Consider the following 72,089-nt stretch of genomic DNA (forward strand, 5'->3'; position numbering starts at 1 on the left):
CTCTTCTTTCTTTTCTAACTATGTTGAGTATCCCTTTTCTATTTTCTGTATTTAACTTCTTTTTTGAAAATTTTCAGAGTTGGGATTGATTTGCCATCAATAGAAGTGAGATATGAGCATCTAAACATTGATGCAGATGCATCTGTAGGAAGCAGAGCTTTGCCTACGTTTATCAACTTCATGACCAATTTTGTTGAGGTACAAATATGAAAGAAAAAAACAAACATTTTAATATTTCTATTTCTTTTAATTGAAACTAAGGAGGTGAGTCTTGGAGCAACAATAAAGTTGTTTCCATGTGACCTATAGGTCACGGGTTCGAGTCGTGGAAGTAGTCACTAATCCTTACATTAGGGTAATGCAAGATTATGGTCATCACACCCCTTGGGGTGTGACCCTCCCTCGGACCTGCTAATGCGATTTGTGCACCTAGCTGCCTTTTTTTTCTAATTGAAACTAACTTCTTTTTCTTTCCAATATTTTGCTCCAAAGACATTCTTGAATTCTATTCACATACTTCCAAGTAGAAAGAGGCAAATCACAATTCTCAAAGATGTAAGTGGTATGATTAAGCCTTCCAGAATGACTCTGCTTTTGGGACCTCCAAGTTCTGGAAAGACGACTCTGTTATTAGCTTTGGCCGGAAAACTTGATCCTACTCTAAAGGTGAGATTTTTCAATTCCAAGTCAGGATGTCCTACTATAGAAGATTGCTTATCTGATTTTAGTTTCCTAATTTCATTAATTAAGGATGATTACCGTCTATAAAATGTATTTGGACAATTGGACTCTTCAAAAGTGATGTCGGGTGCATGTTGAATACTCAAAAAGAGTGTATTTGTAGAGGATCCAACACGGGTATGACTCCATAATGGAGAGACGGAGCAATGTTGCCTTTAATTACCTCAAAGTGACTTGATACCTATGTTGCTCGGACTCTCCAAAAATGGTGTCGAACCCATGTTGGATCCACTTACCTAGTATCCGCACGCACCTGTTGACATTTTTTAAGAATTCGAGCAACATAGCTTGATATTAAAAAAAAAATCACTGTCAATTCATAGAAGTAGAACCCTTTCATAAATATGATTTTTTAAAAAAGTTTCCCCTTTTTTTGGAAATCAGGTTACTGGAAATGTAACCTATAATGGACATGAACTACATGAATTTGTTCCACAAAAAACAGCTGTTTATATCAGCCAATATGACTTGCATATTGGAGAAATGACTGTAAGGGAAACTTTGGAATTTTCTGCAAGATGCCAAGGAGTTGGCCCTAGATATGGTTAGTGTTTTCTTCTTCTTCTTTTTTCTTATAAATAAGAATTGTTTGGTAGAGTGTATACGAATAGTAGTGAACAAAGTGTTTTAGTAACGCTGAAATTAGTTATATTAGGATTATTTATATTCCACTGTTTGGTTTGGTGTTTTAAGAACAGTTCTGTCTTTAACCATGCTTATTTATGTATTAATAACCCTTATATTGCTAATACCATGGTTTGCTATGAAGAAGTTACACATCCTATAATACTGAATAGGGTGTGTAGTAATTATACATAGGTTGAAAATCCTACCAAACAAAGGATTAAACAATTTCATGACTAATACATATGTTATTTTCTCCAATACATCGTACCAAACTACCTCTAAATGTATTTTTTATAAGTGAATTTTATTTTTTATTTTGCAGTGAAAACATTATATATTCATTTGTTAATTATTATTTTTCCTGAAAACTTATATAGAGATGTTGGCTGAACTATCAAGAAGAGAGAAAGCAGCTAATATCAAACCAGATCATGATGTTGATATCTACATGAAGGTAAGAATACAACAGAGAGACATGAGAGGGAATAATACTAAATCTGTTAGTAAATTTACATTTGTAGTTTTTATTGTTTTTGGGAAATGTAGGCTTCAGTAACAAAAGGACAGGAAGCTAATGTTGTTACAGATTATGTTCTTAAGGTAACATTTACAATCCAATATTTTGCATAATAAGGATTTAATGTATATAGTGCTATTAACTTGTAGTAGCAGATAACCTGTCTTATGGATGTTGTGTATCGTTATCTTCCAGTATGGTAATTTGACTTCCATTTGCAGATTTTGGGTCTGGATGTCTGTGCTGATACTATGGTGGGAGATGAAATGTTAAGGGGTATTTCAGGGGGGCAAAAGAAACGTGTAACGACAGGTGAAATGCTTGTTGGACCATCAAAGGCGCTTTTCATGGATGAAATCTCAACTGGATTGGACAGTTCAACTACTTTCTCCATTGTCAATTCGCTAAGACAATTGGTGCAGCTCTTGAAGGGAACTGCTGTGAAATCTCTGTTGCAGCCAGCCCCCGAGACTTACAATTTATTTGATGACATCATTCTGTTGTCGGATGGACACATTGTCTATCAGGGCCCTCGGGAAGCTGTTCTTGACTTCTTTGAATCCATGGGATTCAAATGCCCCGAAAGGAAAGGTGTGGCAGATTTCTTGCAAGAGGTATGTCTTACAATAAAGTATAACCAACATAGATAATGGCGTGAAGTAGGTAATCATCTCTCATCTAAGAGTTTAAACTGTTAGAGAGGGTGCACTACTATGTTTAGTTAATTATTTCATGTGTCCCCTCACATACTGTTCTGATTCTTTTTCATGGGTGGTCATGAGACTTAAACCGACCCTTCGTCTATTATGATACTATGTTGAAGTATGTGACCACCATAAATGCTTAATCTGTTAGGTAGACCAAACTTTTATTTAGTTAACTATGTCTTAGACATACAAGAATGAAGTTTTAAATTATGTATTGCAGGTAACATCAAAGAAGGATCAACAACAATATTGGGCTAAGAGGGATGAGCCTTAAAGGTTTATCACATCAAAAGAATTTTCTGAGGCATATCAGTCTTTCCACGTTGGAAAGAAACTCGCGGATGAGCTTGCAACTCCATATGACAAGACCAAAAGCCACCCTGCTGCTTTGTCTACTCAGAAGTATGGTATAGGGACGAAACAAATGTTGAAGGTCTGCGCTGAACGAGAATTCCTACTAATGAAGAGGAACTCATTTGTTTACATATTCAAGCTCTTTCAGGTACTGACTACTTGGTGTATTAGATAAACAAGTGTTTGCCATTTCAATACCATGTGCCTATTGTTAATTCTCTTTGTTTCGGTTCTGTTTTCTCAGCTCGTGGTAATGGCACTTATAATGATGACCGTCTTTTTCCGTACTGAGATGCCCCGAGATAATATGGATGATGGAGGGATGTATGCTGGTGCTCTCTTTTTCGTAGTCGTTGTGATTATGTTTAATGGAATGGCTGAGATCAACCTGACGATTTTAAAGCTTCCAGTCTACTTCAAGCAAAGGGACCTTCTTTTTTATCCTTCATGGGCTTATGCCCTACCCACATGGATTCTCAAAATCCCAATAACATTTATTGAAGTTGGTCTTTGGACGTTTCTTACATATTATGTCATGGGATTTGATCCTAATGTTTCAAGGTAAGGGAAGGAAAAAGATAGTGCAGAGTAATAATTTGATGGTCTTTCATAATTTCATGTTTATCAAGGGATTATGGCTTTGCAGATTGTTCAAACAATTCTTGCTTCTCGTACTAGTACACCAGATGGCATCGGGATTGTTTAGATTCATTGGTGCAGCGGGGAGAACAATGGGAGTCGCTACCACATTTGGAGCATTTGCACTGGTTTTGCAATTTGCATTGTCTGGATTTGTCCTCTCGAGAAGTATGTTTTATTGTGTTCGCAAGAAATCTATTCTTGTTCAGTCATACATTTATTTATTTTCTATTTTGCATGATGCTACAGATGATGTGAAGAAATGGTGGATCTGGGGTTACTGGATCTCACCATTAATGTATTCTGTGAATTCAATTCTTGTGAATGAATTTGATGGGAAGAAATGGGAACATGTAAGTGTTTTTATTCCAAACCACATGCAAATAGCTAATTTTCTCAGATATGGATGCCCATTCCTCTTAATTAAAACAGATTGCGCCAAATGGAGCTGAGCCACTTGGAAATGCAGTAGTAAGATCTCGAGGGTTCTTTCCAGATGCATATTGGTACTGGATAGGTGTTGTGGCACTTATCGGATTCATAATAATCTTCAACCTCTGCTACAGTATTGGACTCGCTTACCTGAACCGTGAGTATCTCTGGTGCCTTTACATTCCCCTTGAAAAGAACATAAAATGAACGATGCCTTATACTGTGACCGGAGAAACGGGGCTAATACCATAGTTCTTATACATCTTCAGCTTTTGGTAAGCCACAAGTTATGATATCAGAAGACGATGAGAATATTCGACTCATTGAGGAAAGTGAAACTGAGGGTGAAAAGAAGAAGGGAATGGTTCTTCCATTTGAACCGCATTCCATCACCTTTGATAACGTTGTATACTCCGTTGACATGCCTCAGGTAACTTTCCAGAACCTTTCACGAATAATATTTGTGACTCGTAAGGTTTTTATTTTCTATGAACAACTAACTTAACATTCTAATGAATTGCAGGAAATAAAATACCAAGGTTCCACTGAAGATAGATTGGTACTTCTAAAAGGAGTGAGTGGAGCTTTCAGGCCAGGTGTTCTCACAGCCTTGATGGGCGTTAGTGGAGCCGGTAAAACAACATTGATGGATGTCTTGGCCGGAAGAAAAACAGGAGGATATGTTGATGGTGACATCAAGATTTCTGGATATCCGAAGAAGCAAGAAACGTTTGCACGTATTTCTGGATATTGTGAACAGAATGACATCCATTCGCCTTATATTACAGTTTATGAGTCATTAGTTTACTCAGCTTGGCTGCGTTTACCTCAAGATGTTGACAAAAATAACAGAAAGGTTGGTTCCCCTAAGTCCTTTCTCCATAAAATTGGTTGAACATATTAAAGAAACATGTATGGCAGGGCAATAACATAATTGATATATCACTGCTCTGCAGATGTTTGTTGAAGAAGTTATGGAACTTGTAGAGCTAACTCCTTTAAGATCAGCCTTAGTCGGATTGCCTGGAGTCAATGGTCTATCAACCGAGCAACGCAAAAGACTGACCATTGCAGTTGAACTGGTAGCAAACCCCTCTATCATTTTCATGGATGAACCAACTTCAGGGTTGGATGCAAGAGCTGCTGCCAGTGTAATGAGAGCTGTTAGGAACACTGTCGATACAGGAAGAACTGTCGTCTGTACCATTCATCAGCCTAGCATCGACATTTTTGAAGCCTTTGATGAGGTGAGATTATTAACCTTCCAAGCATATTTGCTTCCACTTTCTCTTTTCCACCTGTATTAAATGTGAAACACGGCTTTGCAGCTATTTCTAATGAAACGAGGAGGACAGGAGATATATGTTGGTCCTCTGGGTCGCTATTCTTGTCATTTGATCAAATACTTTGAGGTACATTAACAAATAAATATATGTGTTTGTTTTTCTTAGTTTATATAATCAAATACTAATCTTAGTTTCCTCTTTAGTTCAGTCATTGCCTGGAGTTAGTAAGATCAAAGAGGCTTACAATCCAGCAACTTGGATGTTAGAAGTCACAGCCGCATCTCAAGAAATGACGTTAGGAGTTGGCTTTGCTGATTTGTACAAGAAATCAGACCTCTACAAGAGGAACAAAGCCTTGATTACTGAATTAAGTACACCTCGTCCTGGTACAAAGAATCTGCATTTTGAAACTCAATTTTCACAGCCTTTCTGGACTCAATGTATGGCATGTCTCTGGAAGCAACATTTATCATACTGGCGTAATCCATCTTACACGGCAGTTAGATTCATCTTCACAGTCATCCTAGCACTTGTCTTTGGCACATTGTTCTGGGATCTTGGTAGAAGAGTGTAAGTAAAATTACATTGACAAGTAAATATAAACTTGTAAAAAAGGTAACTTTTCCCTAAATTTTTCGAGCTCTATTGATCACAGGAGTCGGAGCCAGGATCTTTTAAATGCTATGGGATCCATGTATGCTGCAACGCTCTTCCTTGGTGTACAAAATTGCTCATCAGTCCAGCCTGTTGTAGCTGTTGAGCGTACTGTATTTTACAGAGAAAGAGCTGCTGGAATGTATTCTGCTTTACCTTATGCCTTTGGACAGGTTATTGTTGAAATACCTTAAGTATTTGTACAAGCAGCTTTCTATGGTATAATTGTGTATGCAATGATCGGATTCGAATGGACTGTTGCCAAGTTCTTTTGGTACCTCTTCATCATGTACTTCACTCTCTTGTACTTCACCTTCTATGGCATGATGACTGTGGCTATTTCCCCGAATCAAAACGTTGCTTCTATAGTAGCGGCCTTCTTCTATGCAGTATGGAATCTCTTCTCAGGATTCATCGTTCCCCGACCTGTAAGTTTTTGCGAATCCTTCATTTCCATCTTTCTTTTTATCCTCCTAAACTAAACTGAATATCGGAAAATGACATGTTATCTTTGTGTCTGTTTTGCTAAAAACAGCGAATTCCAATATGGTGGAGATGGTACTATTGGCTTTGCCCTGTCGCGTGGACCTTGTATGGTCTTGTTGCATCACAATTCGGAGACCTCCAAACTATGCTTAGCGATGATGAAAATGTTGAACAATTCTTGGGGCGTTATTTTGGATTTGAGCATGATTTTCTTGGAGTCGTTGCAGCAATTATCGTTGCATGGCCTGTTGTTTTTGCCTTCCTGTTTGCATTTGCCATTAAGGCATTCAACTTCCAGAAAAGATAAAGAGTGTTCACTTTCTAACAACTTGAGAGAAAGAAGAGACTACTATGTGTAGTTCACCTTTTGGAAAATTGTTTATATTTTTTTGGTTTCTTCCTTGGTCCCAAATTTGTTGTACAAATAAATAATTGTTCATTAATAAACGAAAATATACAAGAAATTTACTCCTTATTTTGATTTATTTTCTTCTTACCTTTCCCTTCACCGAGTCGAAGTGTAACTGGTAAAGTTGCATTAGCGGTGTCACTTGTCAGTCTATTATTACAATTCGACTTATATAAGAATTTGGAAATTGATGTTCATTTTGCATTATTTTCTACAATATGACTGACAAATTGTTTGAACCGTTAAAAACAAGAGTTGAAGGCACATAACAGGATGTCCAACCCCTGTAGCCTCCTGAAATTTCAACGTTTATTTAAATAATCTCATTTCAAAACCAAAGCATCGCGTTTACGTAGATCTATTACATACTCCCTTTATTTCAGAGTACAAACGTCAAACTAACTAATGGCAGAATGATAATCAGTGTGAAACCATCATAGTTGTAATAATATGGAAAGCCTATGATGCCCGATCCAAAAGTCATTAAAAATACTTGTGTAGTAACTAGCTTGTTTAATAGAATCAAACTTGCTATTATAGTAATATTATGAACAATTGATAACAGTAAGATGATAGATTACTATCATAGCACTAAAGAAGAAAAAACTTTAAATGTGTTAGTTACATTGTTTTCTCCTAATAAATGAACCAAAAAAATCAGCCTACCTTATTGTTCCTTCAGAAATGGAAGCAACCTTGCAAATACCAACTGATGTGGTGAATGGCACATCTTTGTAGCAGGCAACTAACTCCTTATTGGTATGTAAATCCACCTGAACAGTCTCCCAAACTTTCTTCTTAGGGTTCAAGATATTGTCAGGTTTGCCATCAAATCCGGGGAATGTAACTCGTTCCCCAATCACAGCATCTTTTGGTGGCTCGACCAATTCAACCTGACGTTGTATATCAACGTTAGTATAAATTATCGAAGTCTATCAATTAAAAGTATGAAATCGGCAAGGAGATAAGTCCTAATAGACAGCAGTCATGTAATGCCCGTTCTACAATATTGCTGTAGAGAGAAAGTAGATGTTCTTAGCCACTTTTCCTGTTCTCCCTTACCCCCATTCTGTCAGATACCTTTCCAAGTTTTGTAGATATGTTAGATAGTAGATATGCTCCATTTTTTAGACTACATGCCACCATAAATTAATTAACTTTCCATATTTCCATTTCAGAATTAAGCAAGTAATATGTAGTTCCACAAAAACACATACACAAGGCACATGAAATATTTGGTCTAGCCACCTAATGTGAAGGTTAAGAATCCTCCAAAGACATCTCACTACAAAAGCTACAACGTGCTAACACACATATATGTATATATTTTTGTCCCAGAAAAGCTATACTGGCCTTGCAAAAATCTTATGACTATTCTTGTATAATGGGAAAATGTGAGATGTAGAGAACCTCTTGTTTTAGTGAACTCTTAATTTGCCTTAAAGACAAGATCATTTAGCATCAATGCTCTGTCTGGAAGACAATCAGAAGACTGTGGCCATCCTTTATCCCCAATCTATCCTTTAGGATTGGGAATGGGGTGAAAACCAGTTTTTGGAATGAACTTTGGTTAGGGGAAGAGAATTTGAAGATCATGTTCCCAGATTTTTATATATTGAGCCTACAACAGATGGACACTGTGGCACAAGTGTGGAGCCCTCAAGGTTGGGATTTGATCTTTAGGAGGGCTTTAAATGACTGGGAGGTTGATAGAGTAGCAGGATTATTACACACACTAAATGCATTTCCAGGTGTCACTGAAAGTCCTGATACTCCAATCTGGAAAATGCACAAGAAAGGGATTTTTTCTGTGAAGTCTTGTTACTGGAGCTTAAACTCTAATCAGGCTATGGAAATGGAATGGCATTGGAAACTAATCTGGAAAATCAAGGTTCCTCACAAGATCTCGGGTTTTATTTGGTTGGCAATTAGGGAAGCATGTCTAACTCATGAAGTGTTACAAAGAAGAGGTATACAGATTTGCTCAAGGTGTTTCATGTGTGGGGAAGAGGCACAAGTTAATAGTCACTTATTCTTACACTGCAGAACAGCTGCAAATCTGTGGAACATGTTCTTATGCATACTTGGAGTTAACTGGGTAATGCCCAAGACTACTTTAGAGTTGTTGAGACAGTGGGAAGGAGTGGGCAGAAGAAGAATATCCAAAGAGGACTGGTGGAAATGCATCCCAGCCTGCATCTGGTGGACATTGTGGAAGGAAAGAAATGAAAGATCACATGATGGGAAACTTAACAGCACTCAGAAAATCAAGATGAATAGCTTGAGCCTGCTGTATTTTTGGTGTAAAGAGGATTTGGTGGGGGAGGTAGATAGCTTAGTGGATTTTAAAGCTCAATTGTAAAGTTTTGGCCAGTTTTTCGCTTTTGAAATTACCCCCTGGGGGCTGTAAATCCCACCTCATCAGGCTTTGCTGATGAGTTTTGATGTGAATATAAAGTTACCTTATCAAAACAAAAAAGATCATTTAGCATCAGAACAAACAGACCTAAACAGAGCAAAATGGATACTAACTCCAACAAGTTTGGGATCAAAGCACTTAATTGGTTGATTGATTGACTTTACTGTATAATTGTAAATTCTAAGCAAGGTTCCAAAGTCATTTCTGCAGATACTTGAGACATGCTTTGATATTTTGAACATTTTTCCACAGGTTTGAGTGCACTTCAGCAAAATTGAGGTCCTATTTGGAAAGGAATGACATTTTTTTATAACAATGGTGTCCGGGGCCAGCTTGCAAGCACCTCAACTAATTCCACGAGATACCTGCCACTTGAATAAGAAGATTTTTACACTAAGATACTTGTTTTCCAACATATAGAGTTTTTTTGGCCCACTTTATACTAAAATCAGTCGTTAATAGAGTGAAGCTCCAAATTAAGGGGCAATTTTAGGCTCTTGCTCCGCCGAGTTGTGCCAATAGTTAGATCCACATTTACCTCTTTGCCAAGACATTTTGCAATGGTTCCAGCTAAAGCTCTAAGCTTCATAGCAAAAATAATCCTAGCAATGCTGCTTTTTAAAAAAAATCTGTTCATCTTATACAATTTTTCCCTTCTTTTCTGGACTTCAATTTTTTCTCCTTTTTGGTATTGGGTTTCTAAGTGTGGAGGTTAGTAGTCATAGCATTCAGAGTTGAATATGTAGAAATTAATCATGGCAAGACACATAGCAATTTTCCAGAGATATGGACAGAAGAGATGAGCACCCTTGCTGTTTACCTTAGTGTGATCACTATTAGAAGTGGCAAGAACCATTGCCTGGGACTTTATCCCCCTCATGCTAACTGGTTTTAGGTTGCATAGAACACAGACCTTCCGATTCTGAAAGGGAAATGTCACTGCAAATAAATTTCACCAGTTCATTTTATATTTGGAAATTGCATTAGTGAGGAAGCCAAACCTGCATCTCCTCAAGTGGAATATATTTTACAAGGCCACTAACAACAGTTCTGGGCAGAGCTTCACCAACATCAATCTCTTCCACGTACAATGAATCAGCATCAGGATGTTTCTGCGCTTTGGTTACGAGGCCAACACGAATGTCGAGTCTACTAATGGAAATGTCTCCTTCAACAGAGGCTGGGGCCTTAGATTTGGTTTCAGAAGATTTTGTTGCACGTTCCTTCTTCTTATTACCATCTGGTACACAATACAAAAACCAAAGTAAGCCAAAACCCATATGATTCTCATGCAAGAATAGAGAGCTAAACTGCAGCCACCAACCATGGCCAACTAGACCTAGAATTTAGATAAGAGTCCGACAGGATCCGATAAGGGTAGATGATTTACTCGTCTCTTATGAAAGCATAAGGAGCTGTATGTATTCTTGAAAGCTTAAATTTTTGGCACCAAGCGAGAAATCTTCACAGGCGATTAGGATTTACTATTTAGAGGTGTGGTGTTAAGAAAATAAGAGGACCAAAAGAGAGCTGGTAATCAATATCTTGAAAGGAACAGTGAGAAGTGCCTCAAAGACAGCTATTGCTAAATCGTCTCAGGGAAGAAAGGTGTGTTGGGGGGGACAAAAGGTTAAATTCATTTTTATAAACCCAGCATGATCCTCAAAAGAAAAACAGCACAAGAGGAACAATTAGACACTTCTCTCTATCTTTTTACAAGTTCTTTTTGTTTGATGAAGTAATATAATTATTGATAAGTCCACGCAGAAGAGGTACTGAATGTGATGCAGCACCAAAAAGAGAGCAGGGAGAAGAGAGAACAGAAAGGGAGAGATAGAGGAACAGAAGAAGGAGAAAAGAGAAATAGATCTGAGGAGAGGATTTTAATATCAATTTTTTTCATATTTTCAAGACAAATGTCTATCTAAAGAATAAGGAGCCCTAAACAACTCATAAATAGGAGAATGGAGAAGAATAGAGAGAGAAGAGGGAGAAGCGGAAAGAGAGAGAAAGAGGAAGAATAAGGGAGAGGGAAAGACAAACAGGAGGCGGGATTTCAATACTCCCTCCGTCCACTTTTACTTGTCCACTTTCGCATATCAAGGGGAAGACAATATTTCACTAAATCTGAATGTTAGGAGATTGTAGGTCTTCCAAAACAACTTCATTTCCATCAATCTTATTAGCAATATTATAGCGTTCGTATATTGGCCATTTGTTTCCACATTCCAAGATAGCTACAGATCTGTGGAACATGTTTGTTTGTATACTTGGGGTAAACTGGACAATGCCCAGAACCATTTTTGAGGTCCTAACACACTGGCAAGGAATTGGAAAGAGAGGATCAAAGGAAAGATTGGTGGGAAAATATCCCTGCTTGCATCTGGTGGACACTATGGAAAGAAAGGAATAAGAGATGTTATGAAGGAAAGGTTAGCAGCTCACAGGAGATCAAGATGAGATGTCTTAGTCTTTTGTATTTTTTGTGTAAGCAAAATTTAGTGGGGGGAAGTAGATAGCTTTGTGGAGTTTATAAGCCAATTGTAAATTTTTGAAAGTTTGTCCTTTTGGATTCTGAGTATGATGGCACTCCCTGGGGGGTTTGTAAATCCCACCTCATCAGTTATTGATGAGTTCTTTAGTGTGAATACAAAGTTACCTATTTCAAAAAATAAATCCAAACTAGTTTTCTGTCACTTTTGTAGTGTCCCTAAGTCCACACTGTATTACTCTATCCCAAAGCTCCATCATATGGCACTCTGGTTCATAAGTTTAATGTTACAAAAGTTCGCACAACTTTAAATATCTCCTTGTTATTCTTTCTTCACTCGTCTGACATCCCACCACTTCTTAGTATAGCATCAAATGGCTTGGTAAGCCATACTACTCCAACCTCCAAGACACTTCCAAACCTCCATGGAATACACAATAGGCTTTTACTTTTTTCTTTAACTAGTAAATAAGATTATATTGTACTGCACTATGAATGCATCCCATTACCACAGCAAGTACTGCACTTCATCAATGCTCCAAAAACAATCAAAGCAATTGCTCAGAAACTTGTGCCTAAAGAAACTAGAAGGATCCTTCCTTAAAACCTTAACATGCCTGCCCTAGAAATAAATAAATTCATGACAGAAAGTCAAATAAATAGAAATTCTAACCTGATATTTTTGCTTTCTTCAATTGTTTAGCCATCTCTTTGGCCTCAGTTTCTGCCTTCAGAGCCGTATCTGCCCTATCTGCCTGACTTCCAGCAAACTTATTTCTGTAGAATTCAACTTCTTCATCTTTCTGTATATTATCATCAGCATCAATTATAAACCAGCAAACAAAATGAAAGAACGAATACACATGCAGTAAAAAGAGACTAAAATGCATTACCAGCTCTTTGAACAATGGTGCTGGTGTTCCAATTTTGTGACCTGCAGGTAGAATATCCCATGGTCTTTTGCCATTTTCAATGTCACCTCCTTCATCAGACAGTGAAACTTGTGTTTCAGGAGGCATGTTGAGCTGCTTAAGCACCTGTGAATCAAGAGGGGAAAAGCATCAAATCCCTGAACATAGACAGATGACATAACACAGTTCAATTTTGCCATGATGGCAACAGAAATATTACCTCTCGTGAAAAAGATGGCATAAATGGCTCTAAAAGACATGCTAGAAGATATAGTAGACCACAAGCAGTTCTCATCACTATCGAACAGGAAGGCCTGTCTTCCTTGTAAAGCTTCCAAAATTGGCTCGCCTGCAGAAAGAAATTTGAAGCAATGAAGAGTAACCATAAGAATACCCACAATCGTTACCAATGTCACATGGAAAAATCAAAATTTCAGTAAGTTAAAATAAAGTGAGATAATTACACTCGCATTGCAGTTATTGATCAAAAACTATAGAGCTGGAAAGCACTTGACAATTACCTGCAGATAACCGTTTCCTTCACTAGAAATAGACATAGCGACCTTCAAGCCCTGCTTCAATTTAACCTAGACCAAAAAGCATCAAAGAAAGAAGAGCACCAGTCAAGATAGAATCAGATGCAAGAAAATGTGTCACCCGTGGCAGATGAGTAACCTTATTATCATAGCTTCCTTTTTCTCTTTCTTTTTTTTACTTTTTCTTTACTGATAAAATAAGATCAAACTACTTATAACACTACAACTGGGAAACCCAGGAAAAGTTGTTTAACCACCTTCTCCATGGCTTCTACATATTGCTGAACACAACTTCTAACTTTTTCACCCAATGCCTTTGTCAAGGAATGCGATTCTGCTCCTTCAGCGTTGGGAATAATAGAACCATAACCTGAGTCTGTATGAGGGCATTGTCAATCCATTAGATATGTAGGAAAAAGAGGATAAGAATTAAGACGTTTTCCCTGGTAGACATGATGGATTCTACACAATTAGCAAAATATACTACTTCCACCCAACCATAAGCCTACATCTTTCTCAAGAGAAAAATTTTCTACCTCTCTTTCTATTTTCTACTATATTTTCTTTCTTGATAAGTTTTTCCTGCTTTCTGAAATACCAGTTTCATAATTCAAGGAGGCCTAGTGAGTGACTCTGTTTATTTTTTCATTTCCAAGAAATAGAAACAGATTTGCAGAAATCAACCAGATATGTACAGAATATTAACAACAGCAAACATGAACAATGTAGCAAACTATGTCATTTACGGCTCATTTGGTAGGAGTGGTAAGGGATAACTAATCCCTGGATTAATTTTAGGATGAGTTTATCCCATGTTTTGTTGGGATAAAATCATGGGATAACTTATTCCGGGATTGTAGTGTTATTTTTATCCCACATTGAGGATGGAATAACAATCCCGGGATAATTAAACCTGGGATAATTTGTTTCTAACCAAACGAGCCCTTAATACATAAACCATAGGAATTATAGGAAAGATAAATAGACAGCAAACTAAGCTGCCAAACTTTTTCAAAGCCTAAGCCCTAAAGACGCAAAATATCAACAGAGAAGCAACCTTGACAACTACAATAGCGCATTAACAGGGGAAAACTATGTAAATGTCCAAAAGCCAGCTAGCTGAGGTACCTGGATCTTTTGCGATGAAACTCAGGACTCTATTAACAAAATTGCCTAAGTTGCTTAGCAACTCACTGTTTAACTTCACTTGTAGGTCTGCCCACAAAAACAAAGAGTCTGAGACCTACAGTAACTGAAATATTTAGTGATACAATTGCATTACACAATTTGGAACTTTTTTTTTTGGAAACATGTAAGGATTCTATAGATGACAAAAAAGCAAGCACTGAGACAACAAATAACATCGTCAAGCAATATGGCCCCACCTCTGGCCTGTTTGTTAGCAGGTAATATCTCCATACTTCTACAGGAATATTTGTATCTTTTACATCATTACCAAAAACTCCTACACCCTTGCTCTTTGAGAATTTTCCTGATTAGGCCAACCAAAAAAGTGAGTGGATATAAATCAAGTTAGTAACATGGAACAATGTATTATTGGCTAGAATCGCCAAACTGAAGTCTCAAGCAGCAATCACACATTGCAACCCTCAACTAATTTCTAACTAACCTGCTTCATAGTTCAAGTACTCCGTTGCACTGATAGTTTTCAGAAGTGTCCAGCTTTCACCAGTTCCAAGAAGCGCAGATGGGAATAATACCTGGAAAATACAACATTCATCATTGGTACATGAATTAGCCACTCATTCCCTCACATATAACCACCTTGGTACTCATAAACTACTCATACTCCCGAGATAGAAAACTAATAATACGCGTAAGAACAACACATCAAAAGACAACACTAATGACAATGCAGTACACATGAGCACCCTGCTTCAGGGCCATCAGTTGTCACTATTATCCTTCGTTCAAAATAATTTAAAAAGGCCTAATATCACAAAATTAGAAACCTACCAGCTAACACATGGTGATTTTAAAGTTTCTCGAACTTACAGTGTGAAAAGACACATTGTCCTTGCCCATAAACTGATACAGCTCCACATTATCTGGATTCTTCCACCACTTCTCCCACTCAGTTGTGTAGCATGAGGTGATTGATACATATCCAATAGGAGCATCATACCATACATAGAAAACCTAATTACCAATCAATGAATAATGTCATGAATCCAGGATCATAGGTAACATTTGTTGTTAACTTCAAATTAAATTGACACAACAAAATTGATAGCTGGATGTGGATCAATAATCCCAGAGTTACAAGTTACAATCAATTGTTTTCACTCAACCAACCTTATCCTTGTATTTTTCATGTGGTACTGGAACTCCCCATTTCAAATCTCTAGTTATACACCTTGGATTAAGTCCATCTTTAAACCACGCATCTGTTATACGGATAGCATTCTGACTCCATCCCCCGGACGTGTCGTTGATATATGCTTCTAACTATATATGCTTCTAACTGATCCTTCAACAAAGGGAGCTCAAGAAACAAATGATCTGTATCTCGGATACAAGGAGTGTTGCAACAAACCTGTTGAGTGAGCAAGCTAAGATTTAAGCAGTTTGTAAAACTTTCTACCACATCCAATGTACACTTAGTCCACAACATGAATTAGTATAACTTTTAACACACATATACCCCCAATCCAATATATGAACAAGATTATGCGTAATATTTGTGCTTTCAATCCTTCATACATTCAATTATATCACAAGACATTGAATCCTTTACAACTTTTGTGATTGGGCTCAAACAAAAAATCAAGTATCTCACCGAAGGAATCTGCATTTATTTTCAAGAAACTAACATTTGATTAACTAACATGAAACTTTTTAAAATAAAACTCAGTAAGGAATACACATCTAACTGAAAATGAGAGGATAAGCGAACCTTGCATCTTGGCTCTATTAGTTCTGTGGGATTTAATAGTTTCCCACACTCATCGCATTGATCTCCTCGTGCAGAATCATAGTTGCAACCTGGACAGTTTCCCTCTACAAGTCTATCTGCTAAGAACCTTTTGCAGGTGTTGCAGTAAAGCTGCATAAGAGAAGGAACTTCAGTTGGGAAAATGTTGACTAAGCTCCAGCTGTGGTTCTTGCAACTACAGTTGAAGAAGCATTTGAAAGCCAAATCAAAATGTCTAGCTACATAGGCAGCACACAACAGTAGCAATGAGCTGATTGCCAGGGAAACAATTTCTTCTTCTTTTTTAGGAGAAAGATGATTGACAGGAAGATGCACCCCTAAGTGTGGCCTAGTGGTCAATGAAGTGGTTAAGAACCATGAGGTGTCAGGTTCAAATCCTAGCAAAGGCAAAAACACTAAGTGATTTCTTCCCATCTCTCCTAGCCTTAGTGGATAGAGTTACTTGTTACATGTTGCTGGTGGGAGGTGGCAGATATCACGTGGAATTAGTCGAGAAGCGCGCAGCTGGCCTAGACACCACAATTATTAAAAAAAAAAAGGATTGCCAGGTAGATAGATCGAAATAGAATCTGATACCTGCTGCATTGTATTCTCAGAAAGGGAATCATTTTCCCAGAGCTTCTTGAAAATTGCTTGACAAATTTCTGTCTGTTGTGGTGTTGATGTGCGTCCAAATTCATCAAAGCTTATATCAAACCATTTATAAACTTCTTTGTGAATTGCATGATATCTGCAAGCCAATAAGAGGAGAAAGAAATTGTGAAATAGGGTTGGCTTCATGCTATCAACTGTATAAAGTAAAAGGATAAATTAAAGAAGCCATATAGAAAGTTACAATTAAAGAGGAAAAATACATTCTTTTTTTTAAAACGGACCAAAACGAAAAGTAACACAAACAAATTGAAAGAACTAAGTACTAATTACACTAGTTTTAATACATGAATAATTCACTTCCTAACCACAACCAACCCTCCCTTTCAATTTGTTTGCCTCGTTTTGACTTGGCACGAAGATTAATAAAAAAAAAACCTTGAATTTTGTGATCTTAAACTAAAGATACATAGAATGTACTGAATGTCTGGTCTTAAACATGTCACGTGGAAAGTTAGAATTAAAGTATTGTCAAAAAAGGAATGAGATTATCTTTTCGAAACTAACCAAAAAGGAAAGTATAACAAACAAATTGAAACAAAGGAAGTACTAGTTATGCTAGTTTTAATACACGAATAATTCACTTCCTAAACACCAACCAAACAACCCTCCAATACTCAAAAGTATCATAAAGATAGTAGTAGTAATATATTCAGAGGCGTACGCACGAGGGGGTCACCGGGTTCACATGAACCCATGCTTCCCTCCTAAAATCATATATAGTAGTGTTATATTTTTTCAATTTTTGTTAAATATAGATGTGAGAACCCACAATCGAAGTATCATATACTGCGATGATGGTTGAGTGCACCTTTCAGTAAGATTAGAAATTTGACATTTTATATCTATCTTGTATTATTTTTCTTTCTAAAATTGGGTAACACCTCTCTAAGTGTTATTGGTAGCACTTTTGGCGTTTTAATTAATTAAGAATTTTAATTTTGGACCTATAATTTTAAAATTTTATCGTTTCAATTATATGAACCTAAATATCAAACATTTTTCTAGACATCAATGGTCAATCCAAAACCATATCATATGCACCCATCATACCGAAATTCTGGATACACCTCTGAATACATTTATACATTCTCCTCCATACCAAACACACCCAAATTCCATACCAACACAAAGATCAAAATAAGTTAGCTTACTTGTCGCAAATATCCTTTGGATGACAATTTTCCTCCAAAGCTTTAGTCTCAGTTGCCGTCCCATACTCATCTGTACCACACATATATATTGCATTGTATCCTCTAATCCTACAGTACCTCGCAAACACATCCGCACTCAACACACCTACAAAACACAACAACAACAACAACAACAAAAAACTTCACAAAATCATCCAAATCCAAAAATTCCAAAAAAAAAAAATTAAAAATCGTACATACATCCGATGATGTTGCCAAGATGAGGAACGTTGTTGACGTAAGGCAAAGCACTAGTAATTAGGATGTTTCTTTTGCCTTCGATTGGAACTTTCGGAGTCGCCTTACGATCATCGCCCATATTTGATAGATTTGCTAGGATTTAAAAGAGGTTTTTTCCGGCCGATTGCAGCTGATGAAGACGACGAAGTGTAAAGAGAGAAAGAGAATGTTAAAAGTGTGTAGTGTAATAATATTATAGGGAGTACATGTATATATATACTAGTTTTTTGATGATTAGCAATTCCAAAAATAATGTTATAGTAAATAGTATTTGCTTATTTAAGTGAAGATTTGAATAATAAGCTTAGAAAAAAATAATATTGCAGATTTTTTTGTGAATGATCAGCGTTGATTGTCATATATATCTCTTATTCACGCAAACATATGATGATCAATAAAAAAAATTATTAGTTAAATGCAATAATGTATATATTTATTTCAATTTGATGAGGTTCAATTATGTAATTAGTCTTATCTAATTAATATTACCTAATAGACAATATTCACTTTGTATTTTTCTTGTCATCTAACCATATGTGTTTTGCATGTGTATTCCATGTTAAATTGTTTAGATGTCATATGAACATGTGAAGAGAACAATTATATTTTATATATTCAAATATTTTCACATTTGTTGTGAGTTTTTTTTTAAAAAAAAACTTGGAACATTTTAAAATAATATATTTTAAGTTAGAAGATCTTGTTAACTTGATAATACATTTGTGACATATATAATAATACTTTAATTTAAATACAAATATCTACCCAAATATAAATATATATTTATATTAATGAAAATATTTTTCTCATAAAATTAATTAATAAATAAATAATAAAAATTAAACTAATGCAAACTTCAACTGAAGTTATTACAAGTCATATAAACTTTTCTTCATCTAAAATACTGAAATATTAAGAAATAGTAAATCAGTAAAACAAAAGGGAAATATTTATATAGTAATAACTATTTTGAAGCAAACTTCATGAGAGTTTTAAGTCACATAAGTAGCACTGATAAATAAAGTCATTTTTTTGTCTTGAGCATCAAAAACAAATCGTGACAATTCTCTAAATTTTGGAAAAGATATTCAGAAGCATATATCTACATCTCAAGAGAAATTGTTGACAAAAACAAATGAATTTAGACTACATCATGTTAACTTCATATATTGGAACATTACATACTAATGTATATATTAAACAAAAAAATAATCATTATATCATCAAAATTATTTTCCTCAAGTACTCGAGGTTATGGAATATAACCTCTTAGGATAGAACGACATACTTCATTAGAATAGTGGTGCCTCATATTCCGCTAAACTTCAAGCTCACTCAACAACAATAAATCACACAAAAAATTATAAAATGCAAGAAGAGTAGAATATTAAAAAGTTATTGGTTGAAAAATGAGAGAAAGTCCCTCTATTTATAGTTAATAAAGGGTAATATGAACAAATGTTTTTTGTGTCTTATCTGAAAAGTCATGACCTTTTCGAGAAGTCAGAACCCTTTGGAAAAGTCACAACTTATTGAAAAAGTCACAACTCTTTGGAAAAGTCACAACTCATCGAAAAATCACAACCCTTCGAAAAAAATCACAATTTATCAAAAAAGTCACAACTCATCCAAAAATCACAACCCTTCGGAAAAAGTCACAACTTATCGAAAAAGTCACAACTCATCGAAAAAGTCTCAACCTAAGTTAGGAATATTATAGTAATTTAACATTGAAATTAGGAGTTCATGTTTTGCGTTGCACGTGATTACCTNGAAAAGATTGAATAATAAACTTAGCAAAAAATAATATTGCAGATTCTTTTGTGAATAATCAACGTGGATTGTCATATATATCTCCTATTCACGCAAACCTATGATGGTCAATAAAAAAAAATTATTAGTAAAATGCAATAATGTATATATTTATTTTAATTTGATGAGGTTCAATTATGTAATTAGTCTTACCTAACTAATATTACCTTATAGATAATATTCACTTTGTATCTTTCTTGTCATCTAACCATATGTGTTTTGCATGTGTATTACATGTTAAATTGTTTAGATGTCATATGAACATGTGAAGAGAACAACTATATTTTATATATTCACATATTTTCACATTTGTTGTGAGTTTTTTTTTAAAAAAAACTTGGAACATTTTAAAATAATATATTTTAAAGTTAGAAGATCTTGTTAACTTGATAATACATTTGTAACATGTATAATAATACTTTAATTTAAATACAAATACCTACCCAAATATAAATATATATTTATATCAATGAAAATATTTATCTCATAAAATTAATTAATAAATAAATAATAAAAATTAAACTAATGCAAACTTCAACTGAAGTTATTACAAGTCATATAAACTTTTCTTCGTCTAAAATACTGAAATATTAAGAAATAGTAAATCAGTAAAACAAAAGGGAAATATTTATATAGTAATAACTATTTTGAAGCAAATTTCATGAAAGTTTAAGTCACATAAGTAGCACTGATAAATAAAGTTATTCTTTTGTCTTGAGCATCAAAAACAAATCGTGACAATTCTCTAAATTTTGGAAAAGATATTCAGAAGCATATATCTACATCTCAAGAGAAATTGTTGACAAAAACAAATGAATTTAGACTACATCATGTTAACTTCATATATTGCATCATTACATACTAATGTATATATTAAGCAAAAAAATAATCATTATATCATCAAAATTATTTTCCTCAAGTACTAAAGGTTATGGAATATAACCTCTTAGGATAGAACGACATACTTCATTAGAATAGTGGTGCCTCATATTCCGCTAAACTTCAAGCTCACTCAACAACAATAAATCACACAAAAAATTATGAAATGCAAGAAGAAGAGTAGAATATTAAAAAGTTATTGGTTGAAAAATGAGAGAAAACCCCTCTATTTATAGTCAACAAAGGGTAATATGAACAAATATTTTTTGTGTCTTATCTGAAAAGTCATGACCTTTTCGAGAAGTCAGAACCCTTTGGAAAAGTCACAACTTATTGAAAAAGTCACAACTCTTTGGAAAAGTCACAACTCATCGAAAAATCACAACCCTTCGAAAAAAATCACAATTTATCAAAAAAGTCACAACTCATCCAAAAATCACAACCCTTCGGAAAAAGTCACAACTTATCGAAAAAGTCACAACTCATCGAAAAAGTCTCAACCTAAGTTAGGGATATTATAGTAATTTAACATTGAAATTAGGAGTTCATGTTTTGCGTTGCACGTGATTACCTATTCCAAAAATATATGAAATAGTAAATAGTATTGCTTATTTAAGCAAAGACTTGAATAATAAGCTTAGCAAAAAATAATATTGCAGATTCTTTTGTGAATGTTTAACGTGGATCTTTATATATATTTCTTATTCACGCAAATCTATGAAGATGGTCAATGAAAAATTTTACTAGTTAAATGCAACAATGTATACATTTATTTCAATTTGATGAGGTAAATCATGTAATTAGTCTTATCTCACCAACATTATCTTATAGACAATATTTGTTTTGTAGTTTTCTTGTCATGTAACCAGATATGCTTTGCATGTGTATTCCACGTTAAATTCTTTAGATGTCATATGAACATGTAAAGAGAACAACTACATTTTATATATTCACATATTTCACATTGGTTTTGATTTTTTTATTAAAAAAATGCAGAACATTTTAAAATAATATATTTTGAAATTAGAAGATCTTGTTAACTTGATAATACATTTGTGACATATATAATACTTTAATTTAAATACAAATATCTACCCAAATATAAATATAAATTTGCATTAATGAAAATATTTATCTCATAAAATTAACTATTAAATAAATAATAAAAATTAAACTAATACAAACTTCAACTTGCGTTATTACAAGTCATATGGACTTTTCTTCGTCTAAAATACCAAAATATTAAGAAATAATAAATAAGTAAAACAAAAGGGCAATGTTTATATAATAATTACTATTTTGAAGCAAACTCCATGAGAGTCTAAATCACACAAGTAACATTGATAAATAAAGTCGTTTTTTTGTCTTGAGCATCAAAAACAAATCATGACAATTTTTTAAATTTTGGAAAAAGATATTTAGAAACATATATCTACATCACAAGAGAAATTGTTGACAAAAAAAAATTAGACTACATCCTGTTAACTTCATATATTGGAACATTACATACTAATGTATATATTAAGCAAAAAAATAATTATGATATCATCAAAATTATTTTCCTCAAGTACTCGAGGTTATGGTATATACCCGCTTAGGATAGAACGACTTACTTCATCAAAACATTGGTACCTCATATCCGTTAAACATCGAACTCACTTAACGACAATAAATCACATAAGAAATTTCAAAATGAAAGAAGAAGAAGAGTAGAAGATTAAAAAAATTGTGGTTGAAAAATGAGAAGAAGCCCCTCTACTTATAGTCAACAAAGGGTAGTATGAACAAATGATTTTTTGTGTCTTATCTGAAAAGTCATGACCTTTTCGAGAAGTTACAACTCTTTGGAAAAGTCACAACTTATTTATAAAGTCACAACTCTTTGGAAATGTCACAACTTATTGAAAAAGTCACAACTCATCGAAAAATCACAACCCTTTGAAAAAAGTCACAACTTATCGAAAAAGTCACAACTCATAAAAAAAGTAACTACCTAAGTTAGGGATATTATAGTAATTTAACATTCAAGTTAGAAGTTCATGCTTTTAAGGTAATATATATATATATATATATATAAAAGGGAATCCTAAGCCCGTTATATTTCTTCATATTTTTAGATTTTTTACTCCTATTTTTTTTTTTACCTTTAATATGAAAAGGTTTCTTCTTTTAATATGATTTATGGTACTATATTATAAATAAATATAGAATATGTACTAAATTGGGTATTCTAAGAAGAATAACAGAGAATATGGGAAATTCGATGTTTAAAATGTGAGGGAATCCTTTATGAACATGTGTTTATTGTGCCACAACCCTTCCAAAATGTCACAATTCATCAAAAAAGTCACAACTCTTTAGAAAGGTCACAACCATTCTGAAAAGTCACATTTTTTTGGAAAAGTCACAACCCTTCTGAAAAGTCACAACCTTTTAAAAATATTACAACTCATCGTGGAATAGTCACAATATACTTAGCTAAAGAATATATAATAAATAGGTCATCAAATTGAGTATCTTATACTTAGCTTGCATATGTAGAAACATAATATATAGAGGAAGTGATAATTGACTAATTTACGAAAAATCATTCATTATTGAAAATCTAATTATATCAAAGAACAAATATTATAATTAAAAAATATGTAGAACATGAAAGTCATTAAAGAGTAAGAAATTTACAATTTTTCAAATTCTTAATATATGTGACACTACCAAATTTCTAATATTAGGATATTAGAAAATGATCATTCATAATCTTAATGAGGTCATGGATTACCACGGGTAAGTTATCTAGTTAGGTGTTATTTAGCAAGATGGACAGTAATTTCGAGATAAAATGTATCATTATTTTATATGATATTTAGTTACAAATATCAATTAGTTTCAAAATTATTTATTTCATCATTTGTAGTTTGTACTATAATGATGGATCAATTATCTTGTATATATGATGGGACAACTAACTGTTAGGGTTTTGCCCTGATTTTCTTACCACAATTTAAGATTTATTTTTCCTTAAAGAAAATAAAACATTACCATAAATGGTTTAACTTTTCTTGAAAGGAAAATATAATATTATTTTATATTTGGTTTATTCTCTCCTTTAGGACTCCTTTTCTAGTAAGAAAAGGTTTTAGGACTCTATAAATATAGGTTTGTTTTCTTCTAACACAAAACAATAACATCCATAATGTAATCGTTTAAGACTTTTGTTTATGGGGAGATTTATTCTCTCTAAAGTTTCAATGTTTTTCTTTATATTAGTTTTGATATAATAATATTTTGATTTTAGTATAAGTTTTTGTTATCTGATTTATCAACCATATGATTTGCAAATTGTAATCTTCCGCATGACGCTCAATCAACCTTCATAATCCAACAAGTGGTATCAGAGCACATGGTCCATCGATCTCATGGTCCGAGGTCCTATGGTTCAATGAGGTTGAAGAAAGGCTCAAGATGGTTTCAAATCAATTTGTAATCAACGTGATGATAATGAAGTTTTTTGTGCTACTACATGTGGAGAAAAAATTCAAATATATTTTCAACAATATCCTGCTGCTCCATCGTTTAAAACAAAATCAATTTTCAACTCATGCTTATTTTAGAGCATGGGCTCCAACTTTCAACCCCTGCAAACTTTAATACTCGGGCTCCACTTTTAACTCATGTATCTTTACTTTTAACGCATGAGCTCCACTTTTAACTCATGCATCTTACTTTTAACGCATGAACTCCACTTTCAACCCTGTTCATCACTTTTAACACAGGGCTCCAATTTTAACCCATATCAATTTTTAAATCATGGTAAACATCAGTGATACATGAAGATTGTGTGAAGAAAGAGGATCAAGATTATGATGCAAGAAAATTCAAGCCAAAAGGGGAGATTTGTTAGGGTTTTGCCCTGATTTTCTTACCACAATTTAAGATTTATTTTTCCTTAAAGAAAATAAAACATTACCATAAATGGTTTAACTTTTCTTGAAAGGAAAATATAATATTATTTTATATTTGGTTTATTCTCTCCTTTAGGACTCCTTTTCTAGTAAGAAAAGGTTTTAGGACTCTATAAATATAGGTTTGTTTTCTTCTAACACAAAACAATAACATCCATAATGTAATCGTTTAAGACTTTTGTTTATGGGGAGATTTATTCTCTCTAAAGTTTCAATGTTTTTCTTTATATTAGTTTTGATATAATAATATNTCTTACTCGTGGTCTTTCGAGATTTGCTTTGCTAGCCTCCGCATTACACCTGCTTATTTCGATCCTAACATTTATTTAATCATTTGTAGTTTGTACTATAATGATGGATCAATTATCTCGTATATATGATGGGACAACTAACTACATGCGATCTCCGTACCAAACAACTCCTAAGGGAATGAGGTTCTTTACAGGAAAGTATAAGGGGTCGTTTGGTTTGATGACAAGTTTGGCTAGGATTAGGTTATGTTGGATTAGTTGTATTGGAATCAGTTATTCTAATTAACTCTTTCATCTTCATTTATGTTACTATTTGATTTGACATAAAATTTAAGAAAGACTTATGTTAGCTTAGATTAGTTATATTGGAATTGGATATCCTAGTTAACCCTTATGTCTCATTTTACATGGCATTATTTGACTTGACATAAAATTTAAGAAATATTCATGTTAGATTAGTTAAAGACTTTTGAAATTCATGGATTTTTTTTTTGGCACAAATATGAAAAAAAAGCGTGTTACATAAGTATTTTTTTTGTTCCATATTAGATGTAGCTTTCCATATTACTAAAAATAGTTATTCCAAATTACTTGACAATTTACCAAACAAAAAAAGAATTAATGATTTTTTTTTTCAATTTAACCCTTATAATTAATTATTTTTTGAAAGTGTAAACTAGTTTGTAAAATTAAAAAAAAATCTTAAAAGATAAATTAGTAAAACTAACGGTCTCGTTTATGATTTCTTACAGCGCTTATAAAAGAAAAAGTAGATAACTAATATGAAACTGAGGGAGTAATGATTTAACATGTTAGATGATTCATTAATACAATGATTAAGCGATAAAAACTTTTGAATAAACATATGTCATGCATCTATTAATTTATCGTAAATAAATTTATATGGAGAGAAGAAGAGGCTAAGAGTAAAATATGGAGTGATGTTTGTTGAAAACTGATAAGTAACTTTGAAACCACTGAAAATCAAAAACATATAATTTTAGGAATATCAACAATGCACTGTTCATTTGTAAAAAAAAATTTAAAAATCTAATTAATGTCTAGGAAACAGTGCATATTTTTATGTTTGTGATAAATCATTGCATGAAAAAACCATGAAGATGTAAATACAAACTTCTTCTTGAAATAATTTTCGAAAAATAAAAATAAAATTGAAGAATATTTGCAATGGCGACTTCTTCGAATCCAAGAAAAACAGATCCGAACCGTCCACCACAGGCGGTGAAATTCTCACGACGCACGTCCAGTGGACGTGTGGTGAGTTTATCCCGGGACGATGATTTGGATGTCCCGGGAGATAATCAAAATGATTACATAAATTATACAGTTATGATGCCACCGACCCCTGATAATCAACCAGGGGCCGATGCTAGTGGTGACAAGCCAGATGGTCCTGGACCATATGGCTCGTCGAGATTCAGGACAGAGTCCCAAAGGCGAATGGGTAGTCGTGGAGGTGAAGATGATGATGGTGGTGCAAGAGGGGAAAATGCCTCGGGTTTGGATCGTAGGGTGTCTGTATTGAAATCGAATAATAATAAATCAATGTTACTAAGGAGCCAAACTCAAGATTTTGATCATAATCGTTGGCTTTTCGAAACTAAAGGAAAATATGGTATTGGAAATGCATTTTGGCAACAAGATGAAGATTCATATGATCATGATACTGGAATGAGTATGTCTGATTTTATGGATAAACCATGGAAACCACTTACAAGAAAAAGTAAAGTCCCTCCTGAGATCATTAGCCCCTACAGGTTCGAAATACCTTACATATTTCTTCGTACATCACATTCGTGCATTTTAATGAGTTTATGAGACGGTATTGATACTCTTCAAAGTAGGGGCAGAGCCAGGTAGGATCGAGAGGTTCATCAGAATTCAAAACCTCCTTTGTATATATAATAGATGTTGAACATTTTTTGACTTTGACTTCTTCGTGTGTTTACTTCTTCATATTTTAAACACTTTAGTGAAAATCCTGGCTCCACTCACTGGTTGAAAGCATATAATATCTTTGTGTTTTTATAAATCACACATTTTTGTTCAATTTTCAGATTGCTTATTCTTATCCGGTTAGTGGTGTTAATTTTCTTCTTGACGTGGCGTATAACTAATCCAAATCCAGATGCAATGTGGCTATGGGGAGTATCGATAGTATGTGAATTATGGTTTGCATTTTCATGGCTTCTTGATATCCTTCCGAAATTCAACCCTATAAACAGATCAGCTGATTTAGCTGCACTTAAAGAAAAATTCGAAACACCGTCTCCTTCTAATCCTCATGGTAGATCTGATCTACCAGGAGTTGATGTGTTCATTTCTACAGCTGATCCTGATAAAGAGCCTCCTCTTGTCACGGCTAATACTATACTTTCGATTCTTGCTGTCGAATATCCTGTTGAGAAAGTATCTGTTTACATCTCTGATGATGGTGGTGCTATCTATAACTTTGAAGCCATGGCTGAGGCTGTGATCTTTGGTCAGGTTAGTTTGTCTTCATCTTGTCTATCACAATTTCGACTGGATTTAAGTTATATACACCGAGGGTGTGAAGATCTTTTAGACTATTGGTGTAGTTAGACAGTTAGTTACTGTCTTATCATGTTATCAATTTTAGACTAACGGTGTATTAGTACTAATGCTAGCATTTTGTATTGTTCACTAAAGCTTTGGGTGCCATTTTGTCGAAAACATAACATTGAGCCAAGAAATCCAGATAGTTACTTCAGTCAGAAGACAGATCCAACGAAAAACAAGAAACGCCCTGATTTTGTGAAGGATCGACGTTGGATCAAGAGGGAGTATGATGAATTCAAGGTTAGGATCAATGGTCTACCAGATGTCATACGCAAAAGATGCGAGATGCATAACTCGAAAGAAGAAAAAAAGGAAAAGGCACTTGCTAAGGAGAACAATGGAGGGAGTGTTCCTGAAGATTTCAAGTTTCAAAAGGCAACTTGGATGGCTGATGGCACACATTGGCCTGGCACATGGTATGAGCCTATTGCTGATCATAAAAAAGGAGACCATGCTGGGATATTGCAAGTACAGTAATTTTTATCATGAACTTGTTTATTGAAATATTTGTTTGGCGTAATACATAAACAACACTCAAACTTGGTTTCAACTGACAACTAAACAGTCCAACTCGTCCCTAATGAGTCTCATGTACTTTCAATACTAACGTGGCACATAAAGTTGGAGTTGTCAACTGACGTAGTGGAGACGAGTTGAGGTGTTTAGATGTGTATGCTCAAAGTTGGAGTGCTTATTTGCTAGTTGAGGCCTAGTTTGAGTGTCTGTTTATGTATTACGCCTATTTGTTTTCCAAGTTACTTTTTTGACATATAGTACTTATGTTATCCTTGTAGATAATGAGCAAGGTGCCGGTAAATGATCCAATAATGGGAGGTCCCAATGAGAAGCAATTAGACTTCACCGGTATTGACATCCGACTTCCCATGTTTGCATATGTCTCTCGTGAAAAGCGTCCAGGTTATGATCATAACAAGAAGGCAGGAGCTATGAATGCTTTGGTAAGAGCTTCTGCAATTCTTTCAAATGGACCGTTCATACTCAACTTGGATTGTGATCATTACGTCTACAACTCCATGGCCATTCAAGAGGGTATGTGTTACATGATGGACCGTGGTGGTGATCGTATCTGCTACCTACAATTCCCTCAAAGATTTGAAGGAATTGATCCATCTGATAGATATGCTAATCATAACACTGTGTTTTTTGATGGTAAGAAATGTAACTTTCCAAGCATCACAATGTGTTTTAGCATTAAAATCCTAACTTGAAATATATATGTTATGATAACAGGAAATATGAGAGCTTTGGATGGTCTACAAGGTCCTGTATACGTCGGGACTGGATGTATGTTCAGGCGCTATGCACTCTACGGTTTCCATCCACCACGAGCTAATGAGTACACCGGCTTCCTTGGACAAAACAAGAAACAAGCTAAAAATGTTGCTTTGCCATCAGAACTAGACGACGATTCACAACCTTTAACAGGACATCCTGACTTGGACTTGCCAAAGCAATTTGGAAATTCTACAATGTTTGTTGAGTCAATTGCAGTGGCTGAGTTTCAAGGCCGGCCTCTAGCCGATCACATCACTGTTAAAAATGGAAGGCCACCTGGTGCCTTGCTCATCCCGCGTCCTCCTCTAGATGCACCAACTGTAGCTGAGGCAATTGCAGTCATCTCTTGCTGGTACTTCAAAAAACTCTTTATACAATTCTGCTCCCTCCGTTTCAACTTGTTTGTCTTACTAAATTTAGGATTTTTATCAACTTATTAGATATTTGTTATACACATTTCCACTTACTAATGTGTTTATGATTGAAAGGTTTGAGGACAAAACAGAATGGGGAGATAGAATAGGATGGATTTATGGATCAGTGACAGAGGATGTGGTGACAGGATACAGAATGCACAATCGTGGATGGCGATCTGTCTACTGCATTACAAAACGAGATGCATTCCGTGGGACTGCACCTATCAACCTGACTGATCGTTTACACCAGGTTCTCCGTTGGGCAACTGGTTCAGTCGAGATCTTCTACTCTCGTAACAATCCCATCCTTGCCAGCCCTCGCCTCAAGTTCTTACAACGCATTGCCTACTTCAACGTTGGTGTCTATCCTTTCACCTCAATATTCCTTGTTGTCTACTGTTTCATCCCAGCCTTCTGTCTCTTCACTGGCCAATTCATTGTACAAAACCTCAATGTCTACTTTCTTTCGTACCTCTTACTTATCACTGTCACTCTTGTCCTCATTTCCCTCCTTGAAGTCAAATGGTCTGGTATAGGCCTTGAGGAACTATGGCGTAATGAACAATTTTGGCTCATCGGTGGTACGAGTGCTCACTTTGCTGCTGTTATACAAGGATTCTTGAAAGTTATAGCTGGTGTTGAGATTTCATTCACATTGACATCTAAATCTACTGGTGAAGATGAAGATGACATATATGCTGATTTATATGTAGTGAAATGGACAAGTCTTTTTATACTTCCATTGACAATTATGGTTGTTAACATAATGGCACTTGTTATTGGCATATCAAGAACAGTATATAGTATTATACCACAATGGAACAGGCTATTTGGAGGTGTCTTTTTTAGCTTTTGGGTATTGTCACATTTATATCCATTTGCTAAAGGATTGATGGGAAGAAAAGGAAGAGTCTCAACAATTATATATATATGGTCAGGCCTTATTGCTATTACTGTTTCTTTGCTTTGGATTACTCTTCAAAATAATGTTGAAGGAGGTGGCAACTTTAATATCTAGAATCAACGGTACGAAGAATGAACAACAACAGAACAAAGACGAATTTTATTGTATCATGTCTTTCGGGGGTAACTTTTTTCTTTTCTTTTTTTTGGTTTTCTTTTGATTGTGTGATGGGGGAAAAGGTCATGAATTTTCATGATTGTAATTTTTTTTTATACTATTACAAGAAAGTTATTAAGTATATCAATTAGATGTAGTGTTGTAGGGTTCCCATATTTTGTTAATGTAAAGGAGGAAAGTTGATAGCTAAAATGGTATTTATTTATCAATAAAGAAAAAAATAAGGAGAATTACACATACTTCTCCCCTATCCTTTTTTTTTGTTATCCATTTCAAGATCGATTAAATCTGAATTCGTGCATTGCAAGTCCATTTTTGGAGATGATGCTCCCAATATGATATTTTTTTCATTTTCAGGGGCTCGAACCTCCTTAATTAAGGGTGGAGAGATCTCAACAATTGCACTACAAACATGTTGGTACTTCCTCAATTCTTTAGATATGATGTCAAGTGTATCATAGTTTATTTGTTCATATTTTGTGTAACAAAACTATAATGTAATCTATAGACTGGCAAGTTTGTCCCATATGTATTAATTATATGGACTTAACGTTCCTCAAATTGGAGCGTACATGTCATATGCTCTAAGTTTGTTGTAAATATATTCGAAATTAAAGCTCATTTATATGAGGGATTTACTATTTAGTAAGAATATCTTTTATTTGGTCATTTTTAGCTGGTGGCAACATATCTAGACTCAATAATAACAATCAATCTCTATATGTTTAGTCCGTTAATTAAAAATTAGATTTGAAACAATGTGATAGAGAAGCCTTAGTCAATTTGTTTGAATTCAACATATTTTAGTTTTGGAGAAGCAAAGAGTCATAACTCAATATTTTGTTTTTGTGTGACATTTGTCTTTCATATAACAATCATTTTTGTCTTTGCCTAAGCATAGTCACAATAAGCACAAATCTATGGAAAAACTATATAATTAGACATAATTCACTAATATATATATATATATATATATATATATATATATATTATTATTACTACTTATATTTTTAAAATATTATGTATCTTACCACTAATTAAGAGATTTCTATCATATATTGAGAAAAATACACTTAGATACATGTATTTTTACTATCAGATACACTAAAATAAGGAGAGAGTTGAGCGAGATTTTGTTATATATCCCAAATACGCAGTAGTTAAGCCGTCTTTTTACGAAATCATTGCTTCTTCATCCTTGATGTCATCAGAGTATATATATACTCTATCAAGGAGTAACTCAGTAGTATTTTCACTAAAGCAATGCCTCTTCCTCTTTAATAATATCCGAGTATATGCATATTTTGATGTATCAAGCAATAAACGTGAATTAGTAGTTAAAAACAGCTAAAGCAATGGTTCTTCCTCTTTGTTACTATCAGAGTATATACATACTCTGATGGTATCAAGGATGAAGAAACAATAGTTATTTGAATAGAATAATTAGGGTAAATAGCTTAGATTGGGTCTAATTTGGATAAATACTTTTTCTAATGGATCTAATTGGTATAGTTTTCCCAATTTATTTTGCTTTTACAAGTTAGATGCTATTTATTAATTCAGATATCAGATATAGCAATTTAATCCTGTTGATTTATCAATATTGGTTCAGACTCATTCATAACATTCGCCCGACCCACTTAAGTTTGAGTTGATCGTGGACTCGCTCCTTTATTTGCTCAACGTATTAAAAATGGATTGATATACAACTTAAATTGACCCATGATAAATTAAATCTTGTCAAAATATTCCCATTTTTAAAAATAATAATTGATATGCTATAAATTTCTATAATAAAGAAAAACATAATTTTTTTAGATACTAAGAAATTATAAAATAACAAACAAAGAAATTAAAATTTAACAAGAATTAAGCGACTTAGGTAATGATCTGCATTTTAATTAATCCATTTTAGTCCAAATCTGTTTATTTTATAGACTCATCCCATTTTATCCAAAATTAACCATAACACTTCCATTTCATACATGGAGAATGTAACCTCAATTAAACACAATCTCCAAAGAATTAAATTGTTTAATCATAAACAACTATCCTAAACAAAACAAAAAGAGTATTGCAACACACTTAAATCATGATGAAGTTTTCAAAACTCCATATTTAATTTATGTAGGTTATATGAATTCGAACTTTTTTTTTCGTATTATTTACCTCATTCACTAATTACTTGATTTAGAAAAGGAAAAAAAATTAAAATACACATATACAACATGCATTTATTCATTTTTGCATCAAAAACCAAAATACATTTGCAATTAATTAGGAAAATAGATTAAAAGATATTAATGAGGTTAGTAGTAAAAGGGAATGGAAGAGTTATTTTAGGAAATTAAATAATTTATAAAAATGATGAATGAATTAGTAGGATATAATAGTTTTATTGCCCAATTTGTTTTATATCTTTGATTCTATGGATGTATAGATTAGGAAATAACTTGATTAATTAATCATTAGTTTGCATCATTTACCAAAAATAAAGTAATTGCAATGGCTATATATTTTGGACAATTTCATACATATTTTTCAGTATCTTATCAGTTTTGAATATTAAATCATATCTTTCATGGCCACTACAAAATTCTCCTTTTTATCAATTTTGCTACTTTGCTTAATTTTCTTTTCTTTGTTGGGCTCTCCGTCAATGTATGTTCACATACATTTTTATACTTTTAAATTATTATGAATTGTTAGTATATAGAAGTTAACCGATTTTTTTTTTTTTTATGAAATGCAGGTGATGAACGTGTAGGCGTCGAGGTAAAAGATTTCTATCCATGCTTCAGGGCTTTTGAACCATCAGATCTATGGTGTTGCAAATTGGTTAAACCAAATAAATGTTATTCTTCTCAACAAGCATGTCATGATAATTGTCACTAATGATAAATTTTCAATAATAATAATAATGTTTTATTAGGGGAAACATTATGTGTTTTCTCAATAAGCACTTAATTATAAGTTTTATGTTGTGAGCTTTGTTGATGTGAAATAAATAAAGAAGTTGATTCATTAATAAAGTTCAATTTCAGTTATCAATATGTATTTTAAATTCATATATCTTGATCATATTTATCTTATATATTTTATTTATTTGAATTCAAGGATCCTATATATTTAATGTGAATTTTATATATATATCCGTGTTGTGCATGAGCCCAATAACATTAATTTTTTATTGCAATTGGTTAACATAATTTATCCTCAATTACTTATTTCAAATCATTTTCAAGACTTATGATTATATATCAATTAATATTATTATTGTTGTAGAATACTCATATTAATCATAATTTAAAAGGCATACAAAATTTAAAATGGACCAATAAAAACGCATGAAATAAATTGCAAATATAAGCGGAGCCCACAATTTCAAGTAAAATTCAAGTGGGCCACTTCTCACTTTTTTAGCATATCGAGATTTTTTTTTCTTCATATTTTATCCTCAACATTTTACTTATTTCAAATCATTTTCAAGATTTATCATAATTTAAGATTATTGTTATAGAATATTCATATTAATCACAATTTAGAGGCATATAAAATTTAGAGTACCGATCAAGAAATGCAAAGATAAGGGGAATAGTTAGTGATGAGGGCATAGGACAGAGAAAGTTCCTTCTCACTCTTTTGAATCCCAGGGATTGCCTCAGGGAAGAGGCCAGTCCCTGAAAAAGCCATCTCGATTGGCATCATTCAAATGCGAATATAGGCCTGATTGAAGCATAAAAGTGAAATAATAATAATGACAAATGAAAACGAACAAAATAAATTACAAATCTACAGTGAGCTCCCAATTACAAGTAAAATAACAATATTCACGTGTGCCCCATATTATACTTGATTTTTTTAGTTAGGAGAAAAAGGTTATATATATATATACAGTGGCGGATCCAGGATTTAGAGTTCGTGGGTGCCAAATAGGATTCGAACCCGCAACATCAACCTTCTAAAGTTGTCCTCCTACCGTGGCACCACAAGCCAATTTTGTTCTGTGGGTGGCACGCTTTATATTTATATATATATATATATATATATGCATGTTAATTTACTGTTTTTTTAAAATATAAATCTTTTTTTAATTAAAGGACAATTCTTTTTTTTGTTATATTATTTATTTGAGAATTTGCGTCGTTTTGATTATTCGATCCCAACATCATTCAAATTAAAGCTGAAATACATGCTTAATCAAATGAAATAGAAATAAAAAAGGAATCTATTGAAATACAAAAAAACTATTCTCCTCAAATTTATGGCCCTTTATTAAGTAACAACAAAAATAATTTATTGTGAAACTAATTTAGAAAAAGGGAAATCTATTTTCACAATGGACTTTCCAACTTTGTCTCAAACTCCAACTGATTTCAAGGACTCAATTTTTCTTGGCCTGCCATAAATAAATAAATAAACAAATTTTATCATTTTAAAGGATTGGAAAGGAATGACGGACTAAAATATATACAACAATATATTTAAGATAATTTCATCAATAAAATCTGACGAAAACAAAATATATACAGATTTTATCTTTACCTTAGCTATATATATCAGGTTGTTTGGACCAAAATAGATAATGTAGTAAAAATGTACCTAGCTAGTACTAAACTTGTTAAATTTCTTATGGAAAAATTCATTAATAATAAGAATAATGAGCACCTACATAGCATTTATGTATTGTTAAACATGTCATCGTACGTAGTCGAGTGTCTTTTAGAATAAGTTTTTCTACCTGAGAAAGTGGCCGGAAAGATCTGTGTACATTCTATTCTTTTTCCAGACCTCACTTTTGGGACTATATTGGGTTGTTATTTTTGTACGTAGCCCAATATACAATATTATATCTGGGGGGATCATTATATATATATATATATATAGTTTTATGTGTATCTTTCATTTAGATTCATGTATTTTTGTTACTAGATACACAAAAAATAGGGAGACAAGCGAGATTCGTATGTATCCCAGATGCATACGAAGCACACTCGATACACACTAGATTCATGTATCTATATGCATCTGGAGTGATACGTATGTATCTAGAATACCAGATACATGAGATGTGGCAAGCGAGATGAGAGAGAGGTGAGGGAGGCGAACGAGATTTGCTATGTATCAAAGATACATGCGAATCTACTTGGATGCAATGTATCTAGAACAAATTACACCTAAATTTGACCTCATGTATCTGAACAAATTTGGAGACTGGAGACACCAAAATTTGGCAAAGTATGTAATATTGCAAACTAGAGTGTATCTAATAAGTAATTAACTCCTAAACTAGTAAGATAAAGATTTATGTAAGTTCCTATATATATATAATGTATCAACCTCATATAAAGTGTATAAAACATGTTTATACACAAATACGAGTTAATTTCTGTGTCTAAACATAAAGTATCGACTACATACATAGCGTAAATATTTTCAAAAATAGACATAAAACGTAATTTTTCGCGAAAAGGAAGGAGTAGTTAACTATACCTTGTGTAAGGATCAATGTCATATTGAGAATTAATAGGCTCTTGAATTCTTCCAAATTTCCTCAAGACAGATTTGTCAATATACTTAGTACCAGAACTAGCCATTGCATCAGGGAAATCAACTTCAGCAAGATTTTCTCTCTTTTTTTTGGTGACAAAAACTCCAGGACCATGAAATAATTGTTGTTTCATTGTGAAAATGCATAGTCCTATTGCCACTGCTAATGTTCCACCCAATACATACACTGGTGCCATATCCCCATTAGTCATTGACAACCTTTCAAATGATCAAATATCGAGTTTAAGTTGTATGTACTGACAATATTATAGTTTCATAATCAGGTCAGTTATATAGTGTAGACAACTTAGATCATTATTTATATGTATAACACATAAATAACGTATCTTTTAATTTGGTCTCAGCTAATATCTACGTCCTCCAACTTAATTTGGGGGTGCATAAGTAGGCATTTTAACTTATATAAAATTGGATAAATACACATATGCATCCTACGTGGCATGCTACCTGGAAATTTATGTCCTACGTAGAGTCTTACATGTATTATGTCACGTAGGATGCATGTGTTTTATATCTACTCAATTTTATACAACTTTAAGTGTCTACTTGTTGCACATTCAAAATTGAAGGACATAGATGCCAGCTGAAAATAAGGTAAATGACATAGTTATGTATTATGCCTTATTTATAACTAGAAGAAGTGCCATTTACACAATAAGGTTCACCTAAAAGATACCTACAGATTATTATCTTAAAATGTGAGATTTGTAATCTTGAAAATAAGACATGTTATCTGTTACAAATGTAAAGATGATTTGATGATGTAAAGTGAATTGATATTATATTACTGTGTCAAGATTAAGAGTAAATGTTACACATTAAAATGACATGGATCAAAAACCTGTTTGACAAATCGTATGAATTTTTTTAAAAGTTATTTACTCAAATGATAACTTTTTATAGGTAGTTCTCTTCGGAATATGAAATTTATAATCTTAAAAATAAGTTAAAAGAGACGAACTTCTTAGGATTGACATGAGTAGAACCACCAGCAGAGGAAAATCTTGGAGCAGTAGAAGAAGCAAACGATCGATTCGCCGCGAAGGCATTCGTCATGGATTTCAAATACCTCTGTCGTAACAATGAATGACAATAATAAATACAGAAGTTAACGTCAATATTTAAAAATAATAAATAAAAAAAATTATATGTTGGTAACCAAAACATAATTGGGATTAGAGAATATTATGGCAATATTATAAGATCTCAATTGAACAAATAACTCGATCTGATCTTTTAATAGATATCGAGATTATAGATTGAAAATAAAAAACCTAGCAATTCAAACTATATGATCAATATAAAAAAAAACGATTTTTCTGTTGATTATGAAATAACAACTAGATCAAAGAAATGCGATTACATTAGGTCTCAATTCATTAAAAATGACTCGATTTGATCTTTCAAATAGATATCAGAAATTTAATAGAACCTTTAAAAATGTAGTAATTCCAACTATAAGACATACTCGTAATTATAGCTCGATTTTAATTATCTCAAAAAAACAAAAGAAAAAGAATAGTAATGATTTTTTTTTTTCCCTTACCATTCTGAAGGCCATTTTCACAAGGATGGAATGTGGAAGAAATTGTTTCATACACAGAAAAAGAAAATCACTTTTAGTGATTAATTATATTGTACATATAAAGGGAGAAAAGGAGGATGAGATTTATTTTATATTTAAATAAATTTTTAATTTAAATTTTATTTATTTATTTATTTATTTGGGTGGTTATTAAGTTCCTAAAAGAATGGAACATGAGACAGGTAGGTTTAAGTACTCGAAATGTATGGAAAATTTATGGGATTTAAGGAAGGAAGTTATCCTTCTTTCTTCTTTAAAATCGTTTATTTATGTCTTAATCTAAATACACATCTAAATATTAAGTAGTTAAGACTGATTATTTTAACATTTGAATGCATAAAACTTGTTTTTATTTAAAAATTAATTAAACACTAAATTAATCTAATACATATCAAAAGAATATTTTTTAAAAATTATACGATGGTTGATAGTGATGATGGCTAGCGATAATGGTTGTAGGTGGTGATGTTGCAGGTTATAGCGGTGTTATGTGTGGCAGTAATGGTTGATGGTAGAAGTTGATTAGTTGTGGTGGATGATAGTGATAGAGCCAATGGTGATGCTTTGCAATATGTGGTGATGATAGATGATGGTGATTGTTGATACTCGTTAGTAATTAATAATCATTGTGGTAATGGTAATTAATGGGTGATAATTTTAAATGGTGGCCAATTGTGATGAGAGCTGATTGTAGTGATTGACAATCATAACACTCGTGGGTGAGGATGATGGTTATGGTGGAAGGATAGTGATAGTTGATAATAACCGGTGGCAACGGCAAAAGTTGATAATGGTGGACGTGTTAGAGTTTTTTTTTGCCCTGATTGTCTTACCATATTTTAAGTTTTATTTTTTTCTTAAAGGAGGAAAGGCAAAGTATTACAATAAATGTTTTAATTTTTCCTGAAAGGGAAAATATAATTCTCTTCCATATTTGATTATTCTTTCCTTAGAGAAAACATTTAGAACTCTATAAATTGAAGACTTCTCTTCTCATACCAACAACACAATAGCATCCACAATGTAGTCGTTTAGACAGTTATGTTTAGGGCGAGATTTTCTCTCAACATGTTTATGTTTTAGGTCGCTTGGCCAAACAATAATAATAATAATATTATGTTTTTACTATAAGTTATTGTAGGAAAAATATACCCACTAGGATTTTATCGACCTCCGTTTTAAGGTTGAGTTTTGATAGATTGAAATTTTTGGATTAGGTTTGATAGTTTTTAAAATAGTGCAAGAGTCATCAAATTCTTTCACTATAGGTACATCACAAGTAATAGTGATGGAAATAAAAAGTGATGCGGCTTTGTCGCGATTATAAGTATCATATTTAGTTTAAGAAGTCTTAGATGTAGAAGCACTACATCTTTGATGCAGTCATCAGTTCTCTTGAGGGATCACAATCGCCACTAACAAATATATTAATGATGAGAAAGGTTTTATCTAAACAGTGTAGGTCCTTAAGCAAATCACATATTAGCCTCAAAATGTTGGTCTCTAACTAAAAAAAGTTATTGCTTGAGCTTGAGAAACTTCTGATATAAGAAATTTTATTAAACTAGACAAAGTAACAAATAAGGAAACCAAAAATGAAATAAGTCCAACAACAAACAATCCAAAAATAGGTAAAGCCACTAACTTATAAGATAAGTCTATTCACACTATACAAGCGCGCATCGAGCCCATACATAGAAGTTCATTAAGATATATGCCAAAATTCACCTAATATACAAATGAAATCTAACAATACATATCCTCCGTTTATATTTTCTAAATACACTCCACACTACACAATCAATCAATCATCTTCAAAGGATGATGCTTTTAGTAAATAACCAAATATAGCATACTCGAGCTAAATGTCAAGTTGATAAGTTTTCTTACATTTTTCTCTCACAGATCCTGATATCATATACGCGTGCCTATAGAATAACAAAAGTGAATAGGGCTAGGGAAAATAGTTGCCCTAGTTCCTTTTAATCAAAGAGACAATAACATTTGTGAATGTGGTCTTCTCTATAGTCATGAACTTGACATAGATCTCCCTACACTTGTGGAACACTTGATCCATCAATATTTCATTATCACCAAAATGGCTAACAAGCAAAGGCTCAGTGAAAGCTCTCACACATTGTGCCATATTTTCATCAAAATCATCTATATGGAGTTCACAAGTTTTCAAGATATCAATGGTGAAAGATCCCTCCTTATCAACTATATACATCACTTCTCTAGCAGATGGATAGTATGCAGGAATGTTGAATGTATACACTTTCTCTTCTTCTATTGATCCATGCATCCAGTCAAACACTGTCACATAATAAAATAAAACGAATGATATGTCATATTGTATCTTACAAGTTTAAGTTTCTACCTCTACAACCAACTCTCTAAGAGCCCTCACCATAGGCTCTAATAGGTAGCAAGCTCCTTTACTAAAGCGGTCTTCATTTTTTTTGCCCAATATGGTTAATATCTTACATCCACCATCTACCAATTCTTTCGAGCGATACTTTAGAAAATTTACAAAATCTCTTTCATATTTGGTCATAATACGCTTTAACCACACTTGGCGGACTTGTACTTGCCACATAAATATTTCCTTTGTTACTCTCTATTCCATCAGGTACCTATCAAAGACGAATTCAAATCTAAAATCATCTATTCAAAATAAGACGTAAATGATATTATTAGATAATATATAGTTCGAACTAAAAGCAAAATGTTAAATTGAATATATGTATATATATAACCTATCATAAATTCGTATGTTAGGGAGTGTGTTGATTGAAGACATATAATTTGGCTAGCATTTGTATCTTTAATTTGGATTAGATTTTGAAGTTTTATTTTCAAATATCTGTTTGACCATGAAATTTTATTAATTTTTGAAAATTATCTTCAAAAATTCAATTTTTCAAGTTTTGACTTCATAATCTTTAGTCAAACAGGAGATTATAAGTAAATAAAAATATGTTATCTCTAACAAATCATACTTGAGAAAGCCAGTGGAGACTATAAGAGGAGTGAACAAAATGTAAAGTCTTGAAAGGAAAAAGTCTAGTATAAAATGAACCAGCAACTCCTGTCACAAATAATCCATCTCCTCCCATATTTTGTTTCCTCAAATCTTCATAGAACGTTGGCAACGATCGAAAAATGGTGTTAAAATCATTGCTAGGAAGATCATTGAGGAAAACATGAATTTCCGGGGATTGTTGTTGGCCATTGCTTTTGCATTCTTCATGAATAGTTTGAATGAGTTGAGAGATTGTCAAGAGAGTGTTCGGTCCAGAGGAACAACCTAAATCCGCAATACGTATAGTTTCTCCTGGGGAAAGGTTGTTGTAGAGAGTAGATATAACTTTATTTGTTATTGACTTTGTCATGAGAATCACCTTTTGCTGTATTTTTCCACGAAAAACAGACATGAGATAAGAAATTCAGTGTTTCACTAAAATTTCAAATAACGATAAGCAAATAGGTGTGTAATGATATATACCTGAAGTAAAGAGTTTTTTGCATAGCTAGAGTTTCCGATTCCTCCATTCATGTGAAGAACTTTAGTAACTTCCATTTCTATGTATCAATCAATTACTTCTGACTTAAAATAATCTCATAAAATATCTTATATCGTTATTTATTCCATCTCACAAATAAAGCATACCCAATATATTTAGTACTAGTAAGGATATTATGTCCAATAAAATGTAATCCATGTTAGGGGTAAATTTGTGGTAGTAAATTAGGCCGTACTAGACTTTATTTTCGTGTGGGCTAAGGTTAAAGTTATCCATTAATCCTAATTATACTTTATCCGTTCATTTTTATTTATTCATAATTTTCTCGACACAATACTTCTTAAGAAATAATATAAAATGGTAAAAACACACTCCCTCTTTCTCAGCTTATATGACATACTTTTTTTTAATTCAAAAAGAATATTACATTTCTATAATTAAAAAGAATTTAAACTTTATTTCTTTTATCTTTAATAAAATGATTTGTCGCTACATAAATAGCTAAGTTTTATTTTAGACCACATATTTAATTTCAAAATTCTTCTTTTTTTTGTTGAACTTTGTGTCAAGTCAAACAGTATCATATAATAAAACAGAGAGAACGTATAAAAAAAAATCAAAGATTGCACCATGAAAAATACCCATATGTTTGTTTATGACTCGAGTGGAAGCCAATTAATATAATTCTTCCCAATATATACTTCTTATTAACAAAATATAGAAATGTATCATTCAGTTAGATTATCTCCTCTTAATTAAACAACTTATCTTTTAGCCAGATTTTAGAAATTTTGCAATGGACAAAAATTTATATCAAGAAAGACAAGAGATTAAGGGGAAATGAACTTTTATTACACACAATATGCATTACAAAGTTCAATTGAAAACAAAACAAATGCATGATACACCAAATATAAGAAATTTAAGATTATTACATAGATAATCAATTTAATTAATAACCCCCTTAATATATATACTAAGTAGACACACTATGGAGCACAACAGTCTCAACTGTAAGCCCAGGCCCAAATCCAAAAAGTACACCCCAATCAAGGCCTTCACCAGTGGTACTATGCCCTTCTTTGGATGAGGCCTTTCTCATTTCATCTAAAATAAATAGAACACAAGCACTAGACATATTTCCATAGTCACTTAAAACTTGCCTAGTAGCCCGAAGTTTTTCGGGCTTTAGGCCCAATTTTAGTTCAACTTGGTCAAGAATTGCCGGCCCACCAGGGTGAGCGATCCAAAAGATAGAGTTCCAATCAGAAATGCCTAATGGTTGGAATGCTTCTATCAAACTCTTTTCAATATTTTTTGAGATCAATCCAGGAACATCTTTGAGTAAGTGAAATGTTAGCCCAACTTCGCGAAGGTGACCATCAATAGCACCTTCGCTATCAGGGAGGAGAGTTTGGGCTGCAGAGACGAGCTCAAACAAAGGCCTTTCAACTTCTGGTAATGGATCTGAACCTATAATCATCGCAGCTGCCCCATCACCAAAAAGGGCTTGTCCAACCATACTATCCAAGTGAGTATCACTTGGACCACGAAAAGTAACTGCAGTGATCTCTGAGCAAACAACAAGGACTCGAGCACCCTTGTTGTTTTCAGCTAAGTCCTTTGCCAGTCGGATAACAGTCCCACCAGCAAAGCAACCTTGTTGGTACATCATGAGTCGCTTGACCGAAGGTCGAAGACCAAGAAGCTTAGTGAGTTGGTAGTCAGCCCCAGGCATGTCCACCCCACTAGTGGTGCAAAAGACCACATGGGTAATCTTGGACTTGGGCTGGCCCCATTCTTTAATGGCCTTTTGGGCTGCTTCTTTGCCAAGTTTTGGCACTTCAACCACCACTATATCTTGCCTAGCATCAAGTGAAGGAGCCATGTATTCACAAATATTTGGGTTCTCTTTCAGAATTTCTTCTGTTAAGTGCATATATCTCTTATTAATCATTGATTTATCACCTGCATTAAATGGAAAACTTAATCAAAAAAATAATAATAGTAAAATTTTACTAGTTGATCGAGAAAACCCCAAAAAATTCATCTTTGTTGTATGTTGATATTTAATTAGTTAGTATCAAAGAAAGTATATCACGTGTGATACAATTAATTAGGAACACCATTCAATTATCAATAGCCAGAACATAGTTTTGGTATTACGTAATTATATCTTATTTAATTATAATCTAGACTAGAATTAACACATGTAATTAATCATCTAAACTCCAGTTATAATACTATATGATAACAATAATTAAAAAAAAATAACTATATATCTTACACATGCGCTTAAATTTCTCTTTAAGCTCAGTCATATGCTCGCTATTAGTGATTCGAAAATAATAATCAGGATAAGTGCTTTGATCAACACAGTTCGAAGGAGTCGCCGTGCCTATGGCCATGATAGTAGCCGGCCCCTTTGCACGTTGCGCCCTTCGAACCTCCTCTACGGTGACCATTTTCGTGTTTTTTTTTTACTAAACTTTATGTATATGAAAATACCAAAAATATTATACAAATATTAGCAAGTGAAGAAGAAAAAAAGGCTTGTGTTGATGTGTACTTGCATGGAGGTTTTGATATTTATAGAAAAAATTTCCATAACAAACTGGTAGCTAGTATTCACGTGTTTGAGCAACTTTTTTCGGTCCAACTGGCACATGATATTTCCCCAACTCTCCTTTTCCGTAACTGAGCGGGATTGTTCAGATGATAAATATTCTTCATCTTCGATTTAAGATTGTCGATCAGTTAAATTATTTAACACATCCAAATCCAATAACGAGAAAAATAAAATTTAAGTTTTATACATTATTAGTATTACATAAATAAGTCGAATGACATATTATATAACAAATAAAAATGATCTGATCGATGATAAAAAAAATCCTTACGTTAACGATGTGTATAACTTAATAATATATTTGTTGCACTTATATCGGAAAGCTCTATCTGCCACTAATGCTACCTACTTCTCAAAATAAAACCGTCACACTATTTTTGGTCAATATGTTCATAAAAATCCAATGGATTATTTTAATTTTTTAAATCATTTTTAGACATGATAACAAAAAATCAACGTCACAACAAGAGTACAACACGTATAATATAAGTGTTTTAATTAATGTGGTAAGTAAAAAAGTACCTTTAAATTTATATGCTAAACTTGGACATATTAGATATATATACAAGCATGTTCTAATATAGTTATATACATTTAAATTAACATTGCAGTATCCAATTAAGACGTACCCACCGGAATCACATAAAAAAAACTATCTTTATTAGATATATATTCATATCATATATACTAATTCTATCTATATTTTTAAATAATTATGTATCTTATTATTAATTAAGAGTTTCATTACAAAAAACATGTTCCAATATAGTTACATATAATAATTTAAAATTAACATTGCAATATCCAATTAAGACATAACCACCAGAATCACATAAAAAACTATCTTATTAGACATATATTCAGACAATATATACTAATTTTATCTATATTTCAAATAATTATGTATTTTTATCATTAATTAAGAGTTTTATGTCATATATTGAGGAAGATACACCTAGATATATACATTGCAATATCTAATTAAGGCGTGACCAACAAAATCACATAAAACAACTATCTTTATTAGATATATACTCATACCATATATATTAATTATATCTATACTTTCAAATAATTACGTATCTTCTCATGAATTAAGAGTTTCATTTGTCATATATTCCGGAAGATACACCTAGATACATGTATTTTTGCTACCAGATACACTGAAATAGGGAGAGAGGCGAGCGAGATGGAGAGGGAGATAGTCATGTATCTCAAATACTTGCGAATTATATTAGATACATGTGTATGTATCTAGTGTGTGATTCACATGTATCTGGGATACCAAAAAAAATAGGAGAGTGGCCAGCAAGATGAGAGGGAGCAAATGAGATTTGTCTATGTATCCTAGATACATGCGAATTCACTTAAATACAATGTATCTAGAATAAATTACACCTAATTTTGACATCATATATCCCGAGATAAATGTAACTGAACATACCAAAATTTGATATGACTCATAATATTAAAAACTAGAGCGTATCTAAGTAATTACCTTCTAAACTAATGAGATTTCATTATTCTCATCGAGTGTTTACATTGTCAACTAATTAAGTACTTCAATCTTCTAATTGTAAGGTATATTTCTTAATTTTTAAAAATCATATTTGGATTTTTATTTACTTGGAGAAACTTTACCATAATGGTTATATGGACCCGATTTTTAATGGTCCATTTGTGGGGCGGTCGCTCTCAATAAATTTTTCCTCACTCGAATTAATTAAGAGTAAAGGAATGTTAATGATTTTAACACAAAACATAGGTTAGTTAAAATTAATTTGACAAAGTGATAAAGATGTTTCGTACCCAAAAAAAAAAAGAACGAAGTTAGGTTTATTAATTGTTGTGTTTGATTGTTAAGTAGGTACATTGTGTGGTGTTGGAAGATTTGGTATGATGTGTGGACTATAAATTAAGTTAAAACGTCATCTCTTTTTTTTTTCTTTTTAGTTTTTATTTTATGTATCTACCTCTTCCTTTCTAAAATATAAAAAAAATAAAAAAATCTCATTTATGAGAGGAACAATTAAATTTCATAATTTTTAAAAAGATTACTTTCAATGTTAAATATTTATTGTAAAAAGTATATAACAAAATACAATTTCAATTTTTAAAATTTATAAAGTGGTTTTCTTTTTTAATGACTAAACGCACATTTAGTGAAGTTTGAGTTAAATACACAAGAGTGGATTGAGATTTTTAGTTAATTCCTTGTGGAAGAAGGATTTTAGTTTCACATAAAGATATCTCTATCTTATTTATTTTGGCATAGTAATTTCTATATATATAGTTTATTAATTGATATTGGACCCCTAATTCCATCTAAAAAAAATAACTACTACAAAATATTCTAAAAAAGAAGAGTGAGTTGATATATACGCTTTAGGGACATTTACAAAGAGTGTTAGTTGTTGTTAATTAAGCTATTGCTATTAATTAATTGTTGTTGAAGATCATTTTTGAACATAACATACTCCCAAATAATGAGGTCAACCCACTTTTTAATGCATTTTAACCCATCACAATTCAGGTCAATTCGTTCATCTGACATCCCTCGTCCGATTATATCCACCCTTAGGTAAAATTAAGTGATTTTTAAAAATAAAAAACAAAAATTTGAAAAGGTGTTAGGTATGATGCAGGGTCAAGTTTTTGCCACCAAGTGAGTTTTGGCAATATCATTTCTCTTTAGTTTATAAGTTTTGGTAAATTCAATTAATCAGCCAATAAACAACGATCCATTAACCAAAAAAGCTTAATATAAAGTCACTTTTCATGGGGTTTTTTGTGTGTTTGGAATTGATTTTGTTGTGATTAATATTATAACTGGTAATTAATATTAGAAATATCTAGTAATTAATTAGTGTATGCAATAGTTGGTAGAGTGTATTCAATAAGATAGCATGCATTCACAAAGACCCAATTCTATGTTCAAACATTATATGTCAGATGTGATCACTATCATAGATATTTAGATAGTAATACAATCGTCGTTATATTATACTTGGGGATAATAATAAATATAGATATTTATAATTATTAATACTTTATATAAATTTTGTTAAAGTCTTTGACAACCCTAGATACAACAACATTATATTCACTCAATTGACTCTAAATATTTTTACGATAATATTTGAAAATCTATTGCCATAATTAAAGGCATACAAATTGGCAAGTGATGGCTGAAAAAGAATTAAAAACTATAAAAGTATAGCAAACCAGCATCAATGACATTGATGTATGGGTAATTATCAAATAATTTGGCCAAATTTAATAAATTAGATCACTGACTAGTATATTGAGCCTAATTTAATTAATAATTAGGCTAAATCTAGTAGACTAGATCACCAAATGACATAACAAAAAAAAATTGCGGTAATAAATAGGTGCATTAAAAGAGTGCTAAAGTTTATGTTGATGCTATTCTGTTAGTTGTTATAGGATTCAATGTCGTTATATATTTTAGGGACATTAACAAAAAGTGCTAAAATGTAATTATCACTAATAATTTCTTCTTTCTGTCGCATATTCGTTGATCATTTTTTTTTTACACGCATATTAAGAAATCATAAATAATAAGATAATTTTATTAATTCACCACTTAAAAACTACTTGGGAAATTACAAACGAATGTGAGCACTTTAAAAAAGAATTAATTGCAAGGGTAATATAGAAAAAAATTAATTAATGCTTTTATTGATTTAGTAAGGTGGACAACTAATATGAAATAACTATTTTTGATAAGATGATCAACTAATATGGGACGATGAGAGTATGCTTAGTGACAATTAAACTACTACTATTAATTAATTATCGCTAAAATCACTTTAACGAAATGTGAATACTTTGCCTAATTATTCTTAAAGAGAAACAAGAAGAGTGCCTAAAGAAAAGGAAAATGTGTCAATATTTGGAAATTTTACATAAATCTCATAGTGTTAAGAGTTAATACATCCTATTCCTACACTTTTCTAATTACAAAAACTCCTTAAATTTGGTGGAATTCGGATACATCACAAAATACCCTGATACATCGCGTCTCAATTTCGGATACATCTCTCATGTACATCTTGTCTCGATTTTGAATACATCACTCAACGTCTTGATACATCGCATACGTCCTGATACATCACATAAAGTGATGTATCCAACCGATACATCCCGTAAAGTGATGTATCCGAAAATAGGAGAGTATAGAAATTTTTGTTACTTTTTCAAATGATAGAAAATTTTAGAGAATATAATAAAATAAGTTGTGTATTTAGGTAACTTTTTCATATTTATACTCATATTAAAACAAGAGTAATTTACAACGTTTGAGTCAAATAATAATATTATATTTTCAGATAATATAAGTGAAATAAATTTATTTAGAGAACTAATTTTTGGGGTACTTGAGTAAATAACGATTTAGAAAATATTTTGACGTATTGCGAGACGTTATTCACTTTCTATGAGAATTTTAAAGTCAATAATAAACTTGTATATATGATTTAATTTTTCAATAAAAAAGATATGCCGTCCTAGCTCCGTCCTTGCAAACCTATAATTTATAGGAAATCGACTATTATTCAATGTATATTGATTAAAAACTTGTGTGGATCGTCTATGACAATAAAATGTAATTTATGTAGATAAATAAGGGTGTTTTATCAGTAGTGTGTAGAAACCACTCAAATACAAGGTAAAAATGTATTTGACAGATTTAATGAAGATCGATTTTTTCCCAAATCTCACCTATAATGAAATTTTAGTGTGCCAAACTACTTTTTTAACGAGGATATTTGAAGTTTGGAAGTTTTTATAGGGCAAACAACAACATAAGTACATAACTATGGAGAAGTCTTCATGAAGACTCAAAATCATGTAAATTTTCTCAAAATGAATCACATCTTACTATCATCGTAAAATAGTATACATTTGGATTTTATATATGCTACGTTTTAGCTTATACACAAGCAATATATTATCTAATTAATTAAATATATAGCTATGGTAGACAGAACTACGGGAAACAATAAGTATTAGTGGTAGGCTCACTTAAATAAATAAATTAGGAGTACCAAACTTTAATTTTTGCGTTGTGCTTATTGAACAATTATTTTTTGGTCGTATTACTTTTTATTAATTCTGTATTGGTTACAGATACACGCTAGTTTAAGAGTTAATTATATAGATACATAATAGTTCGTAATATTACGAATTTAGTCAAATTTTATTGCGTTCAGATATGTCTATATACATGTATTTAGGGATATTTGTGGTCAAAATTAGGTGTAATTTGTTCTAGATACACTGTATCCAAGTGGATTCGTATGTATATGAAAATACATAGACAAATCTCTCTCGCCTCACTCGCCACTCTCATATATCTCTTGCGTATTTGGTATCCCAAATACATGTGAATCACACTAAATACATATATCTAGTGTAATTCACATGTATCTGAAAATATATAGACAAATCTCGTTCGTCTTCCTCTCCATTCATCTATCTAGCTTGTCACTCTCCTATCTCTCTTACGTATCTGGTATCCCAAATACATGCGGATCACACCAAATACAAATATCTAGTTTGATTCACATGTATCTGATATACATAGACAAATCTCGCTTGCCTCCCTCATGTTCTCGCTCGCCTCTTTCCCTATTTTAGTGCATCTGATAGCAAAAAACATGTATTTAAGTGCATCTGACTTGAAATCTGATATGCAATTGTTAATTAGTGAGATAAAATATAATTATTTCAAACTATAGAAAATATTAAATAAATATAATAGAAATATTTATATAATTAGATAATTTCTCCTAAAATGATTGAATGTTTTGGGCTAAATAGATGGGCCGGCCCAAATAAATATATGGAATAAGCAGGCCATAATTAGTGAATCAGGCTAACCAACTTCATGTTTCATAAGGGCACCCCTCTATTATTTTGAAAGTCCAACTTACTAAAAAGGCTCACATTTTTATCGGCATCCCGTTGGAGTGTTTAGATGCCAGTTGAGATCAAATTAAAATGTTTATATGTGTATTCTAAAAATTAAAGTGTTTTCTATCCGTTGAAGAGTGTATGTATATGTATTGTATCTTTAAATAACTATTTTTTCTTTTATAAATTGGGATTCGAACAGTCTCAACGTCCTTGTTGAGTGTTGCTCTATGAGTCGTCTAGTAATCTCTAACTTAGTCTTCGAACTCTATGTTCCAGCCCCAAGCTCCATAAAAGCCCAACCGGGTTCTTATTATAAAATGAACTCTACCTTGAGGATGGATGTAATTCAGTTCGAATGAAATGATAGGGCTGAAAAGGAAGCTTACAAAAGATCATCTCTCTCACTATGGATAATTGTTTATTTGCGAGAAACATCTGTTCCGCTTTATTCTTTCGAAAAGTTTATTGAATAAAAACAAATTTCGAGCTCAACACATGAAAGTTTAATTGTTCAACCAACTAGCTATAGTTATTACTCCAAACTATAGTGACTCCACCCAAACACAAAGAGACAATACTTGTCACTTTCTTATAAAAAAAAAACATTATTGTACAATTAAAAATCATCTTATTATAGTAATATAAACAAGATTCCAATAACAATGAACATGCCACTAATTTAATAAAATAACATAAAATTTAGTATATAGTATTATATAGACATACAGTATTCTTGTATTGACAATCTCCATTTTTGTCTTTCTTCATCTTCCTCAACCCCTCCCCCCCACCCCTCCCCTTCCCACCACCTCTAAAACCCCACCATAACCCCTTTTCTCCATAGCCATTATGCAAGCTAATTTACTTTCCCCACCTCTACACCCCACCACCCTCAAAATCCCATCTTTCAATACCCAATGTAGACCCTACTACAGTAGCCTCCCACCCACCCTCACCATCCGAGCCGCCGGAGCACCACCGGAGACTACCAACTCAACAACCCCATCTCAAAAACTCAATAAATTCAGCAGCCGGATTACTGAACCCAAGTCCCAAGGTGGTTCACAAGCGATTCTGTACGGTGTTGGATTATCTGATGATGATATGAAAAAACCCCAAATTGGGATTTCATCTGTTTGGTATGAAGGGAACACTTGTAATATGCATTTGTTGAAACTTGCTGAAGCTGTTAAAGAAGGGGTTCAAGAAGCTGATATGGTGGGATTCAGGTTTAATACTATTGGTGTTAGTGATGCTATTTCTATGGGGACTAGAGGAATGTGTTTTAGTTTGCAGTCAAGAGATTTGATTGCTGATAGTATTGAAACTGTTATGTCTGCTCAGTGGTATGATGGGAATATTGCTATACCTGGATGTGATAAAAATGTGAGCCTCCTTTTAGCTTTTTTATAGAATTTGAAAAAAAAGGACTAATTTTGTTGCGTATTGCTCTCCATTTCACATTATTTCGTTATAGTTATTGCTTGCTTATGCTTTATTTTAAGTTGAGGGTTTATTGAAAATATCCTCTCGTAGAGGTAGGCGTAATGTCAAGAGATTTGATTGATTGCTGGTAGTAATGAAACTGTCATGTCTGCTCATAGTGGGAGTATTACTATACCTGGATTTAATAAAAATGTGAGCTTCTTTTAGTTTTCTAATAGAATTTGAAAAAAAAAAAAAGGACTTATTTCTTTACGGACTGCTCTCTGTTTCACATTATTTCGTTATTGTTACTGCTTGCTTATGATTTATTTTAAGTTGAGGGTCTATTGAAAGTATCCTCTCGTAGAGGTAGGCGTAATGTCAAGAGAATTGATTGATTGCTGATAGTAATGAAACTGTCATGTCTGCTCAGTGGTATGATAGGAATATTGCTATACCTGTATGTGATGAAAATGTGAGCTTCTTTTTAGTTTTTAATAGAATTTGAAAAAAAAGGGGATCATTTTTAGCTATCAGTTAATGCTTAAAACTCTTTTCTAAAGTATATTCTTCTAGGAAGTGTATTTTGTCCATACCATGTGAGTGAATCTGTGACACTCTTTTCTGTACTTTTTTGTTTGTTTTTGGATGTTCTTGATATTGGTGAATTGTGAGTTCTTTTATCCAATTGTGGAGTGTGAAAGTCGACACAAATAAGTTTTATTGGGGTATTAGTTTTTATTTATTGAATAAAAGATGCATGCTATTATTATGGAGAAAAAGATGTGAGCTTTGCAATTTTATTGGTATATTCAACACATTTGCTGTTTTACTTTCATAATATTGCTGTCTATCCTTGTACATACTTGCAATCTCGTGTAGTAAGATTTCTTGAACTAGTATATTTTAAGATTTGTATAAAAGTTTGATGATTCTTTTTTGCAATTTGAGCAAGCAAAAACATGAATTCCAGCATGCTCTATCTCCTTCAAGTGATAATTGTTGTAATTTGGCAGATGCCAGGCACAATTATGGCGATGGGAAGATTAAACAGGCCAAGTATCATGATATATGGTGGAACCATTAAGGTCAGATAGTAACATTCATCTCTGATTCTTTCTTGTTCGTCCAAAGCCTCTTTTCCTGTAGATTATATATATTATCTTCTGAATTTCTGCTGCTTTGGACCATGCTATCGCTTTCAAAATTTCTTTGAGAAAAGTAAAATTGAATAACCATGGGCAATAAACAAAAAGGGAGACTGAACTTTCAGGGAGGAATATCAAAAAGGAAAGGTGAAGGAGAACCAGTGTAGGATCTGAAATCTAATGCTTTGATGTACTGAGCAAGTGAGATAGTAGAGAAATCACTCAATATGAAAAACAGACACATCAATTACATAATTGTCTAATTGTAAGGGTAACCAACTTTCTAGAAATAATACTAAATAAAAAGCGACATAAACAACTCTAGATGAAATTTTGACATTTGCTGCATTACATGTTGATCTCTTATTCTGTTTGCTTTTAAATTGTTATTGATCCTTTACCTTTTCTCTAATATACAGCCTGGTCATTTTCAAGGGCACACATTCGACATAGTATCGGCCTTCCAGGTATTTCTTCTTATTGCCCCCTATAGCAATTCTTCTGTCCATTTTGCCTTCGAAGTGTGATAAAAATCCTCTGTTTAGGTAGGGCTTTGAATGGACTTTGTGACACATGGAGAATAATAAGCGCGCTTGGGGTGAAAACATATCAGTGGATGGTCTTTAGAAAATAAAACCATTAAAACTAGGATAAAGCATGTTTTGATTGAAGTTCTCTTAGCCTATGCGAGTACTTGAGGAACCATGGGGGAACACCAAAATATTCAAGAGGGAGCTTATGTAAAGTGAGTTCAAGTTGTCTAAAGGATGGGATTTTTTTGTATGATTTTTTCTTTGATAAGTAAAGCATTTACACACAAATTCACTAAGGAGGTGAGTAAAAAAGCTTTACTAGATTACAATTCTTCTGTTAGCCGCTTTATTTCTATTCTTACCCAATAAGGTCATAATTTTTTTTTTAAGCATTTCCTAGCCTATGAAATCCCCTCGTAGAATTTTAAGCTTTCAGACGTGTCATTTGGTAGTTGTAGTTATGGGTTTATATGATAGAAGCATGCTCTGTGACTTGAAATCTTTTATTTTGAGAAGGCTAAACTTGAAAGGCAGCCTTTTGTCTTAGATTTTTGAATCACAGATCTTCAATTCTGCAAGAACATTGGTGATTACCTCTTCATGCTTTGATTTTAATTATAGGTGTATGGAGAGTATGTTAGTGGTGGTGTCAGTGATGAGCAAAGGATGAATGTAGTTCGTAATTCATGTCCGGGTGCGGGTGCTTGTGGTGGAATGTATACTGCAAACACCATGGCATCTGCTATTGAGACATTGGGCATGTCGCTGCCTTATAGGTAGAAAAATGTGACGCAGTTAAACTTTGTTTAAAAGAATGAAGATTCATCTCTAATATGTCCATCTTTTCATCTCCTTTCCAATACACAAGCTCTTCCACACCTGCTGAAGATCCACTGAAGTTGGATGAGTGCCGCCTAGCGGGGAAATATCTTTTGGAATTGTTGAAGATGGACTTGAAGCCTCAAGATATCATCACAAAAAGGTCACTCCGAAATGCAATGGTGATGGTCATGGCACTTGGTGGATCTACAAATGCTGTACTACATTTAATTGCTATTGCAAGGTGAGCAATCTTTCCTCCGAGTTCACTTTATTTGTTGGATGAGTGTGTGAGTCATGATTTGTATCTCCACAGATCTGTTGGCCTGGAATTAACTCTAGATGACTTCCAGAAGGTTAGCGATAAGGTTCCTTTCCTTGCAGATCTGAAGCCTAGTGGAAAATACGTCATGGAGGATGTGCACAAGGTTTGTGCAATACTATGTGTGCCAACATAGTTGTAGTTTGGTTGTATGGGCATCCCTTCCTGTTTATTTTGTTCTGATGAGCTTGGTTGTGTAGATTGGAGGTACACCTGCAGTCATCCGCCACCTATTGGAGCTTGGGTATTTGGATGGAGACTGTATGACTGGTATTGGTTTAATGACCTTAGTAGATATTCTCTTATATACGTCTTCTAAAATTGGTGGAACTCATTTCTCTTGCTATTTGATTTGTAGTAACGGGAAAGACTCTGGCTGAAAATGCAAAGCTATTTCCTTCTTTAGCTGAAGGTCAGGTAGGTCTCTCTACCAATGACTGCTTCCCATGTGTTGCACTAATTTTTGTTATAGGTTTATTGCTCCTGATGGAAATTAGGGATAAATACTCAGTTTTGTCCATCTTTCTTTTTCTTCTAGCAAATTATAAGGCCGTTGTCAAACCCTATCAAAGAAACAGGCCATATTCAGATATTATATGGAAACCTTGCACCAGAGGGCAGCGTGGCAAAGATCACTGGAAAAGAAGGGATGTACTTTAAAGGTAAGTTCTTATTTGGAGTTTAATATTTGGTGTCTTTGGACACTATCTGTTTGCCTCTTGAAGATAGAACCAATCATGGGAATTTGTTCATCAGGCCCCGCTCTAGTGTTTGAAGGAGAGGAAGCTATGATTGCGGCTATCTCAGAAGACCCTTTGAGTTTTAAGGCAAGCCGAAAATCCCTTTCCATGTCTTTCTTCCTTTCTTTCTTTTACTGCTATCATTATAAACCAGGGAATGGAGTGAGGAGGCCATATGAGTGCCAAAGCGTCAATTGTCTAAGAAGCATTCATAGCTCAGAGTAATAGTAAATATTGAAATTTCTTGAAGCCTAGTAGACAAAAGGGTGCAAGCATTTACTAACAATGGATCCTGTCTTGGATGAAGAAATTTTAAAAATTCCCTTGTCTAGGCATTTCTAAAGATTAAAACATTGCCAGAATGTCAATAAAAGCCTTTCCCTTTGGGTATTTCGTCTAAGCTCCTGTTAACCTATTACTACTATGAAAATAAGCCATGCTCTCTCTCTCTCTTGTTGCTTTTCTTTCATGTATTTCTTGAGGCAATATCCTTGTCTTCTTTATGGGTTTAATGCCCTCTCGCCCAAGCATAGTGTTTATGCAAAACATCTAAAACATAAGTAGGTCTTTGATAAGGCAGCTAAGAACAAACGTAGGATCTCTGCTTTGTTCATTTGTCTTGTTGTATAGACTTACACTCTGCCCTATATCGCTGCTGTATATATGTATCTTCTTTTTAATTTTATGAGTTACTGGAATTAAATATCTAATTGGAGTTTCAGATAGGTAAAGTGGGTATTTCGTGGAAGTATCATGCCCACTGTCTGTTACTTTTGTTGATTTCTTCCGTTTTAGCTCGCAGTTGGCTCCATAGGATTCCATTTCATTTGCCTAGTAGCAAAGTATCTTTTAAGTATGGTTTCACTCTGAATTTCTCTTCTAGAACATTGAAATCGGCAGTTATTAATTCTTGCCTTTTCTGTTTGTTGATTAGTAACTGGCTGCAATTGTTTGAGCTCTATTTTTCGAGCCAGTTCTGTTGCATTGGATGTTGGATAGTCTAGACATATTTGCTGTGTACCATCTTTCAGGGAAAAGTTGTAGTCATTAGAGGAGAGGGGCCTAAGGGAGGACCAGGAATGCCTGAAATGCTGACACCCACAAGTGCAATTATGGGCGCTGGTCTTGGGAAGGTATGTATTGTGATAATTTTTCTTGGCTTAATACATAGCCAGCCCCTTGAACCTGCCCGAATATTCCATTTAGTCACTCGAACTAAGCCGTAGCCTTGCTCCAATTGAACACCTCAACTCCTAATAATGTGTTCCAATTAGACAATTCCGGTTCAAATTTTGAAATGTTTTGAGAGGTGTTCTCATTCATCTATTAGGTAGTTAAGTTAACCAAAAAACATTTCATCCCTTTTGATTATATGCATTCACCTCAATAAGCCGTAAAACCCCCGACGTTTTCTACTTGAGGTTGATGTATAATTAAAGGAGATGACATATTTTATGTGGTTTGCTTAACTGTTTAATTGACGAATGAAAAATACGCAAAAGTTTCTCCGAAATTTGAACCAAAAGTGTCTAATTTGATACTTCATTAAGAGTTGAGGTGTTCAATTGGAATATGACTTAGTTCGAGTGTCTAAATTAAATATCCTTACAAGTCTAAGGGGCTGACCATGTATTAAGCCCCTTTTTTCTTCCTTGTATCATATATTTGTTTTAGCATGTCATTTTGAAACTGTTGCATGACCTTACTCGTAGCGTTTGGTTGTTCTTGTTGCTGAATGCTTATTTTTGTGTTGTCCACTAGGATGTTGCATTACTTACTGATGGAAGATTTTCTGGAGGTTCTCATGGATATGTCGTTGGGCATATATGTCCTGAAGCACAGGTGCATTAGCACTCGTTTTCTCAACTTGTTACTTCTTTTACATCATACATACTTTCTTCTCTCCCCTCATCTTACCATATCACATTCACTGTGGTGTCCGGTGGACCATTCTAGCATTTGTGTTGCTCTATTTTTTGCAGCTGTCTGGAACTCGTAAATCACCTCAAGATTCTGGATATGTGAATGATCTTTAAAAAATGGCTTAATAAAGATGCCGTCCACTATAAGAGGATATTCACTAGTTTTAGTAGCTAAACTGTTTCTCGTCTGTTTTCCAGCGTCCAGCTTTTTGCACTCTGTCCGAGTGTGCCTATGAAAACGTGATTATTACTTAAGCAGTTTCCTTTGATTTATTAAGTTTGTTAAATATCATATTGCCTTCTAAGAAAAACATGTTATAGAAATATCCGTATGTGATAACAGTCCTAGAACATAAACATTCAAAATAACATAGAAAAATCTGTATGATCTTGGTTTATCGTCATTAAGAATTGTGCAATTTCAAACCCTCACCAGGAAGGAGGTCCAATTGGTCTTGTTCAAAATGGAGACATTATAACAATCGACATTCAGAAGAAGAAAATGGACGTGCAGTTATCAGACGAGGAGTTGGAGCAACGTAGAAAGAATTGGACTCCCCCTGCATATAAAGCTGATCGAGGTGTTCTCTATAAGGTACGTAATTGTTCAAAACTTGACAGATATTGGAACAATGTTGAATGCAAACATCGTTATATCGACCTACTTTGTTTTCCTTGCAGTATATAAAAAATGTGCAATCTGCATCCAAGGGATGTGTTACTGATGAATAGACAAGAGAAGCCATTTTACTAAAGCATTATAGAGTAAACCTTGGAAAATCCTGATTTGCCAGATTTTGCAAATTGAGGTGTTTTCGCCATGTTGGTTTTCGAGTGTAACTACCTAAATTGGTTCTTTTAACGTTGAGGGAGTGCGCGATTTTTCGTTTTTCTACGTTGTAACTCAGGATCCTTTTACTTTGCTGATTGGTGTTGATTCAAATTGTATAATGCTTGGTGATATAATATTAATGAAGAACAATCACTTCTTAGTATCTTTGCACTTTTGTCCATTATTTTCACCTCTGATCACTTTTCGGTCATATCTTTGAAAAATAGCTGTTATGGAAAGAAACACCATGACTATGTATAACAATGTTTTGTTTTTACCATTCATATTTGTCGGTAAATTTTATTTAGATACTCGAACTACATGTTGTTTCAAATGAGTATTTTTTTTTTTTTGGTTTCCCACCCGGTGTCTGGAGCCCACATTGGAGTTTCAATTAAATTCGGACTACGCTCTGCAGGGCCCATTCGGGGGTGATGCTCCCAACAAGATTTTCTCCATACTCAAGGCTTGAATCCGAGACCTCTGGTTAAGGGTGAAGCACTTCTACTAGTGCACCACAACCCATGTTGGTTCAAATGAGTATTTGAATACATGATGTTTCTATTTTTTCGATTCAAATTTTGAACTACATGTGTTCTCAAATACGCATTACGTTGATAAGTTAATCACTTTGGAAGTTTCTTGAAGAAACCATGATACTCACCACACGTCCATATGTCATAGCCATATTATTTATATAGGTGTCCAAATAATAATTATTTTTTTAAGAATGGGAGTGCGGTATTCTTTTTTAAACAAACACAAAAAATAAAGAAACATATAAATTTAAATGAAGAAATATTTAACATGTTAGATGACTTTTGATCGTTTCAATGTCGTAAGTGTGCTTACGCAGACCAAATATAATTAGTATGAAAATAGACGTATGTACATACATCGCATCGGTCACAAATTAACAGTTACTTTAGCTTAAAAACAATATTTTAAAATAATGATCACTTTAAAAATTTAAAATTGAGCAGCCGTTTGGTATGAAAAAATATATTTTAATTTCTTAGAAAATGTTTTATGGAAAAAATTAGTGAGTTTTACTTATTTTATAATGTCTGATAAATAAACAAAAATATATTATCTCAAGAATATTTATATGTAATATAGAAAAATATATACTATGAGAATGGAATGGGGTGGGGGTGGGGGTTCGAGGATGGGATGATTAAGGGGTGAGGGTTTTGGGGGCGTTGATGTTGGTAACATATTTTCTCTGCTTTTGTTAGGGAGGTCATTTTCCTTATTTTTAAGATTTTTTTTTTAAAAAAAAGAAATTTTTCTCAAAATTACTTAATAAACTATACCTTTGTAAACTACTTTATTATACTCTTTTAATAGATTTTTTTTCTTTTGTTATTCTATTAAAAGTTTCAAACCCTAAAATTAATAAACTCTAATGACACTGTCACTCTAATGTACATACATACATAGTTGTAACTTGTCAAGGTGAATATTTGATATGTTAGAAAAATGTTAGAAAAAATTGCAAAAATTCTTGTTTATAAAAGACTTTATTACTTCTTCTTATTATTATCTTCAAAAACTTTACTAAGATCACATAAAGATTATCACAAATATAATCTATATATATTACCCTTATTTAGAAGAGGGAATTGTGAAGGACGAACACAACTCCAAAAAGTTGTTCCAAATGTAATATAAGTTGTACTATGTTAGCGCCCACTTTATTAAACAAATATTGTACTAGCATTGATAATACATAAGTATTAATTATAACCTGGCGTGTAATTTCTTTTAAGTCCCCACGTGTCTTTGTTTTATTATATATATATATATATATTACTTTACTTAACAAGGACAATTATGTAATTTTACCATTAAATTTAGGGGATTTCTACCAGATGAACAATGGCACATGGGTAATTTTACTATTACTTTTAGGGATTTGTACATTTGCTGTGTATCGAGTTTAGCTCTCTTATTGTTTACATCGATTTCTCCTCAACATTTGCTCTGAGACTCTTTTCTGATCAACAATCTGCCATATTCATTTCCATTAATTTCTGTTTCTCCTCAAATTTCTCTTCCATGTTGGTGCATTCATTAGCTATAGTAAGTTTTTCTTCTCCCTTTTCCCCAATTTCTCTTCCTAATCTGTCCAGCTCTTGAGAAAGATAAGGGCCTATGATGGTGGCTATTCTCATTCATCTTTGGATATATATTTAGGTCTGCATGTCCTTCAATTTAAGGATAATTTGCTTCTTATCTTGAAAGTTGTTTCCCTTTCATTGTTTTAGGTGTAGATAGATTTTAAGATTACCGATATCTAGCTTCTAAGTGTTGATGAAAATTTGTCCTATGCGGCTGATACAATTAGCTTAAGATTTTGATTCCGCAAAATTAATGTGATTAGTTAAACAACTGTGCTTGTTAAGAAAACAAATTACACTATTTTGTTTGTATTATTTTCATTCTAGTTCTTATTTTCCCGAATGCTACATTGATATGTTTCAAATGTATGCCATTTTATCCCAATGGTTGTCATGTTACAGTCATTTACTATTGTCTGCATTTTTTGTGTAAATTCTATGTATTTTTTCTAGATTACATTAAGTTATAAGTTAATTTAACAAATCATGAACTACTCGAAACATGAATGGAAGAAAATAGACATAATGTGTCTATCCAAGAAAGAACTTCTGACAGAAATTTGCGTTGTCATACTAGATATGCACAGATGTCATCGGAGAGAGCAATTAATTTTATCCCAGCTAAGAGAAAAAAGGGTTGAATCGAAAAGACAAAAACTCCTTCATCAATCAAATAGTACTGGCGCTCTTACAATCATCACTTCTTCGTTATCTCCTCAAGTAGGTTAGCTAACCATATTGTTATCTTCCTTCTGTGTAATGTGTCTTCTGAATATCTATAGCTATAGTTAGACGCTTCAGCTCACCTACTCTTACTAGAGTTATTTTCCTCATTTTGTAGTTGAAGCTTCCGAAGCTACAAACCATCAGTTTTCATCTGGTCGTTATCATGGTACTTAGTCTTTTCTCCTTACGTTCTCAGGAAAAATCAGTTTCTCCTCACTTTATGGGAGGATTTCGGAGAAATAGAAGGAAATGAAATTGAAGCTAAAATGGCAACAGAGGCAGATCTGATTGTAATCCTTGGAAGGAGTATATGAATCTCTACTTATCAAGGTACAGATGCGTTGAACTTTTTACCAACATAATTTTAGATAATAACAAAACGTTATATAAGTTATGTGTTATACAGGGTTGTCACTGCAGATTAGGTTCAATTCACAATACGTGTGGATCCTAATTACCCACAAGCAGTAGAACTCATCAACTGGTACTCACATTTCATCATTATTCTCTAGCTTTAGTTTGCATTTAAAGAACCCACTAAACATATTATCTGCTGTAACAATAGGGCAAAAAAAAAACAATGTTGTTAAGTTGTGCGTCAGAGAAAACCTCAACAAGCTCATCTGCCCCTCTCATGGTAGTGACTCCTGCCGGCCGACAAGTTATCTCTATTGTAGAAATTTCATCACCAGTTTCTGTGAGTATGCTTATTGTCGCGCCCCGTTTTTTTCAAAACGGGTTCTGGTGCACGACCTAACAACTCTTTTGGGCTTTGGGTGATTGAAGAGTCGCCACCTAACGAATTAAGGCGCGTTAGGGCACCTATCTAACCTAACTAAGTCTAGCTAAGGTCAACGAACCAGAGATCAGGGTAAGGGTTCAAATTACCTCGAGGGGAAGGTGTTAGGCATCCCTCGAGGTCCACAAATGTGGGTCCCGGCCGTGTCTCATGCAATATGTGGGGGTTACAAGTAACAATTAAGGTCACTTCATTATTTGGTTATTTAATTAGCTTGGTTACTAAGTGATAAATAATATTAACAATTCAAGCCATTTTAATTATTTGTTTAATTAATTAAGCATGCGAAAACTAGGTGATAACAATATTAAAAAATTAAGAGCACTTTAATTATTTTAATTAATTAGTTAAACATACAACTAGGTGATAACGTAATATTAAACAATTAAGGAAACTTTAGTTATTTTAATTAATTGATTGAGCATGCAAGACTAAGTGATAAGTCAATAAATAAATATTAAACAATAAGGAGATAAGCGAGGAGATAGAAATTACACAAATAGATAAGCGAACATTTTTATTTTAATTAAACTACCCCAAATAAATATAATAATNCCTTTGGAAATAAGTGAGGTGGAGGTGATGGCAACAACTACTGCAACTGATTCTTTAAATGCCACGCTGAAATTTGAACCACCCACACCAACAAAAAAGGTGTAAAAGGTCGGTTTACATCTGACTTTCACATTTATTTTTGGAAACCAAACTATAAGTCACAATGATTAACATTTCAAAATATGGTAAAAAAAACTAAGAGACTTTTAAAAAGTAAAGGTAGAATCATTGAGGTATTGGAAGAATGTCGTTGATAATGTGATTAGTAAGTTGTGCAAGTCTTTTGAAATCCAGAAAGTATATGTCACGCCCCAAACTCGAGGGGCGCAATTGGCAGCCACACGCAATCAAGAAAACAAACAAGTATATACTAGCGCATGACAGCCACACACAATCAAGAAAACAAACAAGTATATCTTGGCTTAAAACTAAGTCATTTGCTACTAGCGCATGACAGCCACACGCAATCAAGAAAACAAACAAGTATATCTCGGCTTAAAACTAAGCCCTCGGCTGGCAAGACCCTTGTCAACTGATATGTAAAAGAAACAGCTACTCCCAGGAGATCATATAAATAAATAGACAACTAGCACAGAAGTCCTGATTGGGCCGTCGAGGCCACCATGATATCTATACCGATACTAAAAGCATGTATATATCAATACAATACATCAAACAACTCACAAGCTTCAGCAAACCAACAACATAGGCCAGTATGTCCATAACGTAGCTATACACCCACACACTAGTCTGCAAGCCTCTAAGAGTAGTAAATATTAGCGATACAGGGCCTCAGCCTACCCATAAAGATATATACAACAAAATGTAACAAACCTCCCAACTCTGGTAGCTCCGGAGGAAAGGGGCTAGCCAACCAGATAAAAGTCAATCCTGCTGCTGAGGAGGTCTACTCGGTCGTCTGTCAGGACCTGTATGCATGAATGTAGCGCCCTCAAGGCAATGGGTCGTCAGTACAAAATAATGTGCAGAATATGAAAGACAATAGACTATGATGAGGTATCCTGATATACTGGAATAATCTGATAAATAAATCAAGGATAATATAAGTGTACTGACCTGCTCATAAATCTAAACTTATCAAAAATAATAAAATAACAACCTAACCAATCCCAATAAGCTCGGCAGGTACAAACAACACACAAGACCACCTACTCAGGCCCTCATAAGCCCGGAAGGTGCCAATCAGCCTATATACCCTTATCGGTAGTCCCCTTGCCCTGTAGGCACTCACATAGCCCTCTTAGGCATTAATATAGCCCCGTAAGCAGTCACATATCCCTCTTAGGCATTAATATATCCCCGTAGGCAGCTTATAGCTCTCTTAGGCATCAACATAGCTTATAGACAACTCATAGCCCTTTTAAGCAACAACATGGCCCTGTAGGAAGCACATAGCCTTCTTAGGCGTCAATATAGCCCTGTAGACAACTCATAGCCCTTCTAGGCATCAATATTTCTCCATAGGCAACTCATAGCCCTCTTAGGAATCCATATAGCCCCGTAGGCAGAACATAGCCCTTCTTGGCATATATCACATTCCTGCAGCTAACCACAATAGCCCCAAGGGCAACAATAACAATCCAATCACTAAAAGCGAGCAATTTAGTTATAAGCAACCTATACAAATAGCCTCTAAGTCGTGTCCAACATAGGGACGCTACTAACTTAATAAGAATTTCGACAAGGGAGGATTATATCAACTCGAGCAGCTAACAATCAACAATCACGACTACAAGTATATCAATGATAACAACCCAAATACATTGCTTCTAAGCTTTAAGGAAACATGCCATAAATAGGGAATAACTTTAACATGCCGTTTTCGCTGAATTCACGTGTCATAATAACTTTAATCACAACCCCCATTGATACTACAACAAGGCAAGATCATAATCAAAACAAAAGAATAGAAGATAAAATGAAAATCTGATAAAATATATGTATTTTCATCGCAAATTGCTATTTGCGACTTATCAAAGCTAGAGTCGATGAAAGAAGGGTCTTACCTGGATTATAAGTTTGTAATGCATCTCAAAACTTTAAAATATGCCCAAACCCCTACTGTCCACACACCAAAGTACAATATGCTAGGAAATCGATAAAATAAATTATACTATTTTGATGAGCTCAACGCGTAGAACAACTTTTGTCAAGGACTTAAGTCACGAAAAACAATAACTTGGCTTGTCTTAGAAGTGAGTTTTGTAGGTTTTGTGAGTTTTCTGGTTCTTCACTAAGGAAAATGAAGAAAAAATGAAGAAAAGTTGAAGAAGATGATATATATAAAGTTCCACCGACCTAGGAGACCCACCTCACCTGCCTGCTTGCACGGTCTTGCGAAAACGCGAATATCTCTCCATTCTGAAGTCGTATGAACGAACGGGTTGATGAGTTGGAAATTAGACTTGTAGAACTTCAATTTCATAGGTTATGGGGACCATAACTCTTAATAGATTGGCAGAAAACATCCGAGACATTTGACTCAAATTTCAGACAAATCTTTAAAAAGGAATTTACGGTAACTTTCGCCAACTTTTATTTTTCCACCTACCTAACTTCAAAACTTGAGATACAACACCTGAACACTTAAAATATTACATAACACATCATTCTTAATTTATTACCCACCCTCCTAGTCTTTCCACGAAGATACGAGTCAATTTATACGTTTCGAAATATCGGGGTGTTACAGTATACTACTGGAAGAATTTACAATCTATTACATTTTTCTTCCTTCAAAGTTATAATTCATCTGGGATTTTAATTTTTTTTAATTGTGTTGGATTTTGATGATTATGAGTTGGATTAGTGATGTAATTAAATTCCTTTATAGGAAAGAAAGTATGGAGAATCAAAAATCTAAATTAGATTATTTTAGTTATAACAATTGAGCAACTTGATTACTTCAGAGTTAGGACCACCTCTTTGGGCAGTGATTTGTGTGTGTTTGTCAAGTTATTAAGCTGTAACACCCCGTATTCTACGTGTACTAGTTCTATTTATATGATGCTTATAAATTCCCGTGTGATATAGTTATGGACTCGGTTTCCTATGCGACTAGTGACAATTGAATAGGCTTAAAGTGAACTGCCCATACTCTTCCCGTCCCCTCGTCCTCTTTTGTCAGAAAGCCCATATCTTTTCTACTGTTTCTTGGAAAAAGGGGATTTGAAATTCAAATTTTTAATCTGTTTCCCCTCTAATCGAATTAATTTTCTCCTATAAAAATTCATCATTGCATTCAATTTAGGGGGCAGCGAGCATAAGGAGAGGTTTTGGAGTTACTGAGCAATAGTTATTTTTACAGTGCAAAAAATTTGTGTCTAGTTTTCTGATTCTAAGTTCCGAGAAGATCGACTCTCGGATTTTCTTAGTTTGCTATTCGTATTCGAAGTTCGTGGTAAAAGAATTGTCCCTCTCAGGCTCGTTGTTGTCCTAGTTTCGCTGCATTTCGAAAGGTAAATCTTATTCCGGCCCATGTCCTTTTATTTCTTATTGTGTTGGCTTGTTCGCTGTTTTCATTGTAAGTCGTTTTGAGTGCTGGAAATTTGGGAAATGGTTTTGATTTGTTATTTATTTTGAAATAGCTTCGTTCTGTTTATTTGAGTGTTTCTTTTTTTTAGTTTGTTTCGCTAGGAGTCTTAATGACTCCGGGTGGCTTTAAGTTGGTTTCTTTCCCATTTTGCGTATTGTTTCATTGTCAATCTCATCTCACAGGGTTGTGATTTGTGAAAATGTGTCTTTACTTTATTTATTATTCCAGTTAGCATGAATCATGTGAGTCAAGTAATGGGCAGCCTTAGTTCCTTTCCTCTTCATGTTGTTTACCCCTTTTCGTTTTCTAGCATGTTATTAGGCGAGAGTTTGGTCGTTCTATGTCTTTAATCAGCCTAGTGTCGTGTTGCTCTGCTGACCATAATTGGTCATACGCTTTTTTTTTATTCTTTATTTTTGAAGTAGTGTGCTAGTCCTCTGTTAACAAATTTTGTTTCCAACAGCATGGTTAGTTAGAGCAAGGTGTTTTGTTTTCAAAATTGTCCTTGTATAATTGTGGTGTTCTATATAATGTGATTGAATTTAAAGATTTTTGTTTTTAACTATTAGCATCATTTGCTAGCTTGCTCATTATTTTATTGGCAGCATTAGTTTTTATTTTATAGCATGAGATTGTTTGCTAATATGTCAAGATGAAATTATTGGAAGTAGTATGTAGTATATCACGTGGTGAGCATTAGTGATACTTCATATGCTTATACCCTTTTTACACTTGTAGTAATTTATAGATATCTTGATTTAGTTATATCATGATCATTTCCAATTGAAGACATAATTGCGTTTTGAATTATTCAAAACTCTTTACTAATTCCCTCTCCCTTTATTTTGATGTGCAACACCAACTCGAGTTCATCTTGGACTCCATCGTTCTCCCCTTTGCATTCCGAGAGAGCTATAAAGGCCCAAATCCATTTGTTCCCCGAGTCACTCCCCTGGGAATAGAGAAGCTGACGAACAGGTTGAAGGTGGCAAATATAGGGGCTGAAAACACAAAGTCTCAGAAAGCTGAAAAAGGCTGAGATACAGCCTATATACACTGATATATATCGGTATACACTGATATACAGGTCCAAAACAAAAAAAACATAAGGCGGAGGCGAAACACAGGTGTTTGGAAGCAAGCGATACATGAAAAGAGCTGATATACATGCTCATATACACTGATATACATGAGCTGTATACCAAAAACGGGTTTTGTTTAAACCCCAAAAAAATAGCGAATTTGGCCCAAGAAAGGCCCAAATTCAATTTCTCCCTTACGCTTTAATTATTTAATTGCGATTACTTATTATTTGTTGTTTAACTCTAACTTTAGAATTTTTTAATTAACTTAGTTGAATTCCCCAAAAGACGAACTATTCATCTGAGTTGTTTTGTTTCTAACAAAAACTTATTTTATCAACTCTTGTATTTTCATTTATAATCTTTAATCAAAAAAATAAAAAAATAAAAATTTGTTAGTTTAAAAATAGTTTTTTTCATAAACCAAAAATGACTCAAATAAAAACCAACTCATTTAGTTTCGTTAACATTCTAAGTACTTGTCTCTAATTCAATTGTTTCAATTAAGGTCCCATTTTCTTAAAAAATAAAAAATTGCTATTTGTTTAACTATTTTCTCAAAATTAATCTAATAGTATAAATTATTATTATAACTACTTATTTAGTCATTTTCTCAAAAAGGGTTAGTCAATTAATTAAAAAATAATTTTTATGCCTTAATTTATTAAATTGGTTTAAATTATTATTTCAAAATGAATAAAATAAATTCTAATTAATCTTGTTTTATTAATATTCTAATCACTTGTATTTCGAGTCAATTGTTCCATTTTGAATCCTTTTCTCTAAAAAATCAATATAAAATGTGTTATTTTGTTTAACTATTTTTTCTCAAAGTCAACCAAATAGTGTAAATTATTATATATTTTTATGTTAAATTATTTTTTCTAAAAATAGTCAAATACATTTTAAGTCAAGTCGCAGGTCAACCGCATGTTAGCGGGCACTTCGAATGCTTAAACCCTTCTCGAAGTGTAAATTGAACCCCGAATCCTCTTTGGAATTTTCAAATGATTTCTTCTGTTTAAATCTTTGAAAATTATAAGTTTTCTTAATTTCTTTAAAAAATTAAGTGGCGACTCTTTCTAAGTATTTTTCTTAAAATGTTTTATACTTAGAACATTTCAAAAAAGTAATTTTTCTAAAGATAGGACAATTACGACACAACATGCATCACCTACTAAGACTCTTTTGATCTTGTTATTGGGCCAAGTACACTGCCACCTACTTGTAACAATCTGGCCCAAGTTGATTAGAAGAAAAAGGGGAAAATGGACAGCGAAGGCCCAATCGTTCCAAGCCCACAAGAAATAATTTGAATGGAAAAGTAGCTGCATCACCTACTTAAATATGTGGCCTAAATTAAAGATACATGTTCGCTGCAAATGAAGTACAAGAAATGTGCCAAAAGGCCCAATGTTCTTAAGTCCAAAAATGCCCAAGTGAAAAGTCCAAGTAGGTGAGTCATCTACTTGACAAACTATGGCCCAAAATGAGTGAGAAAGTCGGCCAAAATAGGTCCCTTTAAAAGGGATAGATATTATCTTTTTCCAGCCATTTTTACTTTGACAAAAAAATCTTATTTCTAGAGCTTTCTCTCTTCTCTCTCTTAGCTTCATACAACAGCCATTAAATACCATTAAGGTTCTTGAACATTAGGGAGTTCAAGCTATTGGAAGGTATAGGGGGACAACCTTTACCTTAAAGAATCCAAGTTTTAGCAAGTGGTAGTTCTGTCCATCAAGATAAGCTACTGCAATTTTCTCCCTCTTGTGCTAGAGTAAATTAGGACACTTGGTATGTGTTAGTGAGTTGGAAATTGTTACTTTTACATGGTATAATATTGGGGAGGATGTTCTGGTGATTAGTGTATGTTGGGACAGCCAGAGAGGGGAGTCCTCTTTAAATTCAGTTATGAGCTTGTTTGAGCACTTTAAAAGTAATGTTAGCTCTTCAAGTGTTGGTGATCAGAAACCATGATTCATATTGTTTCTGTTACATTATTATGTTTAAGGATTGTTTTATGTATGTTATGATAAGGGATGTGACTGGATATGCGGGAAATTTATGGAGACGTTAAATGACTTAAATATTGCAGGGAGTTTTGGGGAGGACCTGATACGAAGGTTGTACAGTATATAGACGCGATTAAAGGGAAAAGGAAGGAAAGAAAACACTGGCTAGATAAATTGCATGCTTACTGTTTGGTTACTATTTGGGTGAGATCAAGTAGCTCAAATTGATTAATTAGCTACTAATACTAGTCTTACAACTTATTTTATTGTAGATTAGTAATCTGAAGAGAAGGAGCTCAAGTCATACGTATTGAATTGTATAGCAAGGTATGTAAGGTTATTCGATTTCCTATTTCTTTGGCATGAATCCAACACTTGCATTACAAAAAGTAAGTTTTCTAAGTGCCATTGGTAGTGACTGATCCATAGTTGCAGTTCCTACTCCCTAGAGCATTAAAGTGAGTGCTCTAATATGAGTTTGTTACTAAATGTACGTGCTTACTCTACCAAGTATTAACATGCAAGGTTTAAACTTATTTCATCGTCAAAGTACTCTTGGCACATATTTCCCTTATATAAATCAAAATAATCCTAGATTACACATGGTACATATGTTTATATGTTGGATATACAATCTGCCCATATCATGCCAACTTGCTTCAATTGTCTATATATATGTCATCTTTTCACATGTTCATATGTTCCCTTTATTGGTTATTACTCCAATTGTGTTAGACTATAATGTTACCTCATAAGATCCCTACTTGCTTTATTGTACATTTTATATGTACTTACTTGAAATATGTATCCGTCCTTAAGTTGAATCTGCCTATGTTCTCCCTTGGTTTCACTTTCTTGTATACCTTGCACTTGATATTAGTTAATGAGTATTTGACTATCATATAGAGTTCAAAGCTCTTGGCTGAATGTTAAATGTCTTCACTTGATATGTGCTTCAATTTGAGATGTCAAAGTGTTTACTGAGTCATATAAGTTCCTAAGTATTACACGTTCATGTCACATTTGCTTCATATGTCATTGTTATTATCGTAAGTCCATATTCATATGTCTTCTACTACTGGTCCATAGTTCCAAATCTCAACAACAATTATGACCACCAAAACAGCAATCTCAAAAGAGATGATTATCCAAAGAACAATCTCGAAAGAGTTATGAACATTAAAACAACAATCTCAAAGATAAGGAATTTAAGTGAAGCAATTTGTATAATTATAGGTGGCAGCCTAGGGGCAAACGCCTAGCATGGGTCGACCTCAATTGGTATAGAAGGGTGGCAACTCAGGGGCGAAAGCCTAGCATGGGCCGATCTCAATTGATATAGAAGGGTGGCAGCTCAAGGGTGAAAGCCTAGCATGGGCCGATCCCAATTCGTGGAATTATGAGGACAACATCCCAAGGGTTAAAATGCCTAGCATGGGTTATCCTTTTCTACCGCTGATCAGCTGGTCATTTGTATCATATGTCTTATAAATTACTATAATGCATAGAAAAGTAAAGAAAAAATGTAACATACACAATTCCACAAGTATAAGCAAATGTGGTCTCTAATCTTTATATGTTGGTATTTGGTTTCACTTGAGCTCTCATTTTACATATGGTTGTATTATGCCTTACATATTCAGTACATTCTTTCGTATTGACGTCTCTTATTAAGAACACTGTATTTCATGTTGCAGGTACATGTATTCAGCAAGTAGATCTCCCCAATAGAAGCACATGATACTCGGCGATTGTTAGTGGGCTCCAAGTTGATTTGGGGCATTGCCGAGTCTTTACTACATGGATCCCAGTAAAGGCTTTGTAGACATTGTAAAGCTATCATCTGAATTAATAGTTTCACTTGTCACATGTATTAGTTCAACTAGTCAACATGTGTTGTATATGAAGCTTTTCATCAGTAAATCTATCCGCATAGTAGTTTACTTTCTAATCATAGGTCACTTGTAAAGCATGTGTTCATATGATACTTGTCCGCCTTACCTAGGGTTGGGGAATGATATAAGCATTCAAATGTCTTTTATTTTTATGGAAATGAATTGTGAACTATTGTCATATCAACAATTGAATACACTTATGGAGCATCTATACTCTCAAACATTGATTCCAAGAATGATAAACCTCAATTATACTAATTACAGAGCTGATCACAGAGAGATACCTATTTGATACCTAATGGGCATATAAAATTACCTTGAAAGTTTTGCTCATTGTGGGTGATTAACTCTCCCTCCCCCTCCCCCGTTAACTGACCATGTATTGTTCTTTCTGAAATTTCCATTTGCTCTTTTCTAGTTTCTGTACTAAAAATGTGCCAGTTTGGAGGATAAAATTTCAAACTTTATCTTCCATTTTGAGGGATTCTAATATTTAAATTGTTATGCTATGTGTTGTCATATTTTCAGTTTTTGACAGACTTAAACTGTCTAATTACAGGAACTCCCTCACTTGATTTTGTGACTTTTGCTTAATGAAGTTTTTGGATTTTCAGTCGATTCAAGTTCGCTCAATAGGGAGAATGAAATGAATCAGTTACTTAACTTTTTGGGATGCCTTCGTTATTTAGCTTTCCAGGTAATGTTTTATCCCACATTTTTGTGTCATATGTCACTTTCCAAACAGTTTCACTTCCATCATCAACCAACTCAACTTTGTGAATTTACTAACACTACACAATTTTCTCAGGAACCCCCAACAAATCCCTATGCTATGGTTTTTTGAATGAAGAAGATTAGCTACTAAGAAGTGAACTCTGGCGTCCTCTACATATGATAAACAATGGCATGCTAATCTTATATTTCAAAACTGAAACATCTGCTATATTATTTTGGTTGTATTACATTAGTTAGTATTTGCAGATCGTTCAAGTCGGCATCATACTGATGTCTGTTGTACATATTCTAAATATTTCTAATAGTATATGATATATGACATTATCTATCTTCTGCAAAAGTCATCACCTTTGATTCATTAATATTAATATTTTTACAAGTATAATATTTTGACTATTGGGCCCGTGCTTGCCACGGGCCTCCCCCATCTAGTATATATATCACAAAACAAACCAACATGGGTTGTGGTGCACTGGTGGGAGTGCTTCACCCTTAACCAGAGGTCTCGGGTTCGAGCCCTGGGTATGGAGAAAATCTTTTTGGGAGCGTCACCCTCGAATGGGCCCTGCAAAGCGCGATCCGAATTTAGTTGGAGCTCCAATGTGGGATCTAGACACCAGGTGGAAAACCAAAAAAAAAAAAGATATCACAAAACAATAGGGGGAAATAAGAGATCGTGGCAAAACAAAGAAGAGACACATGAAACATAACTTTATTGTTTGTCATGTTTCAAATCATGTAACATTTTTCATGTTACAAGAGTTAAAGTTAATTAATTTTTAAAGTTAAATTATAAATTAAATAACTTAATATTTTAAAATTAAAATACTTTAAAAAGTTATAAATGTAGTATTTTTCATATAAATACAATTAAAAAAAATATTTTAAACTATTTATCAAAATTAACACCGTTTAAATCTTGAAAATGGAAGAAATAATTAAAAATAAAACAAAGGGAGTACGTACTACATATATCACTAATGAATATGATGTAATCGATGAGGTTGTTTCTCCTTTAATTAGAGGTTTCAAATTTGATCCCTAGGTATGAAAAATCCTTTAGAGA

The 72,089-nt window shown here is 33.3% G+C and overlaps 5 protein-coding genes and 2 pseudogenes across 5 annotated transcripts; 3 read left to right on the top strand and 4 right to left on the bottom strand.

Annotated features, from left to right (window-relative positions):
* Nucleotides 1-6,843, top strand: part of LOC125852462 (pleiotropic drug resistance protein 1-like) — a 7,713-nt pseudogene extending 870 nt beyond the window's left edge.
* Nucleotides 6,844-7,338: 495 nt separating this feature from the next.
* Nucleotides 7,339-18,418, bottom strand: LOC125852450 (methionine--tRNA ligase, cytoplasmic-like). The gene is given in 18 exon segments (XM_049532177.1): nucleotides 7,339-7,745; nucleotides 10,092-10,193; nucleotides 10,273-10,511; nucleotides 12,436-12,565; nucleotides 12,656-12,799; nucleotides 12,894-13,022; nucleotides 13,195-13,260; nucleotides 13,467-13,585; nucleotides 14,338-14,452; nucleotides 14,595-14,701; nucleotides 14,840-14,930; nucleotides 15,226-15,369; nucleotides 15,526-15,660; nucleotides 15,662-15,766; nucleotides 16,127-16,276; nucleotides 16,742-16,895; nucleotides 17,971-18,115; nucleotides 18,211-18,418. Coding segments are annotated over 18 exon segments (2,424 nt in total). The 5' UTR covers nucleotides 18,329-18,418; the 3' UTR covers nucleotides 7,339-7,514.
* Nucleotides 18,419-26,327: 7,909 nt separating this feature from the next.
* LOC125852471 (cellulose synthase-like protein D1) lies at nucleotides 26,328-30,498 on the top strand. The gene is made up of 6 exons (XM_049532192.1): nucleotides 26,328-26,931; nucleotides 27,232-27,661; nucleotides 27,845-28,222; nucleotides 28,549-28,924; nucleotides 29,006-29,402; nucleotides 29,539-30,498. Exons 1-6 carry the CDS (start codon nucleotides 26,342-26,344, stop codon nucleotides 30,482-30,484), a joined length of 3,117 nt encoding a protein of 1,038 aa, XP_049388149.1. The 5' UTR covers nucleotides 26,328-26,341; the 3' UTR covers nucleotides 30,485-30,498.
* A 4,353-nt stretch (nucleotides 30,499-34,851) lies between these two features.
* Nucleotides 34,852-37,746, bottom strand: LOC125852459 (uncharacterized). Its single transcript, XM_049532183.1, has 4 exons — nucleotides 37,665-37,746; nucleotides 37,080-37,189; nucleotides 36,041-36,316; nucleotides 34,852-34,946 (listed from the first exon to the last, which is right to left on the bottom strand). The coding sequence occupies exons 1-4, from the start codon at nucleotides 37,713-37,715 to the stop codon at nucleotides 34,907-34,909; spliced, it is 477 nt and encodes a 158-aa protein (XP_049388140.1). The 5' UTR covers nucleotides 37,716-37,746; the 3' UTR covers nucleotides 34,852-34,906.
* Nucleotides 37,747-39,611: 1,865 nt separating this feature from the next.
* On the bottom strand, nucleotides 39,612-41,286 carry LOC125852453 (S-adenosyl-L-methionine:benzoic acid/salicylic acid carboxyl methyltransferase 3-like; annotated as a pseudogene).
* Nucleotides 41,287-42,060: 774 nt separating this feature from the next.
* LOC125852448 (chalcone synthase 2) lies at nucleotides 42,061-43,825 on the bottom strand. The gene is made up of 2 exons (XM_049532174.1): nucleotides 43,518-43,825; nucleotides 42,061-43,198 (listed from the first exon to the last, which is right to left on the bottom strand). Exons 1-2 carry the CDS (start codon nucleotides 43,693-43,695, stop codon nucleotides 42,207-42,209), a joined length of 1,170 nt encoding a protein of 389 aa, XP_049388131.1. The 5' UTR covers nucleotides 43,696-43,825; the 3' UTR covers nucleotides 42,061-42,206.
* A 6,785-nt stretch (nucleotides 43,826-50,610) lies between these two features.
* LOC125852457 (dihydroxy-acid dehydratase, chloroplastic-like) lies at nucleotides 50,611-57,824 on the top strand. Its single transcript, XM_049532182.1, has 14 exons — nucleotides 50,611-51,185; nucleotides 52,241-52,312; nucleotides 52,792-52,839; nucleotides 53,527-53,681; nucleotides 53,774-53,968; nucleotides 54,041-54,152; nucleotides 54,247-54,316; nucleotides 54,405-54,463; nucleotides 54,585-54,708; nucleotides 54,803-54,873; nucleotides 55,818-55,919; nucleotides 56,548-56,628; nucleotides 57,145-57,303; nucleotides 57,390-57,824. Exons 1-14 carry the CDS (start codon nucleotides 50,649-50,651, stop codon nucleotides 57,438-57,440), a joined length of 1,836 nt encoding a protein of 611 aa, XP_049388139.1. The 5' UTR covers nucleotides 50,611-50,648; the 3' UTR covers nucleotides 57,441-57,824.
* Nucleotides 57,825-72,089: the final 14,265 nt, after the last annotated feature.

The sequence above is a fragment of the Solanum stenotomum genome, unplaced genomic scaffold (genome assembly GCF_019186545.1).
Source record: "Solanum stenotomum isolate F172 unplaced genomic scaffold, ASM1918654v1 scaffold35404, whole genome shotgun sequence".
Lineage (NCBI taxonomy): Eukaryota > Viridiplantae > Streptophyta > Magnoliopsida > Solanales > Solanaceae > Solanum > Solanum stenotomum.

Coding starts and splice junctions, on each gene's coding strand:
- LOC125852471 (XM_049532192.1), top strand. CDS start 26,342: ATGGCGACTTCTTCGAATCCAAGAAAAACAGATCCGAACCGTCCACCA. Junction 28,223..28,548: donor ACCATGCTGGGATATTGCAA/GTACAGTAATTT, acceptor TTATCCTTGTAG/ATAATGAGCAAGGTGCCGGT. Junction 28,925..29,005: donor TAACACTGTGTTTTTTGATG/GTAAGAAATGTA, acceptor TTATGATAACAG/GAAATATGAGAGCTTTGGAT.
- LOC125852459 (XM_049532183.1), bottom strand. CDS start 37,715: ATGAAACAATTTCTTCCACATTCCATCCTTGTGAAAATGGCCTTCAGA. Junction 37,190..37,664: donor TGAAAATGGCCTTCAGAATG/GTAAGGGAAAAA, acceptor TTGTTACGACAG/AGGTATTTGAAATCCATGAC. Junction 36,317..37,079: donor ACTCATGTCAATCCTAAGAA/GTTCGTCTCTTT, acceptor ATCATTTGAAAG/GTTGTCAATGACTAATGGGG.
- LOC125852448 (XM_049532174.1), bottom strand. CDS start 43,695: ATGGTCACCGTAGAGGAGGTTCGAAGGGCGCAACGTGCAAAGGGGCCG. Junction 43,199..43,517: donor AGAGAAATTTAAGCGCATGT/GTAAGATATATA, acceptor CATTTAATGCAG/GTGATAAATCAATGATTAAT.
- LOC125852457 (XM_049532182.1), top strand. CDS start 50,649: ATGCAAGCTAATTTACTTTCCCCACCTCTACACCCCACCACCCTCAAA. Junction 55,920..56,547: donor TGGGCGCTGGTCTTGGGAAG/GTATGTATTGTG, acceptor GTTGTCCACTAG/GATGTTGCATTACTTACTGA. Junction 56,629..57,144: donor ATATATGTCCTGAAGCACAG/GTGCATTAGCAC, acceptor AACCCTCACCAG/GAAGGAGGTCCAATTGGTCT.